The 59348-nt window shown below is 40.3% G+C and overlaps 1 protein-coding gene and 1 pseudogene across 2 annotated transcripts; one reads left to right on the forward strand and one right to left on the reverse strand.

Annotated features, from left to right (window-relative positions):
* The first annotated feature begins 668 nt into the window (after positions 1 to 668).
* LOC118207111 (solute carrier family 2, facilitated glucose transporter member 11-like) lies at positions 669 to 45573 on the forward strand. Of its 2 annotated transcripts, XM_035380430.1 has the most exons (12): positions 669 to 765; positions 939 to 1037; positions 4187 to 4347; positions 6080 to 6204; positions 27623 to 27752; positions 38009 to 38157; positions 39145 to 39332; positions 42119 to 42229; positions 43193 to 43294; positions 43386 to 43461; positions 43768 to 43895; positions 44682 to 45573. In XM_035380430.1, the coding sequence occupies exons 1-12, from the start codon at positions 742 to 744 to the stop codon at positions 44874 to 44876; spliced, it is 1488 nt and encodes a 495-aa protein (XP_035236321.1). In that variant the 5' UTR covers positions 669 to 741; the 3' UTR covers positions 44877 to 45573. The 2 variants fall into 2 exon arrangements, with proteins under 2 accessions (XP_035236321.1, XP_035236322.1); XM_035380431.1 differs by lacking the exon at positions 4187 to 4347 and having other exon boundaries at positions 677 to 765.
* A 5787-nt stretch (positions 45574 to 51360) lies between these two features.
* On the reverse strand, positions 51361 to 54097 carry LOC118237143 (annotated as a pseudogene).
* Positions 54098 to 59348: the final 5251 nt, after the last annotated feature.

The raw sequence follows: 59348 nt of genomic DNA on the forward strand, positions 1-59348 counted from the left end.
GACCTGATTTTCTCTTCATCTGAAACTGTGCATATACCTTCTGAAACTGCAAATGTGAGCATCCAATCCTTTCCTAAAACATTCCTACAACAATTTATAAAATATCCACACACACAAATAAATGTCCCTACTTGTGATCTGTTTGTAAATCCAGAATCATCTAAAAATTGTGCGCACGTGAACAAGCTTATGAACTCCACCCAGTGGACACCCTCAAATATTGTATCCTCATGTTTTCTGCCAATATACTCCCTGTGAAACCATTGTCACTATATATATATATATATATATATATATGAACATTTTACATCTTTATTTTTTCTTTAAAGTTACTTTGCTTATGTCCAGTATGTGGGAAAAGTGAAAAAAACATGACTGTCAGGACAATGTTTAACAATGTTTTACAATATCTGTTCAGGGCTTGTCCAAAAAGACTATTGCAGTTAGATAAGAGAAGAGGATGTTCCACTGTGGAGATTTAACAGACAAAATCCAGTTTACAGTATCAGGTTTAATCCTGCTTTTTCTGTTTTTCTCTCTGAACATTGCTCGTGTTAATGTCCATTACATATTAATGTTTGCCAAAGGTTAACTTCAACTACGCAGAAATATTTAACAGGGCATGAGATGTGTTGGTATATATTCCTCCATCACAGTTCCAAGAAACATCCCCAGAGGTTCTACGGAAAGTTATGTGCAATTAATCTCCAGCAACACCAGGAGAAAGGGTGAAGACACAGGATGAAGAATACACTGAAGGATCTGGTAAATGTTCTCTGATCTTATAAGACATGCATTAATGTAAGGAAGGAGGATGGCTGATGTTCATCAGATATTCACATAGAAGCATTAGCTATTTGTTGTTGTATACTTTATTTAGTTAATGCATTTTTAAATAACTGTGGGTTCTCTAATCATTATGAACTTTTTTGTTTCAGAAAAAATACTGGAGGCTTTATCTACTAACTTTGGTGCTGGGGATCGGGGGATCATTTCAGTATGGGGTTCAAATATCCATCCTGGCCTCCTCAGAAGAAGTAAGCACTGAAAATCATCACTGACTTTACTAAGTCATCAATATGGTCATATGGGCAACCGGGAGTTGCGTAATCAGTTGGCTGTTTAATTGACTTGATTGGTGCTATGTAGTTCTGACTCAAGTGTTCTCCAAAGTGTTAGAATAGCCAAGTAATTCACCAGACAGAAGTACAGGGGGTACAATCAGGTAAACAAATAAACAAGTAAATCCTGATTAGTAATTGATTAACAAGCAGACAAGTATGAAATAGAAAGTTGATATCAACAATATGGCTCAATGATAAGCCAACAGACTTACAGGCTCTTCACAAAAATGTTGAAAGATAGATAATTTTGACACAAATCTGCATTTAAAGTATGATGCTTTTTTTGTTGATAATTTTGACACAAATCTGATTCTGTGGTAAGCAACGTAGCCGTGACATCTTCTCAATGGGCAAACTACCTCCACACTACTTTGTGCCTAATTCCCACAGACGGGGTAAGACAGAGCGTGTGCATTGGCCTTACGTCGCTGTTCTGTCAGGGGTGCTTTCAGTTTCTTGTACGCAGCTGCATATTAACACATTTCCCAAGGACCGTACTAACACAGGATTAGTTGCTTATAAGTATAGGAAGGTCTTGATTGCAGTGTGCACTTCCATATTAGCTGATTCCCAGAAGGTCCGCTGCTAGCCCCGAAGATCAGTGTTTATGTTGTCTTGGTGTTGTGTGCACGGTCCTGAGCAGAGTGGTCATGGAAAAGTTTAAATATTTGATGTGGGATACTTTTTTTTTACATTTCTGGAACATATGAGTTTGTAGTGATTACTTCTTAATAAACTTACAAAATGTAGCATTTCCTGGTCTTACATAGTAAATACTATATTCATAATTTCATGATTTGAGTCCTAACACAATAACTAACAAATGTGACAGCCAAAATTATTTGCCTCTATTGGCATTGGAATAGCATATGAAACTTATAATGGAATAATTTGGTCAAAAAACCACATATTAATTGCTATAGTTAATGCTGGTTACTTTTGACAGAATATAATTATTCAAATAACAGTATAGATCTGGTACCCAGATAATACTGCCTGGACCCAATGCACTTCAAGGATTAAGTCAATTAGGGAAATTATTTGCAATTCCGAACATGTGCAATTCATTGTTTTTCAATCAACAGTGTTGAGTCCCAGAAAATCTCAACTGGACAGAGGACACACAACCCAATTCAATAGTACAAGTGGTTTTATTTTGTGTGCACATGGAGGGCACTGTCACCCACTGTCTCAGCAAACATGGCAACAGTTAAACATCCTTTAATACACTTAACCCCTTTGTGCAAGCCTCTGTGTTCTAGCAATATAGTAGACGATTCTGGACAACCATGCCGAAAACGGAGTTTCTAAGCACCACCATTGTCATGCCAGTAGTCCATTTACCAAGCACCCCCTCCCTGCAGTCTCATATGTAACTACACCCCCCACGCATGATACACTGGACAATAGTGTCTATTTGGGAATTCATAAAAAATTTCACCACTAAAAATATGTATTACGTCATTGCAACAAGATAAAGCCAACAATAGCCCTAAGATATGCAAATACAACCGTGAAAACGCTGCTCACTGAATGACAAAATAAACAAGACATATTTTTCTAAAATTATACCATGTCATTCTACTGTCAATGTCTACTGTGTCGATGTCTAATATTCCGATCAGTTTTGTCTTTTTTTTTGGATAATATCAATATTATTGAGGACTTCTGAGCATAGCTAAGCCATATGGTTGCTGATAGGCCTAGCTGACATTCTGCAGTATGTCAGAAGAGAACGACTGATTTTCTGGTGGAGGACAATGCCTATTGAACACAGATAAGATTTCACTGTTCATATGTAAGTATTACTGCTCAAAATATTGCGGTTGTATACGTTATTTTTTAAATTGAGTGTCTTTAAATAGGTTAGTGCTATTTTATAATGAGGATGTTTGACACTGTAGCGTAAGCATTGGTTGGTAGCTCAGTGGTGTTTGTGTTTCAAGCACCAGATGTGATGTGAACTGGAACATTGCCAAAACATGGTGGACTGTTGAATATTGTATTAATGCCAACCCCATATAAGAAAATATTACATACTGCAGAATACAGAAAAACATATGTTATATGAGTTAATGATTACACATTTAGGTACTTGCTAAAATGTCTAAAAACCTGTTTTTGCTTTGTCATTATGGGGTATTGTGTGTAGATTGATTAGAAAAAAAATCTATTTAATGACGTAAGAAAATGTGGAAAAAGTGAAGGGGTCTGAATGCTTTCTGAAGGCACTATATCCATTCATCATCTATACCCGCTTATCCTAGGCAGGGTCACAGGGGGTGCTGGAGCCTATCCCCGCATGGATAGACCTCCAATCTGTCGCAGGGCACACACACCATTCACTCATACAGTCATACCTGTGGGTACCCAGGCAGGATTCAAACCCTGACCTTCTTGCTGTGAGGTGACATTGCTACCCACTGCACCGCCGTGCCACCCCTACGTGTTACAAAACAGTCAAATCCATAAACACACATTTATTGTAGTCTATAACTAGTTGCTTTATTTACTATTATCCATCAACCAAACAAGGAATAAAAGCTGTTGAGCAATGGTAAATTTAATTATCTGTAATTTTGTCATTGTCTTTTAAATGACAATGTTGTCAAATGGTATGAGTACATTTTGAGGTAATGCAGCACAAATGCATGTACCAGTCATGTAAACGCACAGTAAAATGTACACTGTTAATTCAATTCTAAGAGGACATATGAGTCCAACTGGGACCATACACTGGTATGCATGGATTTACAAATTTTACTTGTTTTAACAACAATATTATTGTATTGTGAACAATACTTTGCTGTTGGTGGTGTATGATGCTGTAGATTTACTACAGGTTTTTTTTTCGTGCCACTGTCCAAATACTTGCAGACTGCACTGTCAGAAACTTTATTTTACTGTCTAAAATATTTTGTTTTTTGTTCATCGTTGAGCATTTGCACAACGTCTAGTGCAGAAGACCAGTACTTATAGTGGGACAGTGGGGATTCAAGGACTTTTTTTGGGGGGTTTCATTACATGTAGGCATTGACGTGTGATAAAACTCCTTTCTCCAGCACATACAGAGTTTTGTGAACCAGACATGGCTGTTGAGATATGCGGTTCCAGTGGAGGAGTCTACTGAAAAGCTGATCTGGTCTTCCATTGTGTCATTGTTCAGCCTGGGGGGCTGGCTGGGTGCTATCCATAGCGGGAGCCTTTCTGTTGTCTACGGCAGGTACGCCACAAGAAATGTATCTCTGATATTGCAGTCAGTTTAACTACCAGTGCTAATGGGGATTCTCTGACTTAAGTTACGCACATGTCTTTGATTTCAGCCCTTTTGAGATGGGATGCATACTGTCACATATTGGCATGTATTGGGTCGTATGCACCAGCATCATTGAGTGTGCTGATTTCTGAGTAAAGTATGCAAGGAAACCTGTTTAAGGTGGCCACCCAGTGGTGTAATGAAAAATGGCCATCATGTGGAGCATACAAAAGTGACTGCTAAGGCAGGTTTCACTGTATTTGCATGCACCGCCACCTCCATATTCTGAGCCTGTTTGCAACTTTCAACTTTTCTTATCACTTATATTTTTTCATTTAATTTCAGCATAAATGGCGTATGAGCTGCCGTTTTGAAACTGATACTAGTAACTTTCAAAGAGTAAGAATATAATTAGCAATATAACGATGGCAGCACACCCTTAAATACTGTAGCTGTTGACTGGAGACAAAGACCAGGTTTATTTGGGATGACACTCATGCTTCATTATTTCTATAGCATAGACCAGAAGCTAGCTTAACAGGAGAGAATGACCGAGGACCATCCTGTACCCATGCAATCTCATCTGTGCTTAGACACACATTACAGTACATGCAAAGCAACAAGAGATAGCTACAACACAAATACACATCAACAAACATGGCAGCACACAGAACATTATTCAGCCGGTGGCTAGCTACTATGCTAATCACACGACAATAACAATCTTTCGAGAATGTGCCAACCTCTCAAGAAGGAAAATATCAGATTAAGGTATTTCTTCTAAATTCCAAAGGGCTTAAGCCTCCTTCCCAATAACCTAGGTCAGCCAAATGGCCATCATGGATAGGTAGCTACCATAAAAATGTGACTAACAAGGCAGTTCAATGTATTTTCGCTCCACAATTAGCAATGAAAACTGTTTTATATTTCAGGTGAGAATATTTCTATGTAACCCCAGAGAGGGGCTTTAGGGCTGTACTATATAAGGCAACATATAAGACAATATTAGTTGCAGTTATCCAGTAGCCTATACTTGCGGCTATAGTCCAACTTAACCACTCTCGCCCGCTACTCACCTGTAGCTGGCAATGCAACCACACTCCTCCACGTACCCCCCCGAACAACAGAGATCTGTACAGCTAGATACCATCAAGTGATCTTTGTGTTGGCATCATTCATGTACTGAAGCCACTGAAGGGGACTGTGGTCTGAATGGGCCTTCGGAAGCTTCCTAGCTCCTTCAAGGAGCATGTAACGGGTTGGAATACCCTTGAAGATGGCAGACCTATGTAAAGTTCCGGGTCAGGCAAGGACAGAGGAGACAAGCACAGATAAAATAAGTGATAGGAATGAGCCCCGTATCTCCCTCCATCCGACTGCTCGCATGGGGTTGGCTGTGAGCCTCACACACCTGAGGGACTCAAGCACGGCCTCCAACTGCTCTATATGCTGCTTCCAGGTTTCACTATGGATGATGACATCATCAAAATAGACTGTAGCATACGCAGAGTGTATGTACCCTCCAAATTCTGAATGTAACCTCTTTGTTATAGTGAGGCAAATATTGATTTCTTAATGATATCGTACATAACCATAATATATTAATGATTGTATATTTTTTGCATAGACTTAAAATAAGAATATTTTGCTTTAATGTTATAAATCAACCTCTGCTTTTTTCTTATTTGTGATTTTGCAGGAAAAAATCCCTACAGATCAATAATGTTGTGGCAATTGTTGCTGCTTTTCTGATGATTCTGACTCCTGTTGTCAAATCCTTTGAGATTATCCTGCTTGGCAGATTTCTGTATGGCTACAGTGTAGGTAAGTGTCTTTGTATTTTTCATTATTGTACTTTTTATTATAATGCTGTAGTGCTATAATGCTAATCCAATGGATTAAAGGAACATTTCAAATTCATATAGATAGCAGAAATAGCACCAGTGATCCTTTACTCCAAAGCCCTTGGAATGACATGACAAAACGCAGTGTTGTTTGTGGTCTTAAATTTAGAAGTTCTTTGAGCTGCAAAAAGTGCCTGTGTGAGAAAGAAGGTGTTGTCATGGAAGGAAGCATAGGTTGTATAGAAGTTTAAAAAGAAGGCATGGTTACTATTTTAATAGAGTTATAAAATTGTAATTTTAGGGGTAACTAATGTTCTCCAGGTTAACGCTTAATAGAGTAAAATACACAAGTGCACAACTGTATTCTAAAACTCAATTTTTAAAAGCGTGGTCTTATCCATAATTAGCTACACACGATACTTACTCCATCTTACTGCACCTTAAAGTTAATTGAATTTGCTCTACTAATGGATTTTTTAAAATGATTTTTTGCATTAAATAGTGTCTCTCATTACTATTTAAGCCTGTGCTGTGCTTGTCACTGTTACATTTGCAAGCACATTATTTTGAAACTTGTGCTGTTGTCACATTTATTATTATATACTTTTAAAAGCAGATTATGAAAGTATGCTGCATTTTTGGATTCTTTCAAGGTTATTTTATTTCACTCATCTGAATATTAAGTATATTGAGTGCCAAGTCAAAGAAATTGAATATACTAACATGCATTTAGCTTCATTCTGTGTGCGCAGACTTCACTGTCCTGAGTTGTTTGGTTGATGAGGTCTCATTGCTTTCATAGCTTGTGAATTTGAATGGATTACAATAATGGTGTGTTTAGCATAGCGAATGAGGAGGCACAGCTGCAAGACAGTTTAGGAACTTAGTGATTATTATTTTACTCATGTTGATGATTTGATGATTTTAGATATTTTTAGTATTATTTATTGGAATACTTATCAAAGTATAAAATTATGACATTAACGCAGCATACATTTTATAAATGAAACAAATGAATGGTTATCTGTAGCAGAAACAGTGGAATGTTACTTCTGTGTCTATTAAGGGCAAAATAGACAGTCAAAAATGAGAGTAGCAAGTGAGTGTATCACTGAAATCATTCATTATGTAAACAAAAATGCAAAATAAGGATACTTGATGGAAATATTAATTTGAAGATTCTGTGGAAAAGTGTCTTGTCTAGTTCCTGTTCATGTTTGCCACACCTTCAGCTCATTACAAATGGAAAAGTTGCCTTATTGCACCATGCACTGGCTTGCACAACTTACGTTAGTGTCCTTAAAATACTAAAACTGAGTAGAACCGTTCAACAGTCAGGTTGAGGAAGGTGATAAGGAGACCAGCAGAGGAGGAGTGAGGGATAATTCAGCAGGAGATTTGAAAGGTAGATGGGAGCCAGACCATGGAGTGCTTTGAACATGAGGAGGAGAACCTTGTATTCAAAGCAGAATTGACCATTAGCAAATTTATGATTGACAAAGCTTCTTTTGTAGGCAGTTAAAAGGTGTTGTTGGAGAACTTACAAAGCAGACATACGTTATCCCTGGGGGTTGGAGGATGTGTTATTGTTATTCCATCTCCCAAGCTGAAGACAAACTTGGAAAAGTATCTGCTGTGGATAGAACTTTGTGGACAACCACACTCGCAGTTCAATGACATCAATACTGAAACGTTCAGACACACTTTTGCTTGATGGTAAGATATAGAGTGTTCTGCCTATTAATAACATCAGATTAAATGTATAGTATATTAGCTGTAGTTAGCCGAATGATAAAATATATGTTTATTTGTCAAATGCAGTTAACAGCACAGTAGACAGGCAGTCGTGCTGGCAATTAAATGTTAGCCTGCGGGCATCCTTGTGTATGTGAAGGGAAAACCTAGTACAGACAATATAAGAAATTATTTTAAAAAATAGGAAAAGCTTGTTAATAACGGAAGTATAGAAAGAGCTGCCAAAATAGGTAGATATTGCCCATGCTTAGGCTATGCAGATTCAATCCCCCACACCGGTGCAACATAAATAGGGCATAGCCTGACAGGTAGTAAAAGTTAGACTAATGTTAGGTCAAACTAGCTTTAGAAGCATATCTAACATTAGCGCTTCTTGGGTTTATGTTACTTTATTGCAAACCTAGTAGTGGTATTGTCATTCCAACAATTATTCGGTAGCTAATGGCAGATAATCTTTTCCAGAACTTTATTAATGGAAGACCAAAGACACCTTCCCCAACCCTGTGAATGTAACCTTGTTAAAAAGGTGCATATTTGTTTTTAAATATTTCCACAGTTCGATGGAAATAAATATTTTCCTATTTATACATTATTTACAAATATATCAAGCCGAACCACTTTTTAAAAAAACTGGATTATACTTCCAAAAACCATTTGTAGTTTCCATCGGTAATTCATGCAAGCAGATGCTGCCAGCTGACTCCATCTTCTTTTGTAGTGCATAGCAACAGTTGCTAAGGAGGGCGGGACTTTGCTAATAGTCAATTGGATGGGGGAGTCAAGCTCAATTTTTCACAACTCCACACATTTCATGTTACCATACATCTCCTGTGTCATTTAGGGTATCTACTATATTTCCATAAGAGATCATTTCATAATAATAGACTTATATAGATTTATTTCCGCTTTTATGTACTATATCATATTTTCAGTGGGTCAAAAGTTTACATACGCATTGTTAGTATTTGGTGTCATTGCCTTTTAATTGCATAATTTGAATCATACGCTTGGGGTAGCCTTCCACAAGCTTCTCACAATACTTTGCTGGAATATTTCCCCATTTCTCCTGACAGAACTGGTGTAACTGGTGTGGTGTCAGGTTTGTAGGCCTTGCTCAGACACACTTTTTCAGTTCAGTCCACAAATTTTCTATGGGATTCAGGTCAGGGCTTTGTGATGGCCACTCCAATACTTTCACTTCGTTGTCTTTAAGCCATTTTGTTAAAACTTTTCGAGGTATGCTTAGGATCATTGTTCTGCTGGAAGACCCAGTTGCAACCAAGTTTTAACTTTCTAGCTGATGTCTTGGAGTGTTGCTTGAGTATTTTTAGATAAAGCTCCTTCCTTATGATGCCATCTATTTTCTGAAGTGCACCAGTCCCTTTTCCAGCAAAACACCTCCACAACATGATGCCGCCACTCCCATTTTTCACAGTTGGGATGGTGTTCTTCGGAATAAAAGTCTCACACTTTTTCCTCCATACATAGCACTGATCATTATAGCCAAACAGTTCCAGTTTTGTTTCATCTGACCAGAGAACACTCTTCCAGAAGGCTAGATCTTTGTCCTGGTGATCACCTGCAAACTTCATTCTGGCTTTTTAATGCCGATCTTGGAGTAGGGGCTTCTTCCGTGTGCGACAGCCTTTCAGGCCATGGCGATGTAGGATTCTCTTAATGGTGGATGTAGATACTTTGGTACCTGATGCCTCCAACTCCTTCACCAGTTCCTTTGTTGTTGTCTTGGGGTTCAGTTGAACCTAACGGACCAAAGTTCGTTCAGCCGTGGGAGTTCATTTGTGCTTCCTTCCTGAACGATGCAGTGTCTCTGTGGTCCCAAGATTTGTATATTTGCATGTAGTTGTTTGTACAAGATGCTTGTGGTACCTTCAGTTGTTTGGAAATTGCTCCTAAGGAGGAACTAGACTCGTGGAGGTCGACAAATTTTTTTTTCCTGAGGTCTTAGCTGAGTTGCTTGGATTTTCCCATGGTATCAGAGGCAAAAAGGCAGTGACTCTAAAGGCAGGCTCTTAAATACAGCCACAGGTGCCAATTAACTCCCAGTTAACCTCTAATTATGACAATTGGTCAATCAGAAGCTTCCAAAAAGTTATTGCATCAATTTCTGGAATCTTCCAGACTGTATAAAGAGACAGTCAACTTGGTGCATGTAAACTTTTGACCCACTGGAATTTTGATATAGTGAATTAAAGCAGAAATAAATCTGTCTCTAATCGATTGATTTAAAATTACCTCTTATGTGAACAAAGTAGATGCCCCAATTGACTTGCCAAAAGAAATGTATGGTAACATGAAATGTGTGAAGTTGTGAAAAACTGAGTTTGGATATCTTTAGCCTAGATGTATGTGAACTTTTTTGAAAAAACCAGTTGGAGCTTATTGAGCAGGATACCATGGAGTTACAGTAGTCTGGGTAGGAAGTAACTAGAGCATGATCAAGTGTTTCAGTGCTGGACCGGGACAGTGAGGGACAGAGTCTAGAATTGTTATGCAGGTAGAAATAGGCAATTCGGATGATAGAGGTGGGGTAAAATTGAGATGGCGGTGTCCAGGATGCTGCCAAGATTTTTGTTACATATAAGAAAATAATTCAATTTCAATCATATTTCATCATCTATTAATCATTTAAATAAATTTACATTAATAACTGATTTATTCTGCTTTTTTCTGTTTTCAACAACTTTGCAATGACTGCTCTGCAACATCATCATCATAACCTTTATTTAATTCTAGGAGGTACAATTGAGGGCCAGGCCCTCACTTTCAATGTAGCCGAGATTACAAAAACATTTAAGACACAATAAGTATAATAAAAGATCACAGAATATAGCAACAGTAAAACCAACATAGTATGTAATAAATAACTAGATTAAAATAAAATAAAATAAATAAAATCAAGCACAGATAGGATCAAAAACAGATACAATCAGAGACAGAAATGTTCAAAACCAGCGATCTAAACTGCCCATAAGTTGGTAGAGAACTGATTTTAAGCAATTGTTGAAGTTCATTCCAGGAGGATGGGGCACTAAAATGGAATGCTGACTTTCCAATTTCTGACCAAGCCTGAGGGACCTTAAGCATAAGCAAGTGATTTGACCGGGTTAGGTAGGGTCCAGAGCGCCACTCCAACATCATTGTTATATAAGGTGGAAGCATTCCGACAATGGCCTTTATGCCTTATTGTCCATTTCAACAGTAACAAAATAGGGTAGTCTTCAATCCTCTAGGTGAGGAGAAGGCTTTATGTTGGAACAGTGAACCCATGTGTCACGTCCCTCAACCTTCATTGCACTGGAGCTCGACAGAGGGACTTAGGGCCATATTTACTAAGCATGCTGCAAATTACCGTCTGTGCCGCAAAATTGTGCGTCACTACATGTTTTCAATTCACTAAGACTGGTTATGTAAATGAGCACAGCCGCAGCAAGTTAATTTAAATGCACTGCCAGCATTTAAATCTTATGTATGGCAGTAAAGCAACGTTGTTCTGCTCCATCGCTGGTGAAATCAGGTTATGGACAGGTGTCAGGATCCATGGATGCAATGGATAGGCACTGTCAGCTTAAAAATTTAACGTCTCATTAGTAAAAACTTCAGAACACATTTGTCTTATTTTTCACATTTTCTTATTTAAAGTCAGACTGAAATTTGAAATACTGTATCATTATTTATATTCTATACCATTGCAAAATTGTTTTTAAATGGTTTTTTTTTTTTGTTTTGTTTTGTTTTTTAATGATAAATTAAAAATTATACTTTTGGACATATCACAAAAATGTGACTCATGTTACTATGGAGGCCAGATGGTGGGTGGGTGGGGTCGAGGGCGTACTCCTTGCGTTTTGAGTGACAGCTAGTGGGCGGACCGTCTGAAAATGTTGACTGCGACAGGCATCATGATCAAATAATAGGGTGACAGGCTACATTTCAGTAGATAGGTAAAGCTAAATGAGTTGTCATATTGCACAAAGTAAACAAATCTCCGTAGCTAGCTAAATAAATAATATTCGGCTTTCCTGAATTGTTGCTTTATATTTCGTGTGATAATTATGTTGATGCTAAGATTGCTTTTCAGCTATGCCAGCTAACGTTAGCGAATGTAGCTGTTAGCTATCCTCCTTGTAAGCCAGGCGAAGGTAATTCATACACTCAGTAATTATACATCCAAAATATAATAATATAAGAAACTTACTTACTTGTGGTTATCCTCCGTACTGTGCTTGATCGAATTGTGGGGACTGATAAACGTATCTTTAAGTTTCATTCTGTCGTGCATTTTTTTATTATAGCTATTTGCTAAAGTTGCTATATGGTGCTAGTCAACTACAGCCTTGGCCGAAGTGATAATACCGTGCCATTTTCAGAATAATATACATTTTCTTTTATTTTGTACAGTATAGGAAAAGTACATGTGCTTTACATACATAAAATATCCAGAACGTCTTTTAATGTAACAGGCATAGTTGCGAGCGAGCCTGTTACCAACAATATCCGTTTATCGCGCCATTGAGAGCAAAGTTGCGAGCGAACGTGTTTCCAACAATCTTTTTATCGCTCTGTACAGTAATAAATGCAGATCCCGCGCAGCAGTTGTCGTGTCATCTTTACAAGGAAACACAACGCATAGACAACCCCACTACAACTGGACAGTGGGGACTGCTCCAGGGCTCAGTCGCAGTTCTTTACAAAATCCACTCTGTTTTTGCGTCCAATTCAAAAAGTCATCTGGTTTAAAATGCAGACTGCAGACTCTTGTGTTGTTTGACACTAATGAACCTGATAAAAATTCTACCCACTTGTTTTTTACATTTGTGTCCTTCGGGATTGCGTGTAGTGAGTCAGTATTTGTGCATCCTTCAACACAACAATGCCACTTGCAAGGTGCCATGTTTACCAGACTTGACTGTGGCAAATGCAGCCTAGCCCACAATGTAAATCATAAGCAAATGCACGCTGTAATAGGCGCAGTGATTTTTAAAACACCAATTCTTATAATTCAAATTTTTACCAGTTTACCACCAAGGGTAGTACAAAATATAAGCAAAGCAATTTCAGTCCGACTTTAATACCCAATGGCAATCATCTTCAGAGTCTCTCAACTTCTCTAACAGGCAACTTTTCCTAAAGATCTCTAATAGGCAACTGTTCCTAAAGTTGAAGGAGATGTGTGTCTCATAATGATTACAAAGATTCTCTTCCTATTACAAACATAGGGAGAAACACCATAAATCTAAGGCTTGATATAGGCTACACTGCCTGGCCAAAAAAAAGGTCGCACACTCTAATATTTTGTTGGACCGCCTTTAGCTTTGATTATGGCACGCATTCGATTACGGCACGTCGTGGCATGGTTTCGACAACCTTATGCAACGTCACAACATTTATTTACGTCCAGAATTGCATTATCTTTTATTGACGACAGGAGAGTCGAACCACTCCATAAAGTCTTCTCCAGCACATCCCAAAGACTTTCAATGAGGTTAAGGTCAGGACTCTGTGGTGGCCAATTCATTTGTGAAAATGATTCCTCATGCTCCCAGAACCACTCTTTCACAATTTGAGCCTGATGAATCTTGACATTGTCGTCCTGGAATATGCCTGTGCCGTCAGGGAAGAAAAAATCCATTGATGGGATAACCTGGTCATTCAGTACATTCAGATACTCAGCTGACATTTGATTGCCGCATAACGTTGCTGAGCCTAGACCTGACCAATTGAAGCAACCCCAGATCATAACACTGCCTCCAGAGGCTTGTACAGTGGGCACTGTCCAAAAAAATCCAAACGGCAACTTTTGTTTGGCCAGGCAGTGTATGTAACACGATCAATAGCAATGTATGATGTGGCTACTGTAGTCATTTCAGGGTTGTACATGTGCAATTCAGTCCTCTACCCCTTCTCAAAGGAACAGAACAATGTGATAACCTTTGCGAGAAATATTTCCAAAAATTGTTTTTGAGCAAGCTAAATAAATAAAAAATGTTCCGGAAGTTATTTTCAGGTATAAAGCTTTATTTTTATTTGTAATGAACGAAATTAAAAATGTCCCGTCATTTAAAAAATGAGCTGTCCTTAAAAAGTTGGTTGGTTGTGAGTATGGTTTCAGTTTGTGTTCTAGTGGGAATTGGGTGCTGCGTGACCAAAAAAAAGACCATGTTGTCCCAATCTGTATAAATATATGGCAGCTGTTAATTATACCGTTGCTATAACGAACAATGCGCTTTTTTGCTGTTACATGGTTACAGAATGCCATCTAAGATAAAACGGGTTGGTACCCAGATAGGTCATGGAAGGAGCTTCAGATTTTGAGATGAGGGACACTAGATGATGTTTAAAACCATTTACATGTAGTGCTCTTTTGAGGAGACATTAGGGATTTGAAGTGGTGTTTAATTTCTTTAATAAATGTTAATTTTACTCATCAACATGTTTGACATTTTTAGTTAATTTGTTGTTTAATGTTAAAGGTGTTCAGCCAATTTGCTTGCTGTGTTGATGTAGCCTCATCTTCTGGATGCTGTGTTAATAGAAAAGAGACTGTTACCTGGTCACAGGCATTTATAATAAGCACACACCAGATTGGTCCGTGGTCAGCTATTTGCTTTGTAAAAGCTTATCTGGGTGTTAATAAACAAACAAAAGAAGCTTTCTTCATCTTTTTGGATGTTACCACAGCTCACTTCATGGTAAATTACAAAGTTGCTTGTTGTATGTCTGTTTTTTACGTACAGTCTTTTTTTATGAATAAAGCTCCATGCTTCATAATCTGAGGATGTTGCTGGTCACACGTTACCAATGTAAATGTGTTTCCTTGATTAACATTGTGTATGCACATTATAGGGCGTTTCCATTTACTGTTACAATTATTCCGCACCCAATACAATCATACGGGCTAGGTGATATGAATTTTACATTGGACTGCATACCTTGGTTTTAATTGTATCTGACTCAAATAACGTATGAATGTAACTGAAACGGCTAATGACTACTGACATGTCAAACCTGTTTGGAAAATGTTATAGTGCTAGGCTCAGACGTTAGAAAAACAGACGCAATTACCTTTGCAGCAACGGCCACCAGCTGTGAAAAATCACCTGTAGCAGGTCATATGCATACATTTTCATTCTCTCCTCCCACATTTTTGTGTCTAAAGTTACAATGTCCTAAGATACATATACATTAACCCAAACACACGAATTTTAGGAATGCCGCATTTTTCTTGTTTTACCAGCGCAGCACCTTAGTATATATGGAAAAACGCTATCTGTCTCATTGGTATCTATAAAAGCACCTAAAATCCTTGGTAAATATGGCCCTTAGTGTAGTGTGGTCCACGCAGTCACAAATTAACCCTTCACATGCTTCTTGATGTAGATCCTTCCATTACATTCATTTGGCAGATGCTTTTATCCAAAGCGACGTACAAAAAAGTGCATTTTCATGATCGTAGACAACTGCTGAACACGGGTTCAGTAAGGTACAATTACTTATTTTGTACAGCTATTTCTAGCCGAGAACAATGAACACTATTCTGGTCTAACATCTGCAAAGCCAACTAGGCAGAAGAATAAGCTACAGTATTAGGACAAATACAAATTACCAAGAAGTGCAGGGATGGGGCAACATGTAACAAGTGACAGGAAAAAGGGTTTTTTTTTTTTTTTTTTTAATACAGCGTGGTGGTGGTTAGTCTAGGTATAGTCTGAAGAGATGAGTCTTCAGGCCACGGCGGAAGATGGATAGTGAGGGGGAGGTTCGGAGAGGGACGGGGAGTTCGTTCCACCACTGGGGAGCTAGGGTGGAGAAGCTCTGTGATCCCTTTGGGCGGGTGGGAGGGGTTACAAGGCGCCCTGCTGCCGCAGAGCGGAGTGGTCGAGCAGGCACATAGAATTGAGTCATGTCCTGCAAGTAGATGGGGGCGGTCCTGTTGGTGGCAGTGTAGGCAAGGGTCAGGGCTTTGAACCGGATCCTGGCAGCGACCGGTTGCCAGTGAAGTGATTGCAGCAGAGGAGTGATGTGGGAGAATTTGGGGAGGTTGTAGATGAGTCGGGCAGCGGCATTCTGAATCATCTGTAGTGGCTGTATGGCACAAGCTGGCAGGTTTGCAAGGGGAGAGTTGCAGTAATCAAGGCGAGAGGTCACCGTAGCCTGGACGAGCAGCTGGGTGGAGTGCGTCGTCAGGTATGGTCGAATCCTCCTGATGTTGTACAGGAGGAATCTGCAGGACCGTGATGTTGCCTTGATGTGCTCCTTGAGGTCCAGTTGGTCATCCAGGACCACCCCCAAGCTCTTGGCAGAGTGAGAGGCAGTCACTGTGGTGCCATCAACCGTGATTGAGAGTTCACGAAGCAAGGAGGTCTTGCACGGGAAGAAGAGCAGCTCAGTTTTGTTGAGGTTGAGCTTCAGATGGTGGCTGGCCATCCAGGTGGAGATGTCAGCCAGGCAGGAAGAGATCTTATTATTGACCTGTGTGGCCGAGGGGGGGAAGAAAAGAAGAGTTGTGTGTCATCTGCATAACAATGATAGGAAAAGCCATGTGAATTAATGACTGAACCAAGAGATCTGGTGTATAAGGAGAACAGCAGAGGACCCAGTACAGATCCCTGCGGCACTCCCGTAACAAGTGGATGAGAAGCAGAGGCAGACCCCTTCCAGGTGACCTGGTAGGTCCTATCTGCAAGATAGGAAGCGAACCAAGACAGGGCAGTCCCGGCAATTCCCATCCCAGCCAAAGTGGAGAGGAGTATTTTATGGTTGACCGTGTCAAAAGCTGCAGACAGGTCAAGAAGGATCAGGACAGAGGAGAGGCGTGAGGCTCTTGCAGTGGCAAGTGCCTCCGTCACAGCTAGGAGTGCAGTCTCTGTTGAGTGCCCGGATCGGAAGCCAGACTGGTGAGGGTCTAGCAGGTTGTTCTGATGGAGAAAAGAGGTTAATTGTTTAAGAACTGCTCGTTCAAGGGTTTTGGACAGAAAGGGTAGAAGCGATACGGGTCGATAATTCGTTACATCGGAGGGGTCTAAGGTGGGTTTTTTGAGAAGTGGGGTAACACGAGCCATCTTAAAATCGGAGGGAACATGACCAGAGGAGAGAGAGGAATTAACAATGGAGGACAGATAGGGAAGGAGCTCGCTGGAAATGAATTGGAGAACTTTAGATGGGATGGGGTCAAGTGGACAGGTGGTTGCCCGATGAGAGGTGATGAGTTGTAATACATCGGAGTCCTCCAGCATTTCAAAGGAGGTCAGTGTGGCTGTGGGTTTGTCCCGGGGGGTTGGGGGGCTCACTGGATGGGCGAAGGAGTTCCGGATTGTAGCCACCTTTCTTTCAAAGGCGGCCAGAAAGTCATCTGCGGAGAGGGAAGAGGGAAGTGGGGGTGGAGGAGGAATGAGGAGGGAAGAGAAGGTGGAGAATAGTTTACGTGGATTAGAGACACATGCACTGATCTTGGATTGGAAAAAAGAGGCTTTCGCAGACGTGAGGGCAGATGTGAAAGTCCTCTTGCATGAGGTCCAGGGAAGAAGCCTTCAAGATCCCCCCTTTGTTGGGTTTTGTAGCTGTGTATAGGGAGGGGAGATGGAATAGCTTCATTACATGAGCTAGCTGGTGCCTTTGAAAAACTAATTATGGAAAAAAAAAAATAGGTCAAACAAGTGCAGATTTTTAAAAACAAGCTCAAATAACTGCATTCCACAGCTTCAGATTTTTTCAAGCTTTGGCAGGATAATGTAAACAAGAAGAGTCAATTGTTGAGTGCAAAATGTGGAATTACAATTGAATTAACATACACGTGGTAGTGAAAGCAGCAGTGAATTGATAAAAGCGGTACCGATTGGAATTGGAATGCAGAGAGTCACTATGAAAACCAACAGACCCTGCAGCTCTCCAGGACCAGGACCACTGGTCTAAATGGTGGAAACAGAGTTAATTTTAATACAGGCAATGAATCTGCTATTAATATCCCATTAGCCTCTGAATCTGTGGCTGGGAAATGTTCATGGGAAGTGGTAAGAAAATCTACACTAGGTAGTGATCATTATCCTAAACTAATTAAATTAGGAATCAGAAACAGAAAGAGACACTATGGAGACAAAAAGGTATAGAACTTAAATTGGCAGATTGGGACAAATTTAAGGATCAAAAGTGTGAGTGAGCAAAAAATTAAGGAAATTTATGTGAAACAAGATAAGAGGATCAGAGGATAAGTGAAGCAACACTGTCAGCACAGAGTAATCTATCCCAAGAAAAAGCTAAATGGTACCTTGGTGGACAAAAGAATGTGACGAGGCTGTAAAGAACACATCATTTGCAGAATTTAATTCTATAAAAAGAGGAAAGCTGTTGTTAGGAAAACCATTAACAGTTTCTGTAAAAAAAAAATTCTGTAATTCCATTGGTAGAGAAACACACGCCTTGCGCTCTCCCAGGGAAACTCCTCGCTAGATAAACATCATCAGCTGACTTTTGTAGCCTAGGCCTCTACTGCAGGACCATTTGGTCAGTGCACTATATTTCATCAGTTGTCTCATATTATTGAACAGGACATGACAAGGGCAAGGGAGGTAGAAAGGGAGTATAAAGTAAAACAGCAAATACAGAACAGCTGGCTCAGCTTCTATGGAGGCTGGTGAGCTGAAAATAGATTGGAAAATTTTCCTTTAGATTGATCATTGGTCTCAACCTGTTTTCATTAATTTTTCTTGATTAACAAGTGTGCCAATGATGTCAATAATCAATTGGCAGACACATAGCTTCTTTGCATCATATTAGGGATTCTGGTTTAAATAAATTCAATTTAGATAAATCAATTTTAATCACCAGGTACACTTAAAGTAAAAAGATACTATACTGCCACATTAGATTTCAGCACAATCTGCAATAAAACCTGTGCTTCAAGATCATTTAAATGACAAAATCTGCTCATTGCACATCTTTGCCATAAATATTCTCCAACTGTGAGTACTGAGAACAAAGATACAAGCAGTATCCACAATTTTAAATGTTTATAAAATATGCACATTTTTGCAATGCAAATAAAAAAAATGTATTCCCGCCTCATAGCCTCATGAGAATGCACCTGTAAAACACAAAGAAGAAAGGCTCTCAAACTCTTACCTATTTAATTCTCTATTTTATTTATTTTATACATTTAGCAAAAATACTCTCTGACCTTCTCCTGATATTCAGAAGGATATACAAGTAAGTCGCAGTGATGTCATGAACATCTTCAGAGATATTTAAAACACATGCCACTTTTTATTCATTCTATATTTCACATGTTAAATGCTTATTTAATATTCATTCCGTGAGTGAAGGTAGAATATATTGAAGACTAAGGTGTCTGTGTGAATTAAATAATAATGTGCACAACGCCGGGCTAAAGTTGCCTGAGCAACAGTTCATTTGCTTTCTTTGGCTGAGCTGCCTCTCTGGAGGAAAAAATAATAATAATTTTATTTTTGCTGTTGTGGCTGCATAAATACAAGTAGCCCATAATTGCTAAAATTAGACCACATTAAATCGCCATATCATCCAAACTTTTATTACTTTTTGATAGGCATGCGGCATGCCCCCGTGGGATACAGAGATGGGGTGGCCCAGAGCCGTAAAAAAAAAAAAAACGTGACGCAAAGCGCTGCCCTATGCCCCCTGTCATGTGACATTGTAGCATCCAAACTTGGTATTGTTGACGTTGTGTGAGGGCTCTGGGTGAGTCTTTTGAAGTTGTGGAAATGATTAACAATGAATGGTATAACCAATGGGATTCCCTGTGAATAAAAATCTCCACATATGCTTCCAAACAATGCGCAGCTTGTCACGTTTGCATCACGTCGCGCAATATTGCCTTATATTTTGCTATCACATGAACCAATCTTATCTAGCTAGCTAGTTTATGTTTGAAGTTTGAATATTGTAGTTTTCACTTTTTTGGTTTCAAAAATGTTTCCTCAAAGTTTGAATGCTTTACATAGCTTCTGCTGTCTATAACAAGTAATTAAATGAAGGACCATTGTGCCATGTTGAAACGGTGTGATCACCATACAGGTACACGTCTTTTACAATCAAATTGATATATGGCAGTGTTAAGCTCAAGACGCAATATCATACTGCTGCTTAAACTACACTGTAAAAACTTAAACTATGATGTACTCAATTTTTTTGGTGAAACATTTTTACACTTAAAAATATTGAGTAAATTTTAAAGCTGTGAAATCATTTAAATATACCTTATGAATTGAGTAAATGTAAGTAAAAAATTGAAGTAGATCTGAATAACTACATTTAGTATCATGACATATAAAATTAAGTAGATATAATTAAAATTCTGTCAATGCAATAGTAACCCTAAGTCAAAACCACTAAAAAAATCAATTATCAAAATAAATATGTTACATTTACTTATTTTTTTAAAACTGTATTTACCCTTTACTCCATGAGTACTTTACTTGAGGTCAATATATCTAATGAAACCAAATGATAAACATAAAGCAATTGTACACATATTAACATTTTAATTAAACATTTATTCGTCAAATTTGACCACCAGTATAACACATAACATTAAGTCTAAATTCAATCTGGTTTATTTTGCAAATGAAATATGTAACAATGCTATAAAAACAGTGAGCTAAATTGAACTGTACATATTAGTAAGCGGTCTCTCAAACATGGGTGAAATGCACCAAGAACAATGGGCCCTTCAATAAATTTGCATCTTGCTGAACAGTAGTCGGAAACTAAGTACGCAGGTAATTTTTCAGTCTCTGAACCTCGTTTGAAAGGTTTCCAGGATCCAGCTCCAGCAGTACTTTTTGGAATACCTCAAAACTATATTGGAGATTCTAAGAATATCTCAGATCCAAGGCATAGGTTAGTCCCAACAGATAGCAGCAGGCTCTGCTAAGATCCCCAAGACTGCTGAGGACAGTGATGCCCTCAATCACAATCTCTACATCAGTAGGTTCATCGACTGACCCATCTTGGTTCCACAGCAGGTAAATGTTCATCACCTCTGCCAACTCCTCTTGTACACTGACAGGTGCATCAGCAGCATTCTGCAGACACTGTAAAGATAACTGGTTAGTAAATGTGTAATAATCAACTATTGTATGTATTTCTATACTCTGTACTCTCATATATTTTCTTGTATGGGGATGGGACAATATGAAAACAGTTTTCAACCGTCCACCGCGTTTTGACAATGTTCCAACACTCTCATCATCACTGTTTCATACATCACAAAAACTCTTACACTACTAACTAACGCTTACATTACAACCTATTTAAAGGCACTCGATTTCAAAAATAATGTATATAACCTAAATATTTTGAGCAGTGATACTTACATAGCAATGATAAAATTGTATCTGTGTTCAGTAGATGAGACAGAGACAGTAAATCAATGATATAGTTCTTTAGTTCTATCCACTTATGTCTTACACCAGAAAATGATGTCAGCTAGGTCTATCAGCAAACATATGGCTTAGCTATGCCCAGAAGTCCTCAATAATAATAGTATATTCCAAGAAATTATGAAAAAAAGTTGACAACTTTTCATTAGGTGCAGCGTCTTTTACTGCTACCACAGAGTGAATGCGTAAGTGAATGCAATGATAAGGAAATTTTCGCTTGCACTGACCTAAAAAACGGTATTCCAAAAGCGAAATTAGACATGTTATACATCGTTAGAAAGCTTATACTCTCACTTACTGAATAAACAAATTGTCAATCAAGCCAGACTGTACTAAAAAGGGCGACAACAACACGTGTGGTATTACGCACAGCTATTTTGAAAGGTACCCAGTCATCACAAATGCGCATGTATTTCACAAACGAATTGTCCAAGACAATATATGACCACTCAGTCTCAGAAGGGACATCTCTACACGCAAAACCAATGGTAAAGTTGTATATTTACTCAATATTTAGTCTCAGATATTGACTGTAAAATGACATGGTATCATTTTTTTTTTTAATTTTTAAACGTTGTCTCGTCTATTTCGTTATTCAGTCAGCAGCGTTTTCACTGCTGTATTGGCATATCTTAGGGCTATTGTCCGGTTTATCTTGTTGCTATGACGAAATACGATTTTTGCTTGACAAAAAATTCAATTTTACTTGCTCTAACCATCATCAAGTGTTCCCCCAAAAATCTGACAAAACATAAGTTGGGCAAGTAGGGCACTCCTCTTAAGAAAATACATAAAATGCCTTATTAGAATAATGATGAAACAGTTTCATAAGAATGGGCAAGTCTAGTTACAGTTGCTGAACCATGGAAACAGTAGGTCACAGAGCACCCAGGACGGCTTCGCAACTCGCACGTGTCGCCGAGATATGGAGAGAAAACTCTGAATCCCGTGCCTTTGTTTCTTTCTCCCTTTTCTCTGAATGCACGACTTTCCAAAAATGATAACAAATATTTCCGGGGGTCCAAACGGAGAGATAGGGCAGTTTTATAGGTAGTTTTTGACGGCGAGCACGACGGCGGTGTCCATTTCAAAATGCACCGAAAGGCCAAGAAGCCACCTTTTTAGTCGCCAAAAGGTCACCCGCCAAAGTGGTTAGTAAGAGTGACTGCTTACACGCCACTTCCGAATTCTACCTGCATTTGGCGGGTGCTAATTTCAAGCCCTGAAAACAAGAATAAATAGCTCCTTTTACACCCAGGTAGCTGTCCCAGCACATATACGTCTCGCCGATGTCGGCCTGAGATTGTAACGTCGCATTCTATTCATAACGTCTGACAAGCATCAGCCCATAGGCGGATTTCTTCTAATCTCTGTGCTCTGTTTAAAACGTCTCAGATAGGTCGGTCAATTGACTATTATACTTAATTTGCCGCCACCGCAACCAGCGCTCGAGAAGGAGAGACGCTCACTCTTCAAACTGTCACTTTCTCTTCGTATTCAAAAGGAGTTGTCGTAACGTTACTGGTTTTCAGGTAAACTGGCACTTGAAGTAAATTGACATAAAATAGCTATTTTGTTAATTCTGTGACATTTAATAAAGTAGCTAATAAGGCACGACAGGGTGTGCCATTAATATACGTTAGCACAGGTGAAGAGCCCAGATGCCGGCTCATTACTGCAACTCTCTCCTTGCAAACCTGCCAGCTTGTGCCATACAGCCACTACAGATGATTCAGAATGCCGCTGCCCGGCTCATCTACAACCTCCCCAAATTCTCCCACGTCACTCCTCCTGCTGCGATCACTTCACTGGCTACCGGTCGCTGCCAGGATCCGATTCAAAGCCCTGACCCTTGCCTACACTGCCGCCAACAGGACAGCCCCCATCTACTTGCAGGACATGACTCAATTCTATGTGCCTGCTCGACCACTCCGCTCTGCGGCAGCAGGGCGTCTTGTAACCCCTCCCACCCGCCCAAAGGGATCACAGAGCTTCTCCACCCTAGCTCCCCAGTGGTGGAACGAACTCCCCGTCCCTCTCCGAAAACTCCCCCTCACTATCCATCTTCCGCCGTGGCCTGAAGACTCATCTCTTCAGACTATACCTAGAATAACCACCACCATGCTGTGTATATATATATTAAAAAAAAAAAAAAACCCTTTTTCCTGTCACTTGTTACATGTTGCCCCATCCCTGCACTTCTTGGTAAATTGTATTTGTCCTAATACTGTAGCTTATTCTTCTGCCTAGTTTGGCTTTGCAGATGTTATACCAGGATAGTGTTCATTGTTCTCGGCTAGAAATAGCTGTACAAAATAAGTAATTGTACCTTACTGAACCCGTGTTCAGCAGTTGTCTACGATCATGAAAATGCACTTCTTGTACGTCGCTTTGGATAAAAGCGTCTGCCAAATGAATGTAATGTAATGTAAATGTCATTACTTAGCCAACTTTAGCTAGCTAGCTAGCATAAGGGGATCCATTACCAACCGATTTGTGGCGACAAAAAAACTTTTTACTAAAAATGTAATTATAATTAAACTATCCCACATAATGCTATAACAATGTAGTTTGTTTAATAGCTTAAAATGTCCTTGAAACTATTCCGGTTTTTAAATCTAATGGCGTTTTGTCAGTTTACAACTGTGTTGCTAATTATGACAATAGCGCTGCAATCCCCCTCTCGATGTTCTGTTTCTCTATTCCTTGTTCTCTCTTTTATGTGCTGGAGTTCTTTTAAGAGCTTGATGGCTTCAACATATCCAGCCTGATATTAAACTTGTCATTAACTTGAATTGTGTCTGTTCATTATACCCACACACAAAATCAGGTAGCTACTATAGCCCTTTTTTGATGGTCAAGCATATTGTTTTTCATTGTCTCCTCTTTATATTCCCATAAAATTAGATGTTTATTACATATTTATTTGGTAATTGAAATTTCAGATTTGTCATGGATAGTGACATATTTGCTGTCTGAAATATCCAACCTAAATAAATAAAATGTTGTAGTTAACAGAGGCTAGTCTGTAGAGCTGCCGGGTGGTGCAGCTTTGATTCATCGTCCAAACATCGTCTGGAGGGCATTTTCAACCAAATGCCGACCTTGCGACGACGTCTCGCCAATTAGCAAACGCTCTCCATACTACATCTTGCCGATGTAACTTCTATACATCGGGCCGACATCGACAAAACGTATGTGTGCTATCTGGGGTGTTACGACCCCAATAGTCAAGGGGAATATGAGAAGGGGTATTTAACATAAAATGATTATTGTGATGTAATCTGGCTGCCTGTTACAGCTCGCATCAAATTTAAAACATTGGTCCTAGCATACCAGGCAGTCAAGGGATCAGCCCCAGCATACCTCCACAAGATATTCAAACCCTACATGCCAGCCAGATCCCTCCGTTCTGCTACCTCAGGACGCCTAGCACCTCCCCCTCTTCGCACCTGCACTTCCAGAACACGTCTCCTGTCTGTTCTGGCCCCACGATGGTGGAATGACCTCCCTGTGGAGGTCAGAACAGCTGAGACACTGACCCATTTCAAACGACAACTGAAGACTCACCTCTTCAGGCTGCACCTCTCCCCATCCCTCCCTACCCCCCTGTAAATGACTGTAAGCTTAGGGTTGTAACTAGGCAGCTGTTTCGTAGGTGACTTAGGTGCATTAACTGTCTTAACTACTGCTTGTATTTTTTCCATAGATTGCGTTGTTGCCGTTCTCGTTGTGTTAGTGTTAATCAGTTTAACCTTCAGGGTCCAAGTTGAACTATGCGGTTGTTCCCTGCACTTGGACCGGTACTTCTCTCTAGGGGTTTCGTCATACTTGTTCCTGGTTATGGTTATACACTTTGTTGTACGTCGCTCTGGATAAGAGCGTCTGCCAAATGCCTGTAATGTAATGTAATGTAATCTGGGGTGGATGAACCGATGGGAGGACAGAAAAACAATACACAACAATTGGTAGGTGAAATAAGTTTAGTGACAAAGTGCAAGTGAAAATGTTTACAAGAAGGTATTTACACTATTTACAAAGATTCACTGCTGGTTGCATTCACACTCACATTCACAGGAACTGGATGAGCGATGCCAAAAGAAAGAACAAAGTAAACTCAAACCAAGCTAACTCAATAGGAGTGAACTGCCTAACTATCTAATAAAAGTAAAGTTCAAACAAAAAACCCTACTTTTGACTAACTACCCTGACTACCCAAAACTAAACATACAGGAGGTGGCATCCACTCCTAACCTAGGGTGTTTAGACAATCAACTACCTACGTGTAGCAAAAGTTGGCACCTTGACACAACTACAGTACAATAATGACATACAAGACAATCACAGCAGGCCAACAGCAAAACAGAGAACGACAGAAAAAAAAGACAGAACCAGGAAGTGACTTGGGTTTTTAAAGAGGAAGAGGGCTTCTGATTGGCTGCTTGCTTTAGATTGGTCAGCCAATGGATAACAGGAATCTGGGCAGCCAATGGGTAACAGAAACCTAGAATAGAGTGAAAAAGTGGAGAGGGAGGGAGAAAGAGAGACAAAAAAGCACATGCTGGATCGTAACATAGGGTATTAACCGTGCGTTAGCTGAGCAGTTTGGTGGTTGGAATAAATAGACAAAGTCACGATGATTCTAACATCAGGAATTTCCAAATGCAGAAAGTAGTTAACTAGCTAACCTACGACAGCATGGCTGTGACAGTATTCAGAAAAGTACACCCTATCAAGTTGTGTATGCATGAAAACAGGGTCAATATTTCATTAACCTTTGCTAGCTGGCTTACCGGGATTTGCAAGCAGTCTTCCAGGCAGGTGGTTCTCGCCGCGGTGTTTCCTTGCTTGTTGTCACATGTTGGGTAGATAGAAAGGCAGATTTCCCATGAGGACTCTCTCTTTGTGCGCAATTTTTAATGGTGCCCACATCATGACGTTTAGCGTAACTTACTCAATTTCTTAAATTGTTGTTAAAGATGAAGAATATGGATTTGGAATGAGTAATAATTGTAGTTCTTGAAACTGATCAGTATAATTACTCCATTCTCAAATATTTAGATTTAAATTTACCTAAAATATAAAGAATATCTTAAAAATATAATTTGTTAGCCAAATGCTCATTTCTTTTCGTGAAATAAACTTAAATAATAGATGTAAATTTAAGACAAAATTAACTGTTGGATTTTTAGGCATTTATTTTGGTATGTCCAACTCAAACAATCACTTAAATGATTGTAGCAAGCTGAGTGCCACCGCTCGGTTAAGAGATGAGAGAGACGAGAATTTATTTTTGGACGCGAATGCGTCTTTTTATTTTTATGGCCGCCACACGGCTTTCTGTTCTGTACAACACACAATTCGCCGCTGACTCTCCGTCAGCTCTTCCTCCGTCTCCAGCCCGACCGCTTCTATCTCCGTAGACCGGCTTTTTAAGCGTCCAGGCTCACTGTCGAGGTAATCAGCACATTGTCCATCAATCAAACAATTAACCATCGGTGCTGATTAATAATCCCCAACAGCTGTGGCGCAGAGTTCCGAAAGCTGCCCCGCCCACTCTCTCTCTCTGCAGCCAACGCAAAACCACGCCCACTCTACCACAATGATATTCAGAGATTTTATTTAGGTAGTATAGCTTTTTATTATTGTGATATTTACAAAGCCACTGAATTATTTTTGTTTAGTTAGAGTGTAGTTTACAAGAAACTATATCTGCAATAATGTGTTAACTTACACTAACAGTGAGCAGTTTTTAAAATTTCATTAATCTTTAAAATTTAAAATTGATTTATGGTTAGTTAAATGACCATATTTTACACCATTCAGGTACATGCTGATGGGTGACACCTAAAATCAAGAGGGGGGGGGGTGGGTTGCACTTTTTTCAGGTTATAGCAACAGCCCCTCAGAATGTCAGTGCACGTCCCTGGTGTGCACATGGTGGGGTCTATGGGGAAATGCAATTAGAAGTGACGGTATTGCCTGTGTACGTGTGCAAAGGAGGTGCCATTTTTTCAGCTTGAGCCTCTGCCCCTCCAAAAGTCTGTGCACAGCCTTGAATATAGTTGACTGTGATGTTTTCATTGAGTGTACACTATGAGTTTTTCCTTTCATTTTATTCTTTGAATATTTAGGGATTAATATATCATAACTTTACAGCCTCCCGTGATGCACAATTCTCTCTGATACATAACCAACTGCTTTTTCCAGGTTTAGGTCTTAATGTGCACCTGATGTATCTTGGAGAGAGCTCTCCGAAGAAACTCCGTGGGTTCTTGACCCTCACAAGTTCCATCTTCATTGCCTTAGGAAAGATCATCAGTCCAGTAATTGGAATCAGGTACCGTATGTGTTTGCAAACTGAACTGTAAAATAACAGTAATGACCACTTCTTAAATAATTGACTAACCCTGAAGATGAGAAGTTTGTCTTCCTGATGCTTTACTTGTTCTGTACTAGTAAAAAATGAAGGATTAATTAAATCTGTAATTTATTCCACAGACTTCTTATTAATTTGTCAGCTCTGTTCTGTTCTGTCCTCCAAAGTTTTAGGTTTTTGGTAAATACCAGAGGCAGCCCCATACAGAGTGACACGCAGAATTACATACAGTGAGAGCAATGTGTATGTGAGAAGTAAAATATTGTGTTTGAGAGGTAAACTGGTGTGTATGTGAGGGACTTTTGTATATGTGAGAGGTAAAATGGTGTGTATGTAAGACGGACTTATGTGTATGTGACAGGTAAATTGGCGTGTGTGACTGACTTTTGTGAGTGAGAGGGGACATGCTGTGTGTGAGAGTGACATTTGGGTGTTAGAGGTAAAATACTGCATAACAGAGTTACCTATGTATGTAAAATCTAAAATAGTGGGGTCTATTCCATCAATCAAATTAAGGTTAGGGTCTAGTCAATGAAAATTTGTTTTCACTGAGTGAAAATCTCAGTGGGTTGCATCTGATTGGTCATTTTTTTTGCAAACGTACCTGCCTTTTCATGCTAAATGTGTTTGCTTGGTTCACTTTTTTCAAGCATGCTAGGTTGTTTCATACTTACATCTCAGTAGCAGGGGCAATGGGGGGGGGGGTGTTTTCTCATAATTTTTTACCAATGTACATCATAGATCCGGTAAAACAGCACAAAGAATATAGGACACTATGAGAAAATATTGTAGCCTGTAGCTACATAACTCCCAAGTATCAGTATCTGCATGATATTTCTTTAACACTAGAAAAGCCAGACCCAAAGCCATCTGGTGTTTGGACTTTAAAATGCAAATTATTCCAACACCGCAAATGCAATACACTCCTCCTTACAGACATTTTCCTGAATAGCTGGGCTTAAAATAACTGCGTTGTTAGAATTTTTAAAAATTTACTCATTAAAGAAATACTGGCATTTTATGCAATTTTCTTCGCAAAACCCCCCAGCCAAACAATAGGTAATAGGTGCTCATACCCAGGTGTGAATAGGTTGCTCTCTCTTCCGGCATGCCATTCAGCAACTGAATGAGCGATGCTTTGATATGAATTGCTTGGTCAAACATTATCAAAACTATTTTCGCTAATATAATCACACAAAATAAATTCACTGCACTGTTTGATGAAGATGATGTACTTTAATTATTGACTTCAGCTTGGGGATCAGTAATTGTGGGCATTGTAGTCATAGAAATGGTGGGTTTATAACTCCATGGAGATAATGCCTCTGACATACTTTCAGTTTTTCACTGAAACGGCAACTTCGGATAAACTCTGAATAGACTACAGTGTGGCAAAATCACGCAAGTGAATGGGGCCAATTGGGCCTGGCATGTGAGTTGCATGAAAATTACATGAAGTCAAAGACAGCAGCAGCCACCAAAGCAGCCACGGTTGCAGCATCGCCTCGCACGCCCATCTTTCCTGGGAAGAAAACACAGTGCTAGGTCAGCAAATGCAGTCGGAATAAGGCTAAAGACACGACTGCGTGAAATGCAATCGATTTGTGAGCGGTCCCTGCTCACACAAACAACCAAAGCTGTGTGTTCCCTGTGGAATTGATGAGTAAGAGGCAAGAGATAGTACATATGTAAAAGCTCAATCGAAATAGCAAGAGAAGGGAAAAGTGAGCGGAAATCGTTATGACTGAAGAAATGAGCAGCGTGCATGGAATGCAAAGCAAGTTCTCAGGAAACTCTAATTACAGCCGACCAATCAGTCAGCCCCAGTAACTGCATACTCACGCATGTCCACAATCAACTAATTGCATACACACAACACTTTTCTCTTATCCATCCAATCACAGGCACACATCACCAATGGAGCACCTTTTTAAACCAACAATCATTGCCTGCGCTGCTTGCATTCTTCACTGCTGCTCCTCAGAATTGTGCTCATCCTCTACCACCCCAGAACCACCTATTGTTTGGATCTGCTTCTAGATACTGGGGGGTTTTCTGGTGTTCCTCCTGTTTAATAGGGGAGATGTATAGTACTCCCTGTTAGATAGGGTAGTGTATGCTGGTGCATGCAGTAATACCTGAAGCAGATCCATTCCAAACCAAGCCAAACCAAATATGTATTTACATATTCATGGTAATATTTTAATGCGTGAGTTGTCCTGACTGAAATAACTTTTAAAGTATTGCACTTTGCAACTACTTTCTACATTTTGTGTTTTGCTTGTTTTGCACATTTTTGCAAACCAATGTGCCTATAATACACATTGGTGCATTTTCCCTTACCTTTATAACAAAAGCGATATAAATTAGAAATAAAAAATGTTGAAATTGTTACAGTCCTGTCCTTTATTTCAAGAAATTAGTTTTGCAACATTGTGGGTGCTGAAATTGATGCTGTAATGCTGGGCATCAGGCTTGGTGGTTTAAGGTAGCAAAAAAATGTGGCCTTTCTAGTGCTAATGAACATAAAAACATAAGAATAGTAATTCAACTAAAGAGAAATATTTTGAATTTTCGTTTGTGAACTTGTCAGAACTGTAGGCAGGTGTAAAGGGGGCGTCTTAAGAGCACGTTTTCATTGATTGATAATTTTGTCAGTTACACGCAGTTACACACGCTATCCAATAAAATGCATTCTCCACAGAAGTAGGTGTCTGACAATTTTAGTGTGCATATCATAACCATATTTATACTGGTTGGCAATTTCTGTCAGTTACACTCCCATTCAAAATTCATGGTCGAGTTAAGACCATGACCAGTAATATTTTCAGACAACCTCATTGACATTACCAGCATAGCACATTACTCCAGCAGAATATTAATTTTCCAACATTTCGGTAAGTTCAGAATGATATTGCAACCATGAACTTATTGGAGCTTTCTTAAAAAGTTAGAGCCATGACTGTTCTTTCTTTATAATGTTGATGGACTTCCGGTTAAGTTTACTGTTATTTATTTATTTATTTATTGGTTTGATGATACTGATAAAATAAAATTTGTTTGAAACTTAAGTATTAATCAAATAATATGATTCATTCCTCCGAATAAAGTGCATTGTAGCCTGCACCTATTGCTCACACCTATGTGCACTACATGTAACCTACAAGTTGCATGAATTATAACTAAAAAAGTATCTAATAGATGGGCCATCTAATCATGGCAGGATGTAAAAATCATCATCCATTCATCCATTCATTCATTAATAGAAAATCCGGGTCCTCATGACTTAATCGTTTTAAATCTGTACTACATTAAATTCAACAAAATGAATAACCATGATGTTTTATTCTTTTTCTATGCATATCTCTTTTTTAGTTAATCTGAATAATTAGCAGTATGTATTAGGCACTATTCAACAATTCTGATCATATTCAGTCGTATTTACATGCCTCAAAACCCTGGTGTAGCTACAGCAAGTATTACATGTGTAGCATATTTGCAATTGCCTGAATAAACAAAAATGCTCACCATCTTTTCTGTCAAATAAAATTTGTCTATAATTACTTTGTCTATAAGGTTATTCATGAAATGTTCTCAAAGTTTAACGTACGCCTATGGATTCATCTATATCTTGGTATTAAATATGAAGGCTACAGGAATGAACTTATTTCATGATGTTTTTGGAAGTTATGTGTTTGACAGTGCAATCCTGTTTTGTAGTCTAGGCTGTACATAAGAACAAATTTTAGTCCAACCCATTTTATTTATGAATGAAGTACTAGGTGTGAAGGTGCCTTTAGCCTAATTTTTTTCCCCCACATACAACAACAAAAAATATGAAGTTGAACCAAGTTCATATTTCACCTGTACATAAGTATCATGCCACACTGCACGATAAATGCCAAAACTAGGTAAATGCCTATTTCTATTAACTATGGCACTCATACACAGCTTTACCTGTCAAGCAGAATGAAATGACTAGGTTAGCTACTCTTCATGATTGCATATTTGACATCAATTGATGGACGGCCCTAAAATGTTCTGCAGCTGTACAGAGATAAGACTTAGGTTTTAGTTACTGGTCACAACACTGAGTCTGAATTTATATCCCATCATTTTAACTCTCTCAGATTGGATATGAATTCTTCCTTCCGGAACCTCAAGGTTATTTTCAATTTTCACCTAAATGTTGAGTCTCATATTAGGAAGTTAGTACAATCTTACGACCATCAGCTCAAGAATGAAGCCAAGATTCGGCCATGTTAATTTTTTTTCTGACACTGAGGAGGCAATGCATGCTTTTATCTGAGCTCGATTAGATTACTCAAACTTTATGCTGGTTTGAGTTGTTATGCACTGTCTAGGCTCCAGTGTGTTCAAAATTCAGCTGCAACAGTTTTATTTAAGAGCAGTTAAAGGAAACATATCTGTCAGGGTTTTGACGGGTTGGACCCAAGCGCAGAGTAAAAAGGAGACTCAAAGGTAAATGAAACAAAGACTTTACTTATTACAAAAAACAAACCGGAACAAACAAAAGGCCACGAGGGGCAATAACAAATGAAAACTCAAAAATACTTAACAAAAACACAAGCATAGAAACTCAAGTCAAAACACTGGGAACACATAACGAGGGCAGAAAACAGTAAACCGAAACAGGCAGGCAGAAATCAAGCAGGGCAAAACACAAGCAGGCGGAACACATAGGCAGAAACATAAATGAAATGCAGGCAGAAACACAAGGAACCAGCAACCGAGTCAGGGAGACAAAGCACTTAAATAGACTCAAAACCAACAAGACACAGGAGGGCACAATTAATAATCAAACCAGGACAGGGTGGGAACAACGAGACACAATCAGAAACAATAATAAAATAATTGAAAGCAATAATACAATTAACAGGGGAACGAGCAGGGCACAAAACAGAAGTGCCGCCATCTGGCGGCCCAACAAGGAAAAACAGAGACAGAAACACAGAACCATGACAATATCACCCTAATCCTTGTCGAACTCCACTGGCTTCCTGTTATTTTTATAATTGATTTGAAAATGTTATTAATTACATTTAAAGCTTTGCATAGCCTTACACCTATCTATATTTCTGAGCTCTTAGTGCCATGTAGTTCTGGGAAATTGCTCAGGTTTTTACTATTGCGTGCAAATTCACTCCCTGTTAACATCAGAAAGGCAGAGACTATTGACAATTTTAAATCACTTTTAAAAATGCATTTTTTAGATTGGCCTTTGGGTGAATTATGTTTTAATTTTAAGTTATTATCATTTATATTTTATTGTGTACCAATATACTCATCATTTTCAATGATGGCTGTTTTGTTGGTCTTGTCTTACCTTAATGTGTTACTTTACTTACTTAATTTTATCCTTTTTTCTACTGTTTTGGAAAGTTCTTTGAGTGCCATGTTCTGAAAAGTGCTATATAAATAAAGTTATTATTATTTCAAAGGGTGCAGTATGGGAGCTGGGGTAGAATGACTAGTGAACCAGGTTATATTCTTGCTACTTCCTTAACCTTAACTAAGTTAACCATCCCCAAGGTGAAGCAGGCCATTCGCATTGGAGATTGGTTTGCTTCAAGACCTGAAGAATGCTTATTTCCTTAAACCTATTCAGGAAGGGCACAGGGGCTTTCTCAATTTTGTCTTTGAGTTTTGCATCCTTCTCTTTGGGCTGTCTCTCACCTCTCGCACATTCACCAAGTGCATGGAGGCAGCATTGGACCCACTGAAAGTTCAGGGTATAAGACTTCTCAATTACCTGTATCACTGGTTGGTATGCATGCCCTTTGAGGCTATATATCAGTACGTCACTTGTGTCATGGGGCACCTGCACCACCTAGGGGTCCAAGGCAAAGGTTTGGTGGCAGATGTGTCTCTGTCTCCTCACCCTAATGGCTGCACTAGTACAGATGGTTTCTCTGGGGCTGCTGTTCATGTGCCCAGTCCAGCGTTGCCTCCAGTCCCTGGGACGTTGCCTTTTAAGGCACCAGGAAGTGAAGGTTTTGCAAGCAGCTTCTCGCTGGTGGCAATGTGACAATAACATATTGGCAAGAAGCTGGGGAATGGGGCTTCATCCAAAGTTGGTTCAGTCCATTTGGGATCGTTTTCAATCGCAGTTGTTGATCTCTTCACTTCGAAGGAGTCAGCACAGTTCCCTCTGTTCTTCTACCTGGAACAAGATGACGCACTCTAAGGCAGTGACACAATGGCCCTCCCTCAACTTGCCCCTTGTTTTCCTACATGCTTTTCCCCCATTTGGGCTACTTCTATGACTCCTTCAGAGAATTCTTCTGGTGCTCCTCGTGGCCCACAGTTGGCCTCTCATGCTATGGTTCTCGAGCCTCAGCGATCACTGTGTAATGATGCTATGGGAACTCCCTGTCAGATGGGATCTGCTGTATCGGGCACAGGGCACACTATTGCACCCTTTCCCAGCAAGATCAAACTATGGGTTTAGCCTCTTAGAGGTCCCAATCCCTAACTGATGGACTATCCCAGGCTGTAATGCATAGCCTGCAGAGTGCACAGGCACAGGCACCCTCAACCAGCATAGCATACTCCTATCAGTGGCGCTTCCAGCCTTGGTGGAGATGCAGACAGGAGGATTCCTTGAGGATCTCCTGCTACACTTAGAGGATTTGTGGCAGCAATATTAGTCACTTGCACATCCTTGGGCCCCATTTGAGTCCCTTGACTCTGTTGTCCTGAGGTGGGCTTCCATGAAGAGAGTGTTCCTTTTAGCCATAACATCAGCTAAAAGGGTGGGAGAATTGCAGGCTCTCTCTGTTCAAGAGCGTTCCTGTAGATTAATGCATGAGGGTATGAGGGTGACACTTTGTTCTAACCCAGCCTTTCTCACAAAGTTACTGTCTCCACTTGATCTCAAACAATTAATTGAGCAGTGCCCCTTCTGTCCCGCTCCATAGGGCACAGAGGAGGACCAGAAGCTGTCTCTCCTGTGCCCAGTTAGGGTCTACATAGCTAGGACTGAACATCTCAGGATGGCAGGCAGGCTGTTCCTTTGCCATAAGCCTCAATTTCTTTGTCTACCAACGTCCAAAGCTGTTCCATTGGATTGTAGATGTCGTGGATTTTTATCTTCAACGGAGGCAAATAATTTAGTCAGGTCACAGAGTAATTCAGCAATACAACTTTTATTTGGCCAAATAAGAGAAACCGTTTAAGCACTCATTTCAGAGTTCAAGAAGAGAGTCTCAAACTTCTGTTTACACCTCTCTCCTTTATATCTCTTTCCAACGGCCCTTAGACAGGCCTTGGTATGACAATCACCCCGCCCGCACTCATTTCTGTTTTTCTGAGAAACTGTTGCTTCCCTCAGAAACCTTGACCAAATGCCCAGTTCACTGGTGCTTTGCGGCGGGGGTAGGTGTTCCTTCTTATCAGAACAGCTTGTCCTCTTTTGATATTATACACAGTATATGCAGTTCTCACACGCTATTGATCAAGACATGACGTTTTGCACACAATGGTTATATGCTTATAGCAGATGTTACTTTTAACTATGATTTTACTTCATTTAAAGTGTCACATTTACACATTCATGACTTTCTTAAACGCCCATGGCAAGCTCCCTATTTTGCCCACATTGTTTTCCTCATTTTCACAGGTCATTGCTCTCCAGTACCTTTCCATTGTTCACCTTCAGTTACATACATAGTTTTGTATAAACACATAAAAATACATTTCATTTTGTTAAACACAGTAAGTAAGCTTGTTTTATATCAGAATAGACACAATACAACAAGCTGCTTCAGATGCAAGCACACCCTTGGTAATATGTGCTCACTCTACGAGGGGCATTGTTCCCTAATGGGTGTTGTTCCAGAGTGCATTATTGGTAGATGTTTGTGCAGCAGTAACCTGGTCAACATCCTCTACTGTTACATGGTTTTATTGCCTGAATGTGGCCACCACCACCTCCTCTTTTGGACAGTCAGTCTGCTGGGACTGCTTCAGGACAGCTGAGTCTGTCTTTTTCATACTTGCCATTCCGAATGGGGTGCGGTTGCCTGGCTCTGACACCTGCTAGCCTCACTATTCAGTAGGTGATGTACTTACTTCTTGTCTGTCTACCTGTCGTCTGGCAGGTAGATCTTGGAGGGCGAGCCTCACCCTATAGCATGGTGTTCCTGTATCAGCATTGTTGAACTGAAACCTCTACTTTAGAGTGTCTGCAGCATGCCTTTAAGGATTGTTCAATAGCTCAGTGTCTGGCTGTCTCCATTCCTACGGAGTGTCTAGCTGTTTCAGTCTCTTGTGGGGTATTGCACAGTATACATAGTTCAGCATTTGGTCCGTTCACCGTTTGGCACTGTATATAATTGGTAAGCATCAGCTCTTAGTTGCAGGATGGTATATCTGATTCTTAGCTATTGTCAGCCACCTTGCCACGTTAGCACCTGGTGCCATGGCTAGGGAATTAACAATCCAGTGTCTTGCCATTGCTGTCCCTTTCGACTGTTTTGTAAAATACATGGTTTCACCTATATTGCTGTGGCATTGCACCATAGCTGTGCGATTGTGTGGCTGAGCATTTCCTGCTTCGTCCCTCATGGGTTTGCATGTGTTTTTACAACCGTGGCTCCTTAGCTTCAGGTTGCTGCAAGTGCCTCTGCTATTCTCTATCTACTTTCCAGTGATAGCCTTAGTGTCATGGCCATTAAAATGTATGGTTCAACGTCTGCTGCACCATTCTGACCAGGTTGCATAGCATTTAGATTCACATTTGAAGCTACTTCCTACTGGTGTTGCTCTGTTTGTCCCACCCCAGCCTAGCTTTGGGTTGTTACTCAGCTCAGTGTTTTACTCTGCTTGCTTCTGTCCTTGGGTGACCTAATTGTGGTTCCAGGGACCTGCATCTTTTCCTCGTAATGTGTTGTACAGGGGTGTCCCATACATATGAAATATATATCTGGGTGTTGATATGATCTAGAATGTTTGGTTATATTGTAGCCTTAAGCCGCTTTTCCACCGCATGGTACCGGCTCAACTTGACACGACTTTTTTGGTTTTCCATCGGGAAAAAGTTGTGGATAGTACCTGGTACCTAGTACTTTTTTGGTATCACCTCCGTCGAGGTTCCAAGCGAGCTGAGGCGATACCAAAAGGTGACCTGAAAACACTGCAGACCACTGATTGGTCAGAGCAACGCGTTTCAAGCGGCGTCGTTAGTAATGACCAGCTACATTGACGGGGGTACTGCAGTGGAAAGCGAAGTAGCCTACCTGGTACCAAAAGAGAGTCGAGTTGAGCCGGTACCATGCGGTGGAAAAGTTCTCTGAGGGAGAAAATGTCTTCCCATCAGAGCGTTGCTCTGAAACACATTCATGAAGAGGACGTTTTGCACAGTTCATTGGTTTATATTGCCTAAGGTTAGGGACCCAGCGCATGTGCTAGCAAGCTACAGTGTCTTACAGAGTACCCACGTCACATGCCACCAATGGTGTCATGGTTCCATATATATGCAATATGTATCTGGGTGGAGAGATCTCACTGAGGTATCCAAGGTTACAGCGTAACCAAATGTTTATTTTTGCTTTACATTGAAATTATTTTTGTTTAAAATAGACTCACACTATACCACGGACACACCCTCACACATGCTATTAATATTTATTATTATATTTACGTTTTCAGTAGTATGTGTGAGCGTTCAAATTAGAATAATGTTCCATACGGCACATCATACTCACACATCCATTTTTAACATTACAAATTCAATGTTGTATGAAGTTAAACAAATTGCCCAAATGCATGACTGTCCCCGCTGACGTTCACTTTAAGTGCTCTATGTTATTTCTCTCTCTCGCTCTTTCTCAGTGTGCGTGTGTGTTTTTCACAGATATGGCTCTTTCATGTATGCTCAGTAATGGTTTTAGAAAAATAGAGGGATATGGATTAGTAAATAAATTAAAATAATTTTTAAAAATAAATGTGTTGACTTAGTTTTGAAATTTTGTTCCATAAAGTAGTCCAATGATGTCTTCATTCCATATTATACTATTTGCATGAAGTAATTGGAATTTAAATGTATACAAATCTTAGGCTTAGTATCTCACTTTATTTATCTGTATAGATTCAGTCAATATTCAAAACTTTGTCAGCAAAGAACAGGAAAGCTTGTAATTAGGGATAAGGGTTGATACCGAGGAACAATTTGCCCTTCTGCATTTGTTCCACAGGGAACTGATGGGTAGAGACAACATGTGGCCTTACCTGCTGGCTTTCAGTGGCATCCCTGCTTTACTGCAGTTCCTGACACTTCTCTATTTCCCTGAGGCACCTCGATATACTTACATTGACAAGGGAGATGAGGAGGGCTGCAAGAAAGGTATGTGCATTTCTTAGAAAAGAAACAGAACTGAGTGCTTAGTTGTATGGCCTGGACAGTTTCTCTCTGAGTTGAAAGATACTTCGGATATTTAGAGACATTTAACTGTACAGTGGCAGGTAATGGCAATTCATGGATTTGTTGTTTAAACCAGGAAAATGCACTATAGATAATTCCAAAACAGATGAGTCCTGGAAAAAAGTCTTGTGGACAGATAAGACCAAGATTCACGTGTATCAGTGTGATCGTAAGAGTAAAGTGTGGAGGCCCGTGTCATCTGTGAAATATGGTTTTGACTGTATGGCTGCCACAGGTAGTTGCTCACTTCTCTTAGTTGATGATGTAACTAATCATAGCAGCAGCAGAATTAATTCTGAAGTGTACAGAAGCATCTTATCTGCTGAAGTTCAACCAAATGCCTCCAAACTCATTGGACGGCACTTCATCGTACAGCAACAAGAGAATGATCCCAAACAGTGCTAAAGCAACAAAGCAATTTGTCAAAGCCCAAAACTGGAAAATTCTCAACTAGTCAAGGCATTCACCTGATCTGAATCCAACTGAACCTAAATTTTGTGTGCTGAAAAGAAAACTTAAGGAAACTATTTCCTGAAACAAGCAGGAGCTGAAGATGATGTACAGGCCTGGCAGAGCATCACCTGAGAAGATACTCAGCATCGCATCACCTGGTGATGTCTGTCGGTCACTGGCATCAAGCAGTCATTGCATGCATTCAAAATTAAGACATTGGACATTCAAAATTAAGGTGGGAATTGTATATGTCAGATAAATTTTTAAATTAGAGCCTGTTTGTGGAGCAGGATATGGAGAGGTGAACGCAGAATTAACTTCGGAGGCTGAAGGTATATAATCATGCATAATTTTTGCAAGTCAATCAATGATGTAGTTTTCCCTATATGCAGCAATAAATGTGTGCCATTTTTAATGTTTGTGTGTATCTGCGTGTGTGTATGTGTGTGAGATCAGCTTTAAGATGGCTCTGGGGCAATGATGACATGAAACTGGAGCTGGAAGATATGGCCAAGGATCGCAGCAGTATGCAGGGGCAGAAGGCCAAGACAGTTTGTGATGTTCTGTGCTCACGCTCAGTACGCTGGCAGTTACTTGCTTTGACCATCCCCTGTTCTGCTGTGCAGTTTTCTGGCATCACAGCGGTGAGTGTAAATGGAGTTACTAAGATCTTAATGTACTGCTGGGTTGGGATTATAAAGTGAAGCATGTCAATGTATTTAAATACAAAATTTGAATATAAGGAATGTACATAATAAAAAGGTAATGTTTTGACTGTAGCTACCTTTAAAACAATTTAATTACATTATTTCCTGTCTAAAGCATACTTTGCTATATAGGTAGTGAACATAAATATGGAAAAAAACAAGGTAAAGCTAATTAATAGGTTGTACCACACCCATTTTGAAACTGGCTGCACTCTCCTCAAGTTAAATATTTTGGTCAACTGACCTGCAGTTGCTTGTCCTCACTGTAAATCGGAGATGGGGATATGTGTTAAAATGTATTACAAAAACGTATTAAAATAAAACACAGTAATTTTGAGAATACAAAACTACACTTTAACTGTTTATCATTTACTTTTTGGCGTGAATGTCTGTCCATCCTAGTCAAATAGAAGAGGTTTTGGTAAATAACTTTTCAAATTTGTGGACTTTTGAGAAAGCTGAGTTTCCACATGTCAGTGATGTATTTGTGGACTAAAATTATGACAATTTTTAGTCAATGCTTAGTTTTTTTGATGACAATGATGAAGACAATAATGTGATGAAAAAGCCTTTTTGGAACAATGACTAATTCCTTTTGCATTTCAAATGAGAAAGTATGACGAAACCAAAACAGACACAGACTATTTTTGTTGCAGTTGCTTTGCACACATAAATATATTACAACCAGGACTTGACATTAACACCCACCACTGGCTAAATGCACACAGAATTTGGCAGTGGCGTGTAAATCGTTCACTCTTAGTAGCTTTTTTGGCTGGTGACCTTTTGGCAGCATTTTCTATGAAAAAGTAAATATTGTAGTTCACAAAATGCATCTGAAATAGTTCAGTCTATTCATGGTGATACTACATGATACTACAACTCCCATGACCACTGTGTGGACACTGTGTGCACATTCCATTGGCCATGTGTTTCGCCCTCTCACCCTCTCACCCTCTCACCCTCTCTTCTCCTCAGCGGGAGAAGGTGAACTCAGCCAAAATCAAGCATTCAAAAATGGCGTCTTATACAAAAGTGTGTATAACTTTCCTCATTGTGGCTTCAAAGTGTTTGTTTAGTGACACTCGATGACAGAGGAGAGCACAGATTCATATTCTCTAGTTCTGATCAGAAAACATGGCAGTGATAACAATAATTGCAGCACCAAACACAGAAACTACAATGGTTCCGTAAAATAGCATGAAAATTTAACCAGACAGTTCTGTGAATTGGACAAATGGACGTCCATGATTTCAAAGTCGCTTTAGTTTATTTAGCGCTGCAAAAAAAGAAAAGAATAAAGTAGGCTTGTAGCAGGGTTAAGTTTAACTGGTGGCATATGGAGCGTAAGCCAGCACAGGTGTAATTATTGCCATACCGCCCATACTGGTACTTTGAAATTTCAATTTAAAAATCAAGTAAGAGTAAAAATGAGACTATACAAAAGTGCATCAGCAGAGCTTCAACGCTGATGTTATTAAATGAATATAAGCACCTTACATTCACAAAATGCTCAATACCATCACGTATAGCCCATTCTCCTCACCAGCTTGTAAGCGAGTAATAAAATAATTTTTATTTGCAATGCAAAAATGTGCATGTTTTATCAACATTATTTAAAACTGTGGATGAATGTAGTCTTTATTCTCTGCACTGACACTTTGAGAATATTCACGGCAAAGATCACACCTATATGCAGGGTTAACTCTGGCTTGATAGCTGCAATGGCTTCTGTTCAAATAATTATGCCCAAGCAATGCATAAAGTTACATAGTGTCCAGTTTCCTATATTTATTTAAATCAACCAAGTTTAATCAACTAAAGCTATGAAAACTAATTCATGTTTTATACTTATCTTTATTGTCTTCAAAAAATAAAGCTGCTTTCTGACAGTGATGCTCACACTGCTGCTGGACATTGCTGTATGCACATGTGAAGCAGTGTTCACTTGTGTACAAATAGTAAAATTAGAAAAATGTAAAACAAATCCAAAATTTGTGTTTCGTTTTGTGAGTGTGATGAGTGTTGCTGATAAAATGCATAGGTTCGGTCAAGAAATTCTTGCTGTGACCAATGGTCAGCCTCAGCAACCACATGTTCTCATACTCAACCAATCACGTACATGAATCACTACATGTTCTCTTACCCAACCTATTGCATACACACATCACTACAGGAGGGAAATGTGTCAATTCTGGGACGGTGATTTCCACAGAGAGAGAGAGCACCTACACAGACATAAATGTACATTAATGAAAATCTTCACCTGTCTCCCTCATGGGTTGCTGGAAAAAATAATGAACTAAGACAATAAAGACAAAGCAAACGCTGATGCTTTTCAGCTGACCAGCTCCTCAGCTGGACAGCTAAATGACTTTAATTTTGAGTTTGTCCCTCACAACCAGACTCGCTCGCTCTCGGTGTGCATGCTCCCAGTCCCAGCCCCATACTGTGGAGGAGACCACATTTAAGCACCTGGTTGATTGAATAACACAACCCAGCTGTGTGGGCTCACTCCACCTCTAGGTGCAGCAGAGACTACTTTGACTTTCTGTTGGATTGAACGCCACACCATTTTCTCTGAATATGGTATTTGGATTAGGGTATACCCCTTTTATATACTTTCCCCTCAACATAATTTTAGCTGAACAGAACACAATGGTTAACAGAACATTAGGTCCAGCAATATGTTACCCATCTCCCATGTTTTCCCCATTCAACAGCTGTACTTCTATGCATTTGATATATTTCGTCAAACTGGGGTGCCAGAGGATCAGATGCACTACCTGTCCATTGGGATTGGTGCCACGGAGCTCGTTTCCATCATTCTCTGTGTAAGTAGTAATAGACCCACAAAAGGAACATAATCAAAGTGGTATGTTCTTACTCTTGGAAGGATTTTTGTAAGAAGGCACATTGTCTTCATGAAGTGGCCCATATATTAAGGATGCAAAGGCAGGCAAAAGCACAGATTAAAAAGAGATGTCCAAATTAGTTTTGGTATTTTTAACAACTGCAACAAGCCTGCAAGAGTTTTACCAAAATAATTTTTACAACACTGCAGTCTTACTGGAAGTCCATTTCCATCCTAGCCTTTAAAAGTAAAGTCTCCATCAATCCTATTGTCTTCACAAAAACTGTATTACAGCAAATGCACCACAGGCGGATATGTGAGATTTGAGACCGGAAAAGCAGTTTGTAGAAGGAATGAAATTTGTAGCCATTCAATACCAGCGGATGAAGCTAGGAGAAGGAGAAAGGTGACCAATCATGTTTTCTAATGGCTCAAAACAGTCAAATGAATAACCTTTTCATAAACAAGAAATATGGCTATTCTTTTCTTCTCCTTCAGTCAGATGAAAATCACTTGCCATTTTTAGTCAAATATCTTGTATTTGTTAAGAGTGTATTTAAAGCATGAATGGTACAGAGTACAGAATGTGAAAATGGCATTCTTCTGTTAGGAGCCTGTTGGCCATACCTGCAGTGGTGAAGTCTCACCAGGTTTGGACCAGGTTCTCAAGTTTTATTTAGGCTATAACTTATAGGTTCAGAAACTGGTATGGAAACATAATGAGTTACATAATCTGGTGTAGCATAACCTGTGTTTTGGACATGGTAACAATTGAAATAGCACTGCTCTTCTTTGTACTGTTTCATAAAAAAAAAACATTTGTGCTGTACAAGGTTATACAAACAAATTTCAAGTTCAGCAGGAAAGGTAATCACACTACTTTTGATTATAATTATGATTCTCTGAATTCATTTTCCCTTTGTTTGCTTTGTTACTGTTTCAGTCACTGTTGATAGACCGTACAGGCCGGAAGAAGCTGATGGGTTTTGGCTACCTCCTAATGGGAATGTTAATGTCACTGTTGACAGTCACGTTGTATTTCAAGGTAACACTCTTAAACATCCAGCATTTACCTTCACAGTTTTAAAGATCATAATGGAATTTTTTTCATGCCAATTTTTTTCCTGTCTCTGTAGGATTATTACCCCTGGGTCTCAGGCCTTAACATAAGCCTTGTGTTTTGTGTTATCTGTGTTTATGGACTTGGGCCAGGTAAAGAATACAATTACTATACTTGTAATAATGTTAAGTAATCTAACATAATAGCCCATGGGAATTCTGATAACCTGTTATAATAAGTACATTTTAAGCATTAACTACAAGTACTCATGTGAATAGAAAGTTTACAGAAAGTCATCCCATGGTAAAAATCAAATCCATACCAAATATGAAATAGAAAATGATTGTGGTGTTTTCTATGAATTACTGTAAAATAAAGGGATGAGAAGTGTAGGATATTTAGAAATCTTCTTATTAACACCAAACAAGAACTGATTGTATATTCCTTGCCTGTTTCAGCTGGTGTCTCCATGACCCTCCCAGCTGACCTCTTCCTGCAAGCCTGGCGTCCCTCTGCTTTTGTCATCAGTGGCACCATTTGCTGGGTTAGCCAATTCCTCATTGGGATGTGCTTCCCTTACATAGTGGTAAGAGATCGTCCATCCGTATCCATATTGGACATTCATCTAAACTGAAATAAATGAGGAAAGGCTGGTTCAGACTCAAAAACTCAATGATTAATTTGTTCAGGACTTCCTTAAGCCATTTTCTCCATTCAATAAACAGAATTAATTCCAATGACATTTAAGTAAGGTATTCTTACCATATAAAGGATTCCGTAGAAATTCTGTAGTAAATCATTCAATAAAGCAAAACATTGCACTGTTAGCACTACAAGTGAAAATATAATTCATCCTGTAGAGTTGGAAGATCCAATACAACTCCATACAAATGCATTGCCTAAATAGCTAGCATATGTGATAAGCATTCATCCATTCATGTGTGTGGCACATTCATAAGGTCACCAAAATAAACACAAATGTGGCAGCATTTGTGTTTAAATCAGGTCTGAGTCATAACTCCACTTGATTTTTAACTTAATTATGACTCTTTTTTTAAATTGTCATGAATACTATAGACCATATTTGAATCATAAACACCATTTTTAATCAATTTCAGCTAAAAGTTTTAAGCTTAAAAATGTCAAAATGTGAAATCTAAATCAACATTTGGGACTTACACTAATGCTCAGGCATATTTGAACTGCTGTTTTCATCAAAATGATGCTCCTAGTCATATATTTGCTCAACAAAATATTTCAAAAAAGGAATAGATTAAATGAAATTACTATTCGGATAGTTTCTCCATTGTTCCATTATTATGCGTATTGGTCACACTAATGTCACGTGGTATTTCCTTCTGTATTTATGCAGGACAGCTTTGAAGAGTTGTGTTTCCTGATCTTTGTGGCGTACTGCATCTTCAGTGGTGCTTTCTTGCTCTACTTCATCCCAGAGACTAAGGACAAGACCATGGTGGAGATTATGGAGGACTTCAACAAACTCAATTTCAAGGGCATGGAATCCAATATTGACATGAAAGACTTTGTACTTGCAACAAAGCTATGAGTTAGGTCCAGGCAGACTTGTACCTTGCACTCCACTTTAAAACCTAAGTATGTATAATTTGTGAAAGTTCACTGATGTCATAATAAGCAAATAAAAGAAGTGCACAGAGATCTTATTTCTCTCAAATTTTGCCCACAAATTTGTATATATCACTGTTAGCTAGCATTTCTCCTTTGTCAAGTTAATCCATCTCCTGCACAGGTGTGGTATATCAAGATGCAGAGATGTTCCTTATGATGAGGTCAATGAAAGGCCACCCTAAAATGTTGAGTTTTTTGTTGTTCAACACCATGTCACAGATGCCTCAAGAGTTAAGAGATCATTCAAATTGGCATGGTAACTGCAGGAATGTCCGGTAGAGCTGTTGCCAGAGTAATGGGTGTTCATTTCTCCACCATAAGCCGCCTCCAGTTTTGTAAGTTTGTCCAACAGGCCTCACAACCGCAGACCACGTGTAACCACGCCAGCCCAGGACCGTCACATCAGACTTCTGAAGCCTAGATAATGAGCACTACACTACATACCTGATTATCTATATCTCTTCAAGCGATAGATGGCCTAATATAACACTCTTCATAAATTTCATTGATATCAGACAAACAGACCGATTTACGCCTCTAATTACTCATTTGTTAAACAAAAGGTGCCTGCAGGGTGAATGGAGATCTCCAAATAAAATTTATTTAAATTAATTTCACTTGCTTTCTTGCAAATCATTGAGCTAATATAAAAATGTTTATGGGTTTTTACACGAATATGTGGTTGTTTAACATTTAAAAGCCTGTGTTTCGATTACTTCTGTTACTTCGCACAACAACCTAAGTTTATACAATAATGAAACAATAGGCCTAGGCTATGTTGCAAAACTATTTTCTTCTAATAAAGTACTCAGCTGGATCAATTCCAACAGTTGTATTTTTAAATTGTATCGTTTTTGTTACCGTATATAGGCAAATTATTTAGGTTTTTTATTTATTTTGGATTTATTACCATTTTAAAATTGTTGCACACGTGAAAACACTTGTTTTCTTTGACCACTGCTCAGTGAAGATACAGAACCTGTGAAGACGGCCACAGACTAAAGCACAGCTGGTTACAATAGCCCAGTCAACTCTTTTGTGAGAGACGTGTGAAGTAGTTTTTGTTTGTTTAATCACCCTAGTTACCGTTTTCATACTAAAAACAGACTTTTGCTGAAGGAATTGTGCTGTTTGCGCTTTTAGCTGCATTTTTAGATGCTATACCTTCATTTAGGTCAGGGAGCAACAGGCGCATAATTGTAAAGCGTCACATGCCCAACATTTTAAGCACAGGCATGAAAATGCATCCATCTCTGCGCTGCACTGTCCTTTAAATGACATGCCAGTTTGGGGTCTCTCCACTGAACTGTACAGACCTAATAAAAAGAAATTGGAACTGGTAACATTGGTCTGGCCCAGCCATCAGTTAGAAAAAATATGCAGCCAAAACTGCTCGTTTGCGATGGAAATGTTGAATTGTCAGGGGTGGACAGTAACGAAGTACATTTACTTGAGTACAGTACTTAAGTACATTTTTCGAGTATCTGTACTTTACTTGAGTATTTATTTTTTTGGAAACTTATGACTTTTACTCCACTACATTTGAAAGATAAATATTGTACTTTTGACTCCACTACATTTCTATGAAGGTTGTCGTTACTCATTACTTTGAAGCATAGCTTTGAAGTCAACAGTTGAATTTTTTTTTATTTTCTAAAATACGATTGGCCATACGCTGTGTTCCTCACAGGAGAAAAACCAATCACAGTAGCCTACTCCTAATACGCTGTCGGTCAAGTTCAAAGTGCTTGCTTGTTGCACCAGTGGTTGAACAGTTCAATTTGAACTTGGCGGCGGTAATTATGGCGACGGCAGAAAATAAGGATGATTCTTCGCCACCAAAGCACCCATGGCCATATCTCAAGTCCATGTTTGAGATTTATGAAATTCAAAAAGATTCATATCGTTTTAAATGTTTGCTCTGCTTACCGCGCACGAACTACATCTCTGCATTCAAAAACTCGCCGTCCAACCTGAAAAAGCATGTCAAGGTATGTAAACGTTAGCTAACGGTAGCCCGTTTGCTAATTATGAAGTTGTCTGAGCTTGTAGTGGTTGCAGTTGTTATGCTAGGATTGGTCAAATGAAATTTTATGGAATTATATATAGGCTATACAGCCTAGGCTACTCGCTGAAACTGCCTATTTGAGGAGAGCTGGCTATATATGATAGTATTGAGTAGCCTATTTTGTGGATTAATTGTATTGATACTCAAGGAAAATCATAGGAAGATTCCGCCACTGCTTAGTGATTAAAACGGATTTTTCTAAATCGCATTTATCATTTAATCTCCCTAACACAATGCGAAGAAGCTGTGTCCCTTTCCATTTGATTAGTCAGATGTTTGCATGCTTGTTAATCACTGAAAATTAATTAAAACAGTTTCAGATCAATGATTAGTTTAAAGGAAAGCTTTGCGCCTCACCAGTTTAAGAAAGATGGATAAAGGAGGAAAAAGTGAGGACAAGAGGAGGATGACCGATTATTTTCGTGGGTAAAAAAAATTCTCAGCATTAATGACACTCAATGAACTTGAAATATATTATGTAAAAGCTTCAATAGTATAGCATCAATAGTATACATTCTTTTTAAAACATTGTTTTTCTTAAGCACAATTATGTGCACAATACATTAAAGATACAACTATTTTGAGCTGAGACATTCATTGGTTTGTACCTTTTTTCACCCATCTCCCACCGGATCTCAGGGTCCACCCACCTCCCAAATCCCAATTTAACCCCTGTCTATCATGTGTTGCTATCTAATAACAGTAAAAATGCATCTGTAAATAAGCTTCTGTAAATGCATCATAGAAACAATACAACAGTGCGTTGGCATTAAAAATAAAATGTACTTTTGAATACTTAAGTATTTTTAAAAGCAAGTACTCCAGTACTTTAACTCAAGTTAAAAAAAAATTGACTGAACAACTTTCACTTGTAGTGGAGTAATATTTGACCAGGGGTATCTATACTTTGACTCAAGTAATGAAGTTGTGTACTTTGTCCACCACTGTGAATTGTCACCGTGGTTTCTTAATTACGGTGAAAAGGGAGAAGTGATAGTTAATACTTGTTTGTGATAGTTAGTACGCTAGCTGGCAAGTATTAATAAAAACATTTGTCATTTTTTTAGGAGTTGGGTGAACATATGGATGTTAAACAAACAAACTCAATAATATAGGCCAAGTCTGGCAGAATGACTTAAAATGTAGGAAAGTTTGCTGGAGTTTTGCTTGTCTTCACACACCCACTGCCTCACAATAGCCAAGTGCTGATAAGGAATGCAGATGAGCGAATATGTCTGTCTCTCCTCTGGCAGGCTATTTAGCAATGGAACGATCCAACATCAAACATTAACAGTGGAATAAATTATATTCACACTTTAGGCTATTGTAGGATACAGTGCTACCGAAGATAAATTGACGATACATTTGCACAAGCCAATATATTTGAGGAAAAATTATTTTAATGATATTGAACAACAACAGACCACAGATATTGGGATGAAATTTGCTCCAATGAAATTACAAAGGTCTACATACAGTAGCTCAAATGCATGTCAGAGGAGAGAGCGAGACATTCGCACCTGGCCGTTACCGAAACCTGCTTTGTCATGTATTATCATTTTAAAATCATTGCACACTTTGACCTCTGTCAGTAAAATCTGTTGAATAATTAATAACAACTATTTTTATTCAACATATAATATCTATGGCAAGCCCTTTTAACATATAATAGCTTGTCCAGATTCACATTACAGATATCTGTAATTCATTTATGACTAGTCAAAATGCTAATTTAGATATCTCTAATTAAAAGATATCTCTAATTACATTTTGACTAGTCAAAACGCTAATTGAATATATCTCTAATTGCATTTTGACTAGTAATATTTCGCCATTAAGTTATATGGAACTCCAATTAAAGATATCAACAATTCACTTTCGACTATCTGAAACGTGAATTCCAGATATCCATTTAAATTATGACTAGTCGTAACTCAGATTTGAGATATCTTCAGTTTAGTTATGACTAGTTATAATTCCAATTAAATATATTTTTAATTCCTTGTTATTGAAGATATCTAGATCTTTTTTGATATCTGAAACTAAGATATTACTAGTCAAAATACAATTGTAGATATCTTTAACTGGAGTTATGACTAGTCAAAACTGAAGTGGAGATATCTCGAATTTGAGTTATTACTAGTCATAAGTCCTTTTAAAATATCTACAAGAAATTATGGATAGCTTGAAACGAGACCAATCTTATTTTGGAGATATCTTCAATTATCATTCTGACTAGTCAAAATGTAGTTGTAGATATGAAAAACCGACTCCTTGTACGAATTTCCTCATTCTACTAATGCAGCAACCACCATGTTAGACCAATAACTTGAACCAGAGTCAAGCGTCTTTGTCAGGGTTTTCAATGCTGCGGCCCGTGCGAGAAATGAGCTGTTAACTTTACTGTCTAAAACAAGACGACTGTTTCGCCCCATCTCTTTCCATTTCCTGGCATTTTCTTACTTTTATAGAGAACAGCAACCGCCATTTCTCAAACCATAATTGATCACACCAGGTTTGCGAAACAGTACATTTACATAATATTTTATTTGGCAAATGCTTTTATCCAAAGCGTTGTGCAATAAGTGTATACCGAAGGTAGTTGGAAAAACTACAGAACATAGGTCTGACATGGTCCGTAGCTGATAAAGTATCAGCTACCCCGAGCCATGAACATAGCTACTTCAAACAGTAAGCATAAAGCCCAATATCCATTGTGAAGCCTTGCATCACAGTCACGTTAGGCACAGCAGATTTGACTAGGAATACTTCAGATTTAGAAGCTCTGTGGATTACCTTATTTTTATTAACAAGCCCTTTTTGAAAGCACTGCGAACGAAGACATCGGAGAAGTCAAATAGGCTGAGCAATGGTTGGTTAAAAACTTTAGGTTGCTCACGTAACCCCGGTTCTCTGAAATATCGAGTGGAGAGATCCACCTATGTGGAATGACATCCGGTCATGACTTCTCAGAATTGCACCAAGTCTGGCTCTGACAGACAGTAGCGCGTCCAATGCTACAGGAGGCACCGCCCTCCTGTAAGAGCATATAGGACACTGCAGCGCTACTACTCATCAGTGAACATATTCGCTTCTCGTGCGCGGCAAGCAGGGCAGTCTTGATGGATCTCTCCACTCAATGTTTCAGAGAACCGGGGTTACGTGAGTAACCTAAAGTTCTCTTTCACCATCTCGCTTCAAGATCCACCATATGGGGAGATATGGACAACTCCCAGATTGCCCTATGCTCACAGCTGAGAAACTGTCAGGCCAGCAAAGCATGTCTGTCACATCCCATGTAAGGAAGTACTAAACACAAAGCAGGTGAGGGGAGATGCGTGAGCTTTACACAGAGCTCACCCACAGAGCTGCGTGGGCTACCGGAGTCCTGGTGACGTCTAGGCGGTATGTAGAGGTATGTAGAGAAGCCCAGCCTGCAGCTAAACAAATCTCCTGCACGGAGACCCCACGGAATAGGCCCCATGATGCAGTCATGCCCCTCGTAGAATGAGCCCTCAGGCCCAAAGGGGGGTGTTATTCCCTTTGAGTCATATGCCATAGCAATAGAATCCACAAGCTGCTTAGAGATGGCTTTTCCTTTGCAGGGTGGGCCCCAGGCGACAAAGAGCTGGTCGCTCTTTCTGAAAGCCTTAGTCCTTGTCATATACGTGTGGAGAGCACGCACAGGACATAGCATATGCAGCCTTTGATCCTCTTGAAAGGAGTAAGGCGGTGGGTGAAAAGCAGCAAACTCCAACACTGCACATGTGAAAGCTGGGAAGCTTTTAGGCTTGAAGGCTGGATTGGGCTTAAGGTAAACCCTATCCATATTAAGGGAGAACATTGCGCACGAGGGATGCACTGAGAGTGCATGGAGGTCACTGACTCGCTTAGCCGAAGCTAGAGCTAGCAGCAATGCTGTCTGAGAGACAGCAATTTTAACTCTATCTCATTTATAGGCTCGAATGGCTGTAGAGACAGAGCCTCCAGCACCAATGATAATCCCAAGAAGGGATGTGCTTTTTAGCAACAGGTAGAGAACGGCGAGCCCCCTTCAAAAACCTGCGAATGAGGGGGTGTTGCCCCACTGCATAGTCTGTGAAACCAACATGACAAGCAGTGATAGCTGCCAGGTAGACCTTAATGGTTGAAAAGGATTTCCTTTTATCCATAAGGTCCTGTAAAAAGTACAGCACATCAGTAACAGAGCACTGGTAAGGCACTGACTGACGAGAGGCACACCATCCTTCAAATACCTGTTACTTATTTTCATAAAGTGACTTGGTAGAGGGCGCTCTCGCGCATTGGATGGTAGCAGCAACACGAGAGGGGACCCCTAACGCAATAAGGTTATACCTCTCACAGGTCAAGCCCAAAGAGCTATTTGCTCCGGGCGGGGGTGGTGTATTTCCCTGTTCGCCTGAGACAGTAGGTCCGTGTGTAATGGGAGTGCACATGGCTGTGCATAAAGGAGAGGGATAATCTCTGCCAGCCATGGCGATTTCAGCCACCTGGGTACTATCAGGATCAGTGTCAAGCTCTGTTCTCTCACTCTGAGTAGGGAGTGGGAGAGATGAGAGCGAGGGGAGGAAACGCATAAAGGAGCACATCGGGCCATGGGTGGGCCAGTGCGTCCACGCCGAGAGGCGCGTTCTCCTCTCGTAATGAGAAATACATAGGACAGTGGGCATTTTCGTGTGAGGCGAAGAGATCTATGGCCACACGGCCGAATCTCTGCCACAGCATTTCCAGAATCTGGGGATGCAGCCGCCATTCCCCGTAAAGTGGGTTTCCCCTTGACAACAGAACCACGCCCGTGTTCAGAATGCCTGGAACATGGGTCGCGCGTATCGACAGAAAGTGACGGCTGCTCCAGACCAGCAGTCTGTAGGCTAGACAGTGGAGCTGGGGGGAGCACATGCCACCTTGCCGATTTACATATGCAACCGCAGTCGTGTTGTCGCAGCGGATTAGCACATGATGTCCCCTTAGACGGGAGATAAAATATCTGAGAGCAATCCAAATGCTTAGTAGCTCCAGATAATTGATGTGAGCTGAGCGTAGCTGGATCGGCCACATCCCATTCACAATACGTCCCTCCTGAGTGACACCCCACCCAGAGAGGGACGCGTCTGTTGTCACGACTTTCCCCATGAAAACGATCCCGAGAGGGGTTCCCTGAGTGTAAAAGTCCGTGTTTTCCCAGTGACGCAGCGTTTGGTAGCACTTGCATGTCACCGAGAGGCGGCGGAGATCGCCCACGGGGCTGAGGTGGAGGGATGAAATCCACCTCATAAAGCCCCTCATTCTTAATAGACCTAGCGGGAGGATCTGAGAGGCTGAAGCCATCAGCCCTTGCAGCCTGAGGTATGTGCGATGCTGTACTCTCGAGCCCGGAGAAAGACAGACTCTGAGTGATAAAATGCGGTCTGCTGATAGCCAAGCTCGCATCGACACAGAGTTTGGGTCAAATCCCAAGAACGTTACATTCTGGGATGGAGAGAGATTGCTCTTGGAGAGGTTCACTCTGAAACCAAGAGACGACAGATGTGTCATAACTAGCTGTGTGTCCTGCACAACTCTGACTTTCGAATTGGCGATGATGAGCTAATCGTCGATATAAGTCAGAATTCTGACTCCCATTAGTCTCAACGGAGGCAGACCCGCCCCTACACAAAGACAGAACACCCGTGGGCTTAGGGAGAGGCTGAAGGGTAGAACTGTGTATTCGTAGCAAACACCGCGATGGGCGAAGCAGAGAAATTTTGTGTGAGGGGGGTAGATGCCTACGTGGAAAAAGGCATCATTCAGATTGATTAATGTGAACCAATCGTTCTGACGTATTGAGCGTAGAAAAGTGCTGTACGTTAACATTTTGAAGTTGTATTGCCTCAAATGTTTGTTTAGCACCCTGAGATCCAAAATCGGATGTAAGGAGCCGTCTTTCTTTGGAACCAAGAAGTAGCGAGAATAAAAGCCGTGTTGGGCTTGATTTTGCGGAACCACACGGATCGCCCCTTTGTGTAAGAGAGATTTCCTCCTCTAAAACATGGGCTATACTCTCTTTGGTTCGAGAGTAAATGACTCCATTGAAACGTGGTGGTTTCACTCTGAACTGGAGTCTGAAGCCTCATGAGTGTCCCTGCCGGTGGGTACCGCTGAGAAATTTGGCTGGGTGAGGCCAAATTGAATAATGGTTTCGGCGTTCCACCTAGTGGCGAAACCAGGGGAGGCCTTGTGTGTTTAAGAGAATCTTTTCACACATTTTTTTTTTTCCAGAGCAGAAACCTTTATTAGAAATGGCCTGGTGTTGTGCACACTGAATGTGGGTAACACTGCCTGTGTGGCAGAGTCTCCCTCTCGGGGCACTGAGAGGGGGGACTGAGGCTGGGGGACACGGGAACTGGTGCCCTGACCACAGTGAACATAGGGGTGGGGACCCCTGGGGGGGAGGGTTCATCCCCCTGAACTTGAAGTCTCCTCTTCTTGAAGCGGGGACACGAACATGTGTCCACGGGGCTGGTTACCCCAGAACATGGACTTAGCCCCCCCCGGAGGGGAAGCTGGCCAGGCAGGCCGCTTCTGCTTGGGGTCAGCGGGGGTGGGTGATGGTTTCTTCACTGTGGCTTGGGAGGGGGGTTACCCTACTGTCCTAGGGATTTCCCTTGGGGCTTGGTTCTGCCCTGGCCCGGTTGGGCATGGCGGTTCACAACCGGAGGCTGTGGGGGCTGTGTGGGAGGCGGCGGCTGAGGCGTAGCTCTGCGGGGGAGGCAGAGTTTGAAGGCCTCATCCTCTTTCTTTTTATCTTTGCACCACTGCTGCATGAGTGTCAGCGCAGGGCCGTAAAGAGGCTGACCTGGCTCAACTGGGGCACCTGCGATGCGCCTCTTCTCACTGTTGGGCAGACCAGAGAGATTAAGCCACAGGGCCTGCTCACCAGCTACAGCCAGGGCCATGGAGCGACCACAGGCCTGGACACACTGGCGAGCATTGTGCAGAACCAGGTCGTTAATAATGACAATCTCTTGCCACAGTAAGGGGGAAGGGCTCCCCTTCTCGAGCTGTTTCCCCATCTCCTCAATCAGCTCGGCTTGGTACACTGAGAGTAGAGACCAGACATTGAGGGCTCGAATAGCGAGGGCTGAGGACCTGTAGGAAGCCTGGTGAATGGAGGCTGTGAAACCTTATTTGGTAGGGTGGGCTTTGGTGGCGCCAAAAGCCCTCCCTGCGTGGGGTCCAGGTGTCGAGCTATGGAGGGTTCGACAACCAGGGGTTCCCCCATGGTGTGGGCGGCTATGTCTTTGACTTCTAGGCCAGAAAAGCCGTGCTTGAAGTCAAGGGGGTCCTTCCAGTGGTGCCTCATGTGTTTAGCACAGGTAGGAAGGACTGTTTCCGAGGGCCCAGGGGAGGGCCCTTCCGAGGGCCCGAGGAGCTGTTTCCGAGGGCCTAGGAATTTCCCATCACAAACATCCCACTCCTCGTTGGCGGGGTTCTGGAGAGCTGGCCATTCGATGTGGAGGCAGGCGGCGGCCCGCTCGCACACCTCCAGAAGCACAGCGTGGGGTTGGGCGTTAGCCGTCCCCACAGCAGGTGGTAACTGGGCGGAAGGAATGGCGTCCTCCTCGCCTGAGTCACTACACGCAACTGGCGTGTTGTCGTTCTGCGACTCAGGCACCTCTTCCTCCAGTATAGGGATACCAGAGAGGGAGAGGGGAAGGCGCAACATGTCTGGGTCAGACTGGTCAGCCCCCTCAGGGTCAAAGGGCCTTCTGGGCAAAGCCAGGCAGTGGCTGCAGCTCTCCGGATTGTCAAGGGCCTCCTGGGCATGTTGAAAACCCAAGCACATGACACGGAGAAGATAGGTATTTTTGGCGGCAATGAGAGCACCACAAGTGGCCGGGCATGCTCGTGAGTGTAGCTCTTCGGAGAATTAGAGAGAGACAGGCTTAGAAAGAGCCATGTAGCGGTGAGCTAGCAGGCTGGCTAAGCGAATAAAGGCAGTGTGGGCGGCTGGCTTTAGGCACTAACAGGCTAGTGTGGTTGGCTAGCAGTCCTGTTCGGCGTTAGCGCGAGCAGGGAGGTGTATCTAAGGCGTGGGCTGCCCGACACAGAAGGGAGCTAGCGAGTGAAAGCGGAAAGCTAGCAAGCTTTATAGCACTGACCGAACTCTCAAACCTTTCACGTCTGGCGGAGGCCGATCCGAAGATATGTCCTCCTGCAGACAGTTAAGTGAAAAGGTGTTTGTGAGATGCAAGTTCAAGGCTGTCAGCTCAGTTCGGATGATCACAATGAGAAGCGAATGTCAACTGATGAGCAGTAGCGCTGCAGTGTCCTATATGCTCTTACAGGAGGGCGGTGCCTCCTGTAGCATTGGACATGCTACTGTCTGTCAGAGCCAGACTTGGTGCAATTGGATGCTTCTGAGGAGTCATGACGGGATGTCATTCCCCATAGGTGGATCTCGAAACGAGATGATGAAAAAGAACTACCTTCCAACACTTCGAGCTAACAAACCGCTGCTCAGTGCATTCACTTCTACATCATTCTATAGGCTATGTCTTTCTGTGGTGTATTTTTGAATTTACCCCACCCCCTCCGCAAAATAAGATAGCGAAACTAAGTTTGCCTTTTTCCCAGGTTACAGTTTTAATGTTTTTTTTTCCTGCAAGGACAATACAAAAATGAAAAGGCTTGTATTTTTTAGCCGCTTATAAAATATCTGGTGTTTATCTGGTTATATCTTGTTCTCCACTACTGCAAGAGGGAACTAGGGACACACCCCCAATAATATAAGGATGAAATATGAATCAGAGCATGTATACCTAGCATTTTTGAGCATATTTCTGTGTATAAACAGGTCATCATGACTCGCGGCAAGACAAAAAATAGAACAGAAGCGAAAAATTACACTTCAGTTTGCTTGTGTCGCACAGGTTTCGCACCCGGTTCATGCCGCGTTCACGGCTGGTGTAGAGGAAGTCGCCCGCTGCCGTTGTAATAACAATACTTCAACTACGCTTCACTTACGCACGTAGTACATGCGTCGTGCGCTCGCGCCCACTACGCGTGCGGTGGGTGTCTGGCTTAAGCCTGTACTGCGCATGTTGAGGGGAATACATTGGAGCTCCCATTGAAGTGAATGGGGAATATCAGACTTTTGAAGGCTAAATAAAACGTCCTTGGTGGTATTTTGAAACTCGATTGATGACTGTTACGTTTCATATGAAAAGCAGATTGAAAAATATGTATTATTTAATAAAATATGCACATTTGAATGAACCAACATTATCTACGCTTCCTTCCTTTAACCATGAGCAAATACTCAAATGTTTTATTTCAATAATTCAGTCATTTCAATATTTCAGTAAACGAGGAACTAGACGCTGACAGGAGAGAAACGACTACGGGCAATTTGCCTTGAATACATTCTAATTTAAAATGATTCATTTCGCATTAAAAACAAACACAAAACCAAATAGCAAAAGCCTACTATACAGACCAATCTGGTGTGCTTATGACGATTGTAGCAGCAGTCGTCATAAGCAGTGAAAAGTTATCTACCATGTTACATTTATGATGCATTACATTTATACCGACTCTCCCCTATATCCAATGTGAAACTAACATGGATGAGGTTAGACTCAAAAATTATATGACTATTATTAAGTTTCACAGTCTGACCACAAAGTTTGGTGAATAACCGTTTATAGACGTACATGTCACTCAAGTACACACTAGAATGTCATGGGTAACAAGCATGTCCCTATTTACAGCTTATCTTTAAAATGTATTTTCCTCTCCTTTCCCATTAAAATAAGAGCAGCGGTAACACTGATCTACTTTGCTTGTGAGTCCCACAGTTGAAGTGTTAATGGGCAGATACAGTTGTATGCAAAAGTTTGGGCACCCCTTGACAAATAACATATTTTGGTGATTTTTTAATTGAAAAGATGTAAACACGGTCTCTCTAGGATATGGAAAAAAACACAATATTTTCAGCAAACATTAATGCATAGTTACTTATGTCATAAATTGCACAAAAATAAAAACATCATTGTGGCATGTGCAAAAGTTTTGGCACCCTACATAGTCAGTACTTAGTAACACCCCCTCTGGCAGATATCACAACTTGCAAACACTTTTTGGAGTTTTTTTGTTCCTTTCAACATTGCTTATTATTCTGACTTTTTGATAACCCCATATCACCAGTATAGCACATTACACCAGTAGAATATCAAAGTTAACACATTGCAAACATTTTGTAAGTTCAGCATTATATTGAAAACATGAAATTACAGGAGCTTTCTTACAAAGTACAGCAATGACTGTACTTCCATTATAATGTCTTTTCCCTGTTAAGTTAATTATGATTTTCTTTGATCCATCCATCCATCCATTATCTATACCCATTTATCCTGAGCAGGGTCACGGGGGGGGGCTGGAGCCTATCCCAGCGTGCATTGGGTAAGAGGCAGGAATACACCCTGGACAGGCCGCCAATCTATCGCAGGGCACACACACCATTCACTCACACACTCATACCTATGGGTAATTTAGAGTCTCCAATTAGCCTACCTGCATGTCTTTGGACTGTGGGAGGAAACCGGAGTACCCAGAGGAAACCCACGCGGACACGGGGAGAACATGCAAACTCCACACAGAAAGGCCCCAAGCTGAGATTCGAACCCACAACTTTGCTGTGAGGCGACAGTGTTACTCACTACACCACCGTGCAGTGGTTTGATGATACTGATAAAATAAAATTGTTTTTTGATGCTTACGTATTAACCAAATAATATGATTCATTCCTCAGAATAGTGTGCATTGTAGCCTGCACCTGTTGCTCACGTGTCTATTCTGTGTATCCTACTAGTTGCATGAATTACTAAAGGGGAAAAAGTATGCATAGGCAGGATGAATCATGAATAAATCACCCATTTGTTCATCATTATGAGAACCCAGGTCCCCATAACTTAATCCTTTTAAATCAGTACTTCATTCATTTCAACAGATTTAATAACCTTCATGTTTCATTTGTGATCTTTGTATATTACTTGTTTCGTTAATAACTCTCAGTACACACTATTCCACAAACCACATCCTATACATTTGTATTTACAGCACCCTAGTATTGTTGCAGCAAATATTACATGTGTTGTGGTAGCCCACTGGCCATCATACAATGACACTGTTGAGGAACCAACAGGGTACTTAGTTTCAGGGCCCAAGGCCATCTGATGGATACAGGTCTATTTCACAGATCTTAATGTTTTGACATTGTGCCACCAAGACCATGATTGACCCCTTCTGACTCTGACTCTCCACCCGCTTCTATCCCTTCCCTGAATTCAAAAATCGCCCAGTGTTGTGGTTGCCATGTTGAACAGATGGATCAAGTTAAGAATAAATGGAACTAAGCTGTGTCAATACAACAATATTGTAATATATTCTTTTTTCATATCAAACATCAGGCTGTACGCTTGCCCCTGAACAAGACACAGCCTAACAGGTACTAATCAAGTATAGTAATCAGCCAATTGCTGCTCTTGTTTCAGCATCAATGTAGATTGTAGAAAAAAATCACAGGAAAGATTCACTTATGCATTTTAATGAAAGTTGACATCTGCTGAACACAGAATTGTAAAAAAACAATCAAAACTAAGAAAAACAAGCTTTACAGTTATATGGCTCCATGGGACTGTATCACAAACAGGATTACTGAGTTAGCTGAATAACTGCACTGAGTAAAACCCAGAACAGCTCTTTTTACTTCATTCAATGTTCCAGACCTGGAAGGGTTTTGGGTTTTACTCAGTATAGTTATCCAGCTGAGTAATCCTGCTTTGTGATATGGTCCCCTTTTGTTTTCTCTTTCGTTATCTCTTTCCACACTGGGAGAGTAATACTCCTTCTATGAATTCTGGAAGAATAGAAACTCATAAATGACAGCAACTTTTGTAAAAATAAAAATAAATAAACAAACATTCCATGGAAAACAACCCCAGAAAATCCATTGTTGATTGTAAAGCATCTGTGTGACTCCAGGTGTTTCCTTCTGGTATACAGTTGTTGAAAAAAACAGGCAAGGGGTACCACCAATCCAGTTCTGTCAACGTTAACTCGCCTTGACATTGATATGTAATGTGTTTCTATTAAGCAAAATAATGAGAGTAACGTTTAATTAACAAAAACAACTTTTAATAACTTCAGCAAAATTAAGTAACGTTCCATTTTCATGCTGACATATTGATGTTTGTCATCTAGCTAGCTCATATTAATCAGGTAGCATAAAGTGCTTAGTCTCAATTTTAATACAGATTTGAT

Source organism: Anguilla anguilla, chromosome 10 (assembly GCF_013347855.1).
Source record: "Anguilla anguilla isolate fAngAng1 chromosome 10, fAngAng1.pri, whole genome shotgun sequence".
Classification (NCBI taxonomy): domain Eukaryota; kingdom Metazoa; phylum Chordata; class Actinopteri; order Anguilliformes; family Anguillidae; genus Anguilla; species Anguilla anguilla.

Excerpts from the sequence above, each read along its gene's own strand:
- LOC118207111 (XM_035380430.1), top strand. The coding sequence starts at position 742 with ATGAAGAATACACTGAAGGATCTG. Across the intron at positions 27,753-38,008 it reads AGTCCAGTAATTGGAATCAG|GGAACTGATGGGTAGAGACA; the intron begins GTACCGTATGTG and ends TTTGTTCCACAG. Across the intron at positions 42,230-43,192 it reads TCGTTTCCATCATTCTCTGT|TCACTGTTGATAGACCGTAC; the intron begins GTAAGTAGTAAT and ends TTACTGTTTCAG.